This window comes from Quercus lobata, chromosome 12, assembly GCF_001633185.2.
Source record: "Quercus lobata isolate SW786 chromosome 12, ValleyOak3.0 Primary Assembly, whole genome shotgun sequence".
NCBI classification, from domain to species: domain Eukaryota; kingdom Viridiplantae; phylum Streptophyta; class Magnoliopsida; order Fagales; family Fagaceae; genus Quercus; species Quercus lobata.
The window spans coordinates 37,253,457-37,315,416 of NC_044915.1; the positions used below are offsets into that span (position 1 = coordinate 37,253,457).

At 37.9% G+C, this 61,960-nt stretch overlaps 8 protein-coding genes and 1 pseudogene across 9 annotated transcripts; 7 read left to right on the plus strand and 2 right to left on the minus strand.

Annotated features, from left to right (window-relative positions):
* The first annotated feature begins 3,052 nt into the window (after positions 1-3,052).
* LOC115971850 (protein EXORDIUM-like) lies at positions 3,053-4,258 on the plus strand. Its single transcript, XM_031091927.1, has one exon. It carries the CDS (start codon positions 3,163-3,165, stop codon positions 4,117-4,119), a length of 957 nt encoding a protein of 318 aa, XP_030947787.1. The 5' UTR covers positions 3,053-3,162; the 3' UTR covers positions 4,120-4,258.
* A 3,871-nt stretch (positions 4,259-8,129) lies between these two features.
* On the minus strand, positions 8,130-8,699 carry LOC115970608. The gene has a single exon (XM_031090216.1). The coding sequence runs from the start codon at positions 8,697-8,699 to the stop codon at positions 8,130-8,132; it is 570 nt and encodes a 189-aa protein (XP_030946076.1).
* A 3,500-nt stretch (positions 8,700-12,199) lies between these two features.
* LOC115971716 (protein EXORDIUM-like) lies at positions 12,200-13,364 on the plus strand. The gene has a single exon (XM_031091732.1). It carries the CDS (start codon positions 12,284-12,286, stop codon positions 13,238-13,240), a length of 957 nt encoding a protein of 318 aa, XP_030947592.1. The 5' UTR covers positions 12,200-12,283; the 3' UTR covers positions 13,241-13,364.
* A 2,792-nt stretch (positions 13,365-16,156) lies between these two features.
* On the plus strand, positions 16,157-25,626 carry LOC115971718 (protein EXORDIUM-like). 2 transcript variants are annotated; one of them, XM_031091736.1, is made up of 2 exons: positions 16,157-17,187; positions 25,467-25,626. In XM_031091736.1, the coding sequence occupies exons 1-2, from the start codon at positions 16,253-16,255 to the stop codon at positions 25,486-25,488; spliced, it is 957 nt and encodes a 318-aa protein (XP_030947596.1). In that variant the 5' UTR covers positions 16,157-16,252; the 3' UTR covers positions 25,489-25,626. The 2 variants fall into 2 exon arrangements, with proteins under 2 accessions (XP_030947596.1, XP_030947595.1); XM_031091735.1 differs by lacking the exon at positions 25,467-25,626 and having other exon boundaries at positions 16,157-17,347.
* Positions 25,627-30,877: 5,251 nt separating this feature from the next.
* On the plus strand, positions 30,878-32,076 carry LOC115971771 (protein EXORDIUM-like). Its single transcript, XM_031091801.1, has one exon. The coding sequence runs from the start codon at positions 30,979-30,981 to the stop codon at positions 31,933-31,935; it is 957 nt and encodes a 318-aa protein (XP_030947661.1). The 5' UTR covers positions 30,878-30,978; the 3' UTR covers positions 31,936-32,076.
* A 2,650-nt stretch (positions 32,077-34,726) lies between these two features.
* Positions 34,727-36,170, plus strand: LOC115970378 (protein EXORDIUM-like). Its single transcript, XM_031090017.1, has one exon. The coding sequence runs from the start codon at positions 35,061-35,063 to the stop codon at positions 36,015-36,017; it is 957 nt and encodes a 318-aa protein (XP_030945877.1). The 5' UTR covers positions 34,727-35,060; the 3' UTR covers positions 36,018-36,170.
* Positions 36,171-42,391: 6,221 nt separating this feature from the next.
* On the plus strand, positions 42,392-43,603 carry LOC115971819 (protein EXORDIUM-like 2). Its single transcript, XM_031091878.1, has one exon. The coding sequence runs from the start codon at positions 42,408-42,410 to the stop codon at positions 43,365-43,367; it is 960 nt and encodes a 319-aa protein (XP_030947738.1). The 5' UTR covers positions 42,392-42,407; the 3' UTR covers positions 43,368-43,603.
* A 423-nt stretch (positions 43,604-44,026) lies between these two features.
* On the plus strand, positions 44,027-45,029 carry LOC115970610 (annotated as a pseudogene).
* Positions 45,030-46,013: 984 nt separating this feature from the next.
* On the minus strand, positions 46,014-47,233 carry LOC115970611 (heme-binding protein 2-like). Its single transcript, XM_031090217.1, has 2 exons — positions 47,219-47,233; positions 46,014-46,634 (listed from the first exon to the last, which is right to left on the minus strand). Exons 1-2 carry the CDS (start codon positions 47,231-47,233, stop codon positions 46,170-46,172), a joined length of 480 nt encoding a protein of 159 aa, XP_030946077.1. The 3' UTR covers positions 46,014-46,169.
* Between the last annotated feature and the right edge of the window lie 14,727 nt (positions 47,234-61,960).

The window sequence follows — 61,960 nt, forward strand, 5'->3', positions numbered from 1 at the left end:
GAAATATTCCTATTTTGAAACTCAATTTTTGGACAATTGAGTTATAACAAACTAAAAATTAAAAAAAAAAAAAAAAAAAAAATCTAAAGCCCTATAGTGGCGTTTTAAAAACCCTATAGTGACATTTTGGAACTCGAGTTCCATACAAGGTTTGTTTTTATTTTATTTTATTTTTTTAAGTTTGATTGCCCCATACCTATAGTGGCATTTTAAGGAGCCTTATAGTGATGTTGAAACTCGATTTTGGGAAAATCGAGTTTCAAAATAGAAACATTTCCCTAATTAGTTTGGTATGTGGAGTATTATATGTTTATATTGCACATTGGTTTTTACCCCCATAATCTTTGCTATATCTTGCAATGTGGATTGCAGAGCATATTTGGCGGTGGTTCAACTAAATTTCTCAAGTTGAGCATCCACCATTAATTTGTCACATAACGGTGCGTAAATATTGCTAACATGTTTGATTGTGATCCTATCAATAGCTATGAGGACCAAAGAGATTTTTAGCAAATTCGGCCTAAGCCGAAGTCTAAATGCGGCCAACCAAAGGTTCAAATGAGTTAGGTAGGCCCATATAGGTTGAAGGAAAAGACCGTCCGAGGAGGTAGTTAGCCCGAGGAAGGAACCTAGTGAAGGACAAGCCGAGGAGGGGGAAAAACTCTTGGGCGAACTGAACATGTCAGCCCAAGGAAGGTAACACCGTAACAGTAACAATCGTAGGCAAAAATTGAAAAAACCTTCTTGGCAAAGACACCATCACATCCACATTAAATGCATTGCACCAACCGAGTATGTAGCATTAATGAATGAATGGCACATAAACAGTGCCATAACAGCTTATTACCTGTTCACCACAGCATCAAAAGGATGGAAGGAGAAGGATGGGACAAGTATTATGCGAGAAGAATCACCCAACCCCTAGGTGGATGGGCAAGATTGAAGCACTAAGATTACAAATAGTGGTAGATTCCCAATGTACAAGGATCGGGTCCAAAAATAGAAAGAGAGAACGCTTGGAATATTGAGAGAAGTCCACTCCTATATCCTTCTTTAAGTTTAAATGCTCTTTGGAAATTTCAAGGAAGAAGAAATAAAATACTTCCTCCGTCCCACTTTGTTTGTCCTGTTTGAAAAATCAAACTTTTTAAGGGAACATCATTTATTGTCTTGTCTACCTTTTAAAAATGTATAAGTTTTCAAAACTACCCTTAAATAAATTTATCAAAAAATTGAATTAGTAAATTAATAGGGGTATAATAGGAACATTAGTAAATTAATGACTTTTATTTTTAGAAACAGGACAATATTTTGGGACATCCCAAAATGGAATAGAGGACAAGCAAAGTGGGACGGAGGGAGTATAAGTCTTGTTTTATCATACAAATTTATCCTGCAATTCTTTTTTTTTTTTTTAGTTCTTTAAGTGGAAATATTAATTTAGACTCAACTATTAATCCTAAAAATTCATTTCTACAAATTAATTGTTTTGAATATTAGCCCAACCCAATTAGTTAGAATCGGATTTTAGCCCATACAACAGCCATTTGAAAAAACTTCAATTTTTTTCTAGAAGAATGTAAAAGGTTGAATTGATTTTCTACATTTCAATTCTTTTTTAAAAAAACAGTTGGGAATATGAGAATAATTAAAAGAATCTAATACTTAAGTACTACAAATTTTAACAAATTCAATGAATAAAGAAAAGAGCATTACTCTCTGTCAATATCACTAGGCCTTAAACCAATTTATTTAGGACTCCACTAAGTGCTCTTAAATGATTGAATCATTCTTTTGTAGCCAAGTACAAAAACTTTGTAACTCAATTGAAGGTCCAAATTCTCCATTTTCACTATCTATATCCAAAATATTAATAAAATAATTTTTTTAAGTGTCCTAGTAAGAGCATTAGCATCTAGATAACCATCTCATATGTTTTGCAAATTTATGCAGTGGCAAACTAATAATAAATAATGATCATAAACACGTGTCCAATAACACATTACATTACTTTAAGGAACTATCATATAAGAAATGAGTGGAGTGATTTAAGAAATTAAATTTTTTAGAGCAAGCTTTGATGAAAGTTCTAATGTACCAATTACCAAATTACTATTTTTTAGCTCTAATGCTCCAAAACCAGGAACGGATCATCCATTCATCACTATGCTACTTATGTAACGTATCCCGGGATTACATAGCTTTACCATCATTAAGTCTTTTAGTCAAATAAAATCCACTGCATAAATAAATCGCTTTTAATGCAAAACTAAGATGATCCAGATAAAACATTGCAAAAGTAAAGACTTTTTTGTGTGCCAGCTAATGGAAACATTATTTGATAATTAATTCCAAGACAATTCACGCAACTAACTCCTAAATGTAAACAAAACATGAATTGTAAACAAATTGTCCACTTAACAAAGAATCTCACTCCCAAGATGAATATATATGTTTGGAATTGCAAGCTTTTACCTCCATTATTTTACACATATATCTATAATGGATGAGAAAAATATTCACAATTTAAAAAGTGGAATTTTTTTTTCGTAAAAAAAATGGAGGAAAAAGTCAAACACATATCATAAGGAAAATATCATCTTACACATTTTTTCAAGCATTATTTTACATAAATATCTATAATTAATGAGAAAAATATTCACATTTCAAAAAGCAAGAAAACATATATTCACCTTTAAAACATAAAATTTGAAAGAAAAAAAAAAGGGTAAACTGGTAAAGTACCATTAGAGCATATCCTATATGTGGATAAGACGAACCATCGAAGGACGTTCAATTCATTCCTTCCTCATATAAGTCTAGACCAGAAGCCCTAAATCCTTCCCATTCACCACCACCTGTTATTGACTTGAAAGCGGATTTGGTTGAAACTTGAAAGCAGGGCTAAAATAAAGGGGACGCACACAAATTATAAAAAAAAACCAACGCGTTTATCAATTATCATGCTGGCATCTCACGCCCACTCTTGAACCCTTTCCTGGTAGTTTCTTACCAACACTTTTTGGGCACTATATATATATCTGCCCATAATTCTTCTTCTCTTCAATCCCAGCTCCACATTGTATTCTCAGCTTCTTACTTTCCCAATTAGTTTTCAACTCCTAATCTTTTGTACTTAGTAAACACCTCAAAAAAGTTATCATGGCTTCTTTAGTTTCCACACGTCTATTACTACAGCTAGTTCTACTAATCTCTCTCTTCCATTTCAACTTGGCAGCAAGGAGACTTGCTGATTCAGCTGAAACCCAACAACCTTTACTCTTCCAATACCACAATGGTCCTCTTCTCACTGGAAAAATCTCCATCAATCTCATCTGGTATGGCAAATTCAAGCCCTCACAAAGAGCTATTATCTCAGATTTCATTGCCTCCCTTTCTACTTCCACACCCACAAAAGCTCAACCCTCTGTTGCCACCTGGTGGAAAACCACTGATAAATACTACCAACTCAGCAACTCAAAGAACCCCTCCACTCTCGTACTCTCAATGGGTACCCAGATCATTGATGAGACTTACTCCTTAGGCAAATCACTCTCAAATCAGCAAATAGAACAGTTGGCATCAAAGGGTGCCCAAGCAAATGCCATCAACGTAGTTCTGACATCAGATGACGTGGCAGTTGAAGGTTTTTGTATGAGCAAGTGTGGAACCCATGGATCTCTAACAGGTGCATCTGTTCAAGGCAAAAGCAACAAATTTACTTACATCTGGGTTGGCAATTCGGAGACTCAATGCCCAGGCCAATGCGCGTGGCCATTCCACCAGCCGATCTATGGACCCCAGAGCCCTCCCCTTGTTGCTCCCAACAACGATGTGGGTCTGGACGGCATGGTCATCAACCTGGCTAGTCTCTTGGCTGGTACAACTACAAACCCATTTGGAAATGGCTACTTTCAAGGACCAAAGGACGCGCCATTAGAGGCTGCATCGGCTTGTCCTGGTGTGTATGGCAAGGGGGCTTACCCTGGCTATGCCGGGGACCTCTTGGTTGACCCAACAACAGGTGCTAGCTATAATGCAAACGGTGGCAATGGAAGGAAATACTTGCTTCCAGCTCTCTTTGACCCATCTACAAAATCTTGTTCAACTCTTGTCTGAGGGATGATTATGAAACGTGCCTACACGTTATTGTATACAAAAAAATGTCTTTGACAATAGAATCAAGAGATAGATAAATTCTTTGATTTATTGATTCATTTGTATTACGGTCAGATAATGAAATTCCAATATTCTTTTATAACCTATTCGTAAGCTTGTGATTCTTTTAGCATTGATACAACAAAATTAATAAGTCCTGGAAAAAATACAGTGGATTTATGAAAAATGTTATGTCCACTACACGTAATTAACCACTTCAGCAATTGTAAAAAATGTTGTGAAAAAAGTTGTGCATTAGCATTACTGTAAGGTAGATTAAAAAGAAAAAATAATAATAAATTAAAGTTTTCAGCAAAAAAAACCGAAAAATAAAAAATAAAAAAGTCATGGGCCTTATAGTTCAATGGGATCATTAAGTTCTGCCATAGAGAGAGGAACCTGGGTTAGAGTTCTCCTACTGATTGTAAGAGAGGGAAAAACCTTTTGGTTAAGTTGCCTTGCTCATGAATATTATTGTAAAAGCTAAAATTAAATAAGTAATTGCATAGCTAATTTCAAGAGACCTAGGGCCCGTTTTGTTCAGATATAGCTCAGTTTTCAAAACTCATAACTCAGTTCTTAGTTTTTGAAAACACCCATTTGCTGTTTCTTGTTTCCATCACTCTAACTCAAATTTTTGAGTTTTGAGTGATGGAAACAAGTGTTGAAAACCAAGCCAAACACAATTTTTTGTGGGACCAAAAACCCACTCATCCAAACAGGCTCTTACACATCCAGCATGCAGATCATTGGATAATTCTAGAACTATTTCTAGAAAACTGAAAAGATTTGCACACAATACTTCTCTATTTAGACACAATCAGACAACAAAGCATAATTACGACCTGGAAATGCACATATATGATAGAGCATTTAAGAAATTCAATGAATACTCCAAAATGCATTTTATTCTCCAACATTTCCCCTTAATGCATTTTCTTCACAACTCCAATAAGTTGTCTTAGATAACAAAATCTTTCCTTTGTAAGTGTCTTGGTAATTAATAATTATATCAACCTGTGAAGCACAGGCGTGTTTCCAAATTGGGTGTGAGTACGAGTGCAAGACTCGACAATTTTTGAAAAAGTAAGGTGCTGGTGTGGCGGGATGCGGCGATTAAAAAATTATTAAAAATATTTTTATTTATATTTTCTATATATTGCTAAGCATACTTTTTCACATTATATAAACATATACTAAAGTTAAGAGCAATAGTAGATAATAACTAAAACATGATATTTATAAATTAAATACAATCCACAAGTTTGAAACTAAAACATTCCATGATCTTTGGAAATTAGAATATAGGGAAGGGAGGCAGAGAGCAAAGAGGCAAGGAGGCAGTAATGGTTTTAGGCTTTTTTTTTTTTTTGTTTAAAGATGTTCAATTTCAAACGGTGCGTTTTGCACTTTTTTTTTTGTATAATTTTTACTTGAATTTTGGCCTATTCAAAGCCAATATCGGATTGAATCGGCCAGTAATAGTCAAAATCAGTCAGTACAGCCTAAATCGGTCGGTTTTGGCCGGCCGATACAATCCTATTCGACCCAAATCGGCGCGAATCAGCATGTATTTGAATACAAAAAAAAAAATTCGACGCGCGGGCAGCGACATTGCCCACCGCACCCCACGTCGAACGCAGGTGTGGCAACCCTGTAACCACATCGGTGCTTTCTAGATATCAACCAGCTGCTAGTCTCTTTTCCCATTGTTCTTTAAAAATCTTTCTTAGCCATACCGCTTGTGAAGTTGCTTTATCTGTACAGTTTGTCGCTATTTTTTCTTTCAGTAGATGCCATAATGAAGAGCAAAAAAGCATAGCCAGTTGTCACTTGTAATTTTCTTATCATCTAAAGATTGTGCCACCATGTTTTGTTTCATTGAAGTCCACGAGCAAATGCCTAAATTGAGAGAGAGAGAGAGAGTCACTCGTACTTTTCATATCATCTAAAGATTGTGCCACTGTGTTTTGTAGTCCATGAGCAAATGCCATAATCAAGGGCAAAAACATAGCCACTATATACATATATATCATCTAAATTCTAAAGATTCAATCCAATCAACTTCAGAATAACCAAATTAGTCCTGAAACCTTCACCATTCATGTACAGGATCGCATAGTCTAAGTGTCACCTGTATTTTCTCAACCAAAAAAAAAAATGTCCCCTGTAACTGTAAGCATCTTAATAATAGCCGTGAGATACATGAGTTCACCAATTGGAGTTCAATACTTTTTACCTTTTACAACATTGGATTTTTCGTTTTTCCACACTATCTCTCTTTAGCTTCTCATTTGCAACCAAAGGAGTAGAAACTAATTTGCACTTCCATCAAAGGTTTCTTTAGAATAGTTTGCATATTTCATTTAGAAATGAAAATCTTCTAGTTTTGTTTGAGATACTTCAATACCCAAAAAATGATGTCGTATCCCTAAGAGCATTCATAATGGGAAATGCTTTCATATTCTATTTTACTATTTCAAAAAGTTACTTTATCAATTATACCATACTATTTTATAATACACCTAACATTCCAACTTTTATTTTCCTATTCAACTTATTAAAATAATATATACTACCTAATAAAATAATATAATATAATCTAATCTCTCTTACTTCATTCTCCACCATCAATCTATTTATCTTTTCCTCACTGTCTCCCTTTCAACCACCCATCACCACCACCTCTGTCACAAGAAACCCACCACTACCAGTGCTAAAAAAACCCATCACCGCCACCTCTACCACAAGAAACCCACAAAAACACAAAAAATCAAAGAAATCAAATAATCCACCACCACCAAAACACAACACAAAAAAATCAATGAAAAATCCACCACCACCACCACAACAACACACACAAAAAATATATATATCAAAGAAAAATCCACCACGACAACAACACACCTACCACCACCATGGAAGGAAACCCACAAAAAATTAAAGAAAATTTCACATCAAAACTCATTGGAAATCAAACCCATTACCACTGTAAGGCATCGGAAATCAAACCCAAAATGCACCCGGAATTCACACACCACCGCGAGGCACACGACACCGGTCTCACCACGCTACACGCCACGCCACGCCCATGCCAACTTCCAACCCAGCTCCGGTGGCATGCTTAAAAGAAGAAGACAGAGATGTGAGAGAGGGAGTGAGGATGAGGACAAAGATAGAATCAGAGGAGAGAGAGAGAGAGAGAGAGAGAGAGAGAGAGAGAGAGAGAGAATTGAGTGTACACCGATCTCCACGCCGTGCCACGGCGACCTCCAACCCAGCTCCGATGGCATAATCTTGGCGCTACTACCTTGGTCCACCATCACCCTCTTCACATTGTACCCCCCAATCCTGAGCGTGACCACCAAGGCATCATCGTGGGTCTGTGTGGTTCTAATTTTATTCTCGTCCAAAAAACTTAGTGTTAGTTGGATATCCACCCTAGCCCTCTTCAGCTCTGGATTAGTGTCCTCGGCGGATAGTCGAGCCATAGACATCACTCTGGAAGGACAAGAACCTGTTTTCCCTAGAGCAGCAAAGATGACATTTATCGTTCCCAAAGGAGGCCTTGAAGGAGCATCCCTCCAGGGTTTTGAATTTGCTTGACCCTGCAGGCCACTAAAATGATGTAAAAATTGCTTCAATTTTCCTTCTTAGACTAGCTGGTCCAGATGATTCCACAAATTTCTACAATCCTCCGTAGTGTGTCCCTAGTCCTGATGGTACTGACAATAAAGGCTCTGGTTGCGCCTTATAGGGTTTCCTGCCATCTTATTTGGCCACTTGAAGAATGACTCATTCTTAATCTTCTCCAGAACTTGGTGCACCGGTTCTCGAAACACCACATTAACCACCTGAGTATTGGCAGGCCCTGGCTGCCCAGCAAAGTCTCTCCGAGGTCGGTTATTATTGTACCGGTCCGACTTGAAATCCCTCATCTCCTGAGGGACAGCCTTAGCCTTATCTTTCCCCTACTGCTGGTCTTCCTCAACCCTTTTATACTTGTCAATTCTGTCCATGAGTTGGCGCACACTAGTGATAGGCTTTCTCGTCAAAGACTTACTAAAACTGTGCTCGGTTGGGAGGCCGACCTTATAAGTACTGATAGTCACGTCATCAAAATCACCATCTATCTCATTGAACATCTCCCAATATTTGTCCGAGTATATCTTTAGGGTTTCCTTTTCTCGCATAGATAAGGACAGTAGGAAACCCAAGGGCCAAGGAACCCTACTACAAGTAATAAAATGAGAGCCAAATGCTTGGGTGAGCTCCTTGAAGGAATTTATGGAACCTGCCCCCAGGCCATCAAACCATCTCATTGACATGGGTCCTAGGCTGGATGGGAACACCTTACACATCAAGGCCTCGTTCCTGGAATGGACGATCATTCTTTGGTTGAAATGGCTCACATGCTCCACGGGATCCATTCGACCATTGTAGATGGTGAACATTGATTGATTGAATCGCCGAGGAAGTCTTGCCCCTTCAATCTTGAGCGTGAAGGGCGACTTGGAAATTTGGTCTAACGCCTTGTTCATAGCGTCATTTCTTAGACCTTTGCGAGGCGGGCTTTTATACCTACGTTTGTGATGGTGCTCCCCATCGTAGGAGAAAGACTTGCTAGGTGGGGCTTTTGACCTTCATCTATAACTAGTATCCTCTCCATCATCAAAGGAAACGTCAGAGTTGGAGGGGGTTCGCTTTCGTCATGCATGGCATAACTCCTTCTTTAAATGGTCTATTTCCCTTTACATGGCTCTGTTATTCTATTCCTGAGATACATGACTTCCAACTTGAGAGTGGCTTCTATTAGTATGTGTAGTGTGTACACTACCCTCTCGATCTCTCCTACGCTCAAAATTGAGGAAATTATCTTGTCGTTGGGACCCCATGGATTCTTGTTGATGAGAACCTGATCCTACCATAGCTAACCATTGCACTCACTGTCACACAAGTAATTCTCACAGATGGCGCCAATTGTAGGGACACGTTTGGATCTTGGGCCCAATGTATAACTGGATTCAAGCCCAATAAGCCCAAAACAATAAATTTGTAGAGAGTGGGCTGGAAAACTAGGTTTTAATGAATGAGACAATAGTTATAATAAAGTTTAAAGGATAATCAAATAGAAATGGATTGGATTTCTCAAAGTAAATTGGTCATCAGCCCAATCCGATGAGGTATGTTCTAGTATATATTGATTGGAAATAGTTACAAGTATGGTTCAGGTTGCTACAATGTTTTTTCCTCCAATTTTCCTATCCCCTCTCCGTGGAGAGTCTCTTCTATTATATAGTTATTTTCCAATGATCTTGGCCCTCCATTTGTTGATCATCCAGGCCACTATTTGAGTGCTTGTCGCAACGGACACCCTCTCTGGCCCTCTATGAGTTAGTGTAGCTAATGTAACACTGTTCAGGGGTCTTTTCCATATAAATGCTTCTAGAAAGTTAGCTGCAGAGCATTCATTGCGGTGGCAGTAGCTTTCTCTTAGATATTTCTTGGCTCCCATTCTTCCAGTACATTCTTAATGCACGCCCCTATCAGTGGAGTTTCCTGGAAGGTCACTTTGAGTAATAGGATATGCATTTGATCTGTGCTTCATTTATCCAAGGAGGCGCTCCTCCTCAAACCACCTTTCCCAACCTTTCTGTCTACATGTTATTTATGGGACTCTGAGCTTAACACCCTTACTACTGTTTATTCATCCTCAGACTAATCAACGTTCTCGGCCAAGGCCCAAAACCCAGTGTATGATTTTGGGCCCTTATCCCTACAATTCTAATGAACCATCCTAGAAGAAATGAGTGGAGTGGTCTAAAAAATTAAATTTTTTTAGGGCAAGCTTTGATGAAAGTTCTTTACTGTGTCAAATTACAATTTTTTTAGCTCTAATGCTCCAAAACCAAGAATAGAACTTCCATTCACCAATCACCACTATGCTTGTTACATAATATATCCCAAAATTACACAGCTTTACCATCATTAAAAAATCCTTTAGTCAAATAAGAACCACTACAGAGATGGATTTCATTAAAGTGGGAAAACTCAAATTCAATTGAATCCACAAACCAAAAATGCACACACCAAACCAATCAACGTAGTTTGTTCCAATTTTTGTAGGTGTAACCAAAAAACTAAGAAATCGCGTAGTGGAAATTAAACAAAATTACAAAGTAACTCTCTTTTAATGCAAAACTAAGATGATCTAGATCAGCAATTGCAAAATTAAAGCCTTTGTGTGCCTGTGAATGGAAATTAAGTCCAAGACATGACTTGTAAACAAATTCACCACTTAACTAATAATCTCACCCTTTAACGCTCCGTTTGTTTCGATGTAAAATATTTTCAAAAAAATATTTTCACATTTTATAGTGTTTGTTTTGTAGAAAAATATTTGGTCAAAAGTAAAATATTTTTAGTCAATCAAATCAACTTAAGCAAATTTGAGTAAAATATTTTACACTTGAAATTTTGGTAAAATATTTTACATTTACTGCACACTCTCAATCTCGATACCCCTCTCATGCTCTTTCTCCCACTCAATTTTCTCTCCACAACCCAGCCCCCTTTGATCCCTCTCTCCCACGATCCCACCCATTAATGGCTCCACCTTCTTCAGCAACACCCAGCGGGGTAGTTTCTCCAAGATAGAAGAAGATGGTAGAAACTCAGCATCATTTTATGATCTTCTAAGGCTTTACCAGCATAGAGACCATTCAACATTCAATACTTCCACAACTCAATTAATTGTATGCCACAAAAAAATACTATTTGATCTCCAATTTGAAGGTTCTTTCGTGATCTGGGTTTTTGGTAGATTTGGGTTTATTGACATATTTGGGTTTTTTTCTTGCAAATTTGTGCTTGGGAAACTCTGGTTTTTTTTTTTTTTGGAGTTAATTTGAGTTTGGGTTTGATTCATGGTTGTGTTTTTTTATTAAAATTTGAGAATTTTAGTTTAAGTTGGTGAGAATTTTGAGTTTGCGTTGTTTCTTATTGAATTTATTTATTTATTTATTTATTTCATTTTACAATGTAGAAACACACTTGAGTAATTTCCAATACATTACCAAACACTTTAAAATGAAAATATTTTACATCTAAAAATATTTTACTCCAAAACAAACAGAGAATAGTAATAATCTCACCCCTAAAGCCCAAAGATGCAGTGAAATGTATATATTTGGAATTGCAATGTAATTGTAATTAAGATTTAATAGGAGCTGAGCATTTAATTTGTTGCCTTTTGAAATCCCAAAGTTTAAAATACGATTTCATAAAATAAAATAAAAAAAGGAAAAAAAAAGTTAAATATATATCATGGGAAAAATATCATCATAGGGTTTGGCTTATCTCTAGTACTTTTTTAACTGGAGGTGTCATTTTATTTTAAATACATAATAGCAAGTGGTAGTGAGTTTTAATCTCCACATTTTATTTAGTTAGTAGGTGATGTGGCAGCTTTTTATTAAAACAGAAAGGGATTTCAGTTAAAAAATTCATCTCATGGTAAGTCAATCCCATCATTATATACTCTTTTACATCCATTATATTACATAAATATCTAAAATTGAAGAGAAAAATATTCACATTTTAAAAAGTGGAAAAAATATAAAAATGAATGTACAAAAATGGATATAAAAAAAAGAGGGTAAAGTATCATTAGACTATTTATGCTATATGTAGATTAACATGAACCATCGTAGGACGTTCAATTCATTCCTTCCTCATATAAGTCTAGACCAGAAGCACTAAATCTTTCCCATTCGGTTACATGGCTGGCTACCACCTGTTTATGATATTGACTTGAAAGTGGATTCGGCTGAAACTTGTAAGCGAGGCTAGAAAAAGAGGACGCACACAAAGTAATTAAAAAACAACGCGGTTATTCAATTATCAATTTATCATGCTGGCATCTCACTGCCACTATTCAAATCTCTTGAGTGAGTCACCTACCGTGAAGTTTCTCACCCACACTTTTTGGGCACTATATATATCTTCTCACAATTCTTTTTCTCAACAATCCCAGTTCCACATTGTATTCTCAGCTTCTTTTGCTTTCTCAATTAGTTCTCAACTTCTAATCTTTACTACTTACTAAGCAGCTCAAAAATTCATCATGGCTTTTTTAGTTTCCACACATCTATTACTACAGCTAGTTCTAGTATTCTCTTTCTTCCATCTCAACTTGGCAGCAAGAAGACTTGCTGATTCAGCTGAAACCCAACAACCATTACTCTTCCAATACCACAATGGTCCTCTTCTCACTGGAAAAATCTCCATTAATCTCATCTGGTATGGCAAATTCAAGCCCTCTCAAAGAGCTATTATCTCAGATTTCATTGCTTCCCTTTCTACTTCCACGCCCACAAAAGCTCAACCCTCTGTTGCAACCTGGTGGAAAAACACTGATAAATACTACCAACTCAGCAACTCAAAGAAGCCCTCCACTCTTGTACTCTCAATGGGTACCCAGATCATTGATGAGGCTTACTCCTTAGGCAAATCACTCTCAAATCAGCAAATAGAACAGTTGGCATCAAAGGGTGCCCAAGCAAATGCCATCAACGTGGTTCTGACATCAGATGACGTGGCAGTTGAAGGTTTTTGTATGAGCAAGTGTGGAACCCATGGATCTCTAAAGGGTGCATCTGTTCAAGGCAAAAGCACCAAATTTGCTTACATTTGGGTTGGCAATTCGGAGACTCAATGCCCAGGTCAATGCGCGTGGCCATTCCACCAGCCCATCTATGGACCCCAGAGCCCACCCCTGGTTGCCCCCAACAACGATGTGGGTCTGGACGGAATGGTCATTAACCTGGCTAGCCTCTTGGCTGGTACAACTACAAACCCATTTGGAAATGGCTACTTCCAAGGACCAAAGGACGCACCATTAGAGGCTGCATCTGCTTGTCCTGGTGTGTATGGCAAGGGGGCTTACCCTGGTTATGCTGGGGACCTTTTGGTGGACCCTGCGACAGGTGCTAGCTATAATGCAAATGGTGCTAATGGAAGGAAATACTTGGTCCCAGCCCTCTTTGACCCATCTACCCAAACATGTTCAACTCTTGTATGAGGAATGAGCATGTAATGTATAGTGCAGATATTAGACAGTAGACTCAAGAAAGAGATCAATTCTTTTATTCATTTATTTAATGTATTATGGTTAAATAATGAAAAAGCTATCTTTTTATATCGTATGCTCAAACTTGTGGTGCTTTTTATTTAATTTATTGTTGTTTAGCATAAAAAAGAAAACGTAAAAATTCCCTAGTTTTCTATTCTTAAATAGTTAAACTTAGTGGTCCTTTTATATATATTGATATACCATCCAAAAAAACCTTAGTGAATCTAAACTTTCAAAGGAAAACCCATTATTATAGTGAGAATGGTTCTTTTGTGGTAACAAAACAAAGCTCATCTAGTAGTAGAATGGGCTGAAAGCCTAAAAATAACATATATCAATAGACTTGTTGGATAGTTCTATAATCGATGATGCAATAAATCAGTGGTCACAGTTCTACACTAACTTTGGAAGAGATATAATGACAAAATCACACACAAACGCTTGGAGTGACACCAATTTGGGGCCTGCCAAAAATTCTTTGTTGATGAAGTACATAACATTTTTTTAACAAATTCAAATAATAAAGGAAAGTGCATTACTCTCTAACAATCGCTCATAATCTAGTTTCTTTGGGAGTTAGGACTCCAATAAGTTCTCTTAGATTACTTAAAATTTCTTTTGTATGAGTCTTGGTAAGAGCATTTGTATTGGATTACAAATACACATCTGTAGGAGCGCAATTTGTAACAACTCCAAGATAAAATTGGACTCGTAAGTAAAAAGGCCTCCCACAATATCATTTGTAGAGAGTGGGCTTGAAAGGTATGACCTGGGCATAAGTGAGTGGTTTTAGTCGTAGTTCCTACAAGGAACACTACATGGGCGAGCTTGGCCTTCCTCGCCAAACTCCTTTTTGGCCAGCCCCCCTTTTATCTTTATTTGTTTCGCCTTTTATACTGGTATCCCATTCCCCTTTTTTGTGTCCACGTGTTGATTTCTACTTTTGGGGTGCAGGCCTGTCCAGTCGACCCATACCTAGAGTGGTTGGGAGTTGCTGGAAAGGCGTATGGGCATGGGCATGGGTTTGTCAGACGCCGAATTTCGTATTACTGTGTTGGCTGCTTTTTTCCTGGCCCTGCCCGCTACACTCGGCTTGTTCCTTTCTTTGAGCATTTAATGAAGTGTCGAGGAGGAGGTCGTCCTCGGCAATGGCCCTCCTCGGCTTGGGCTGTGGTCCTTAAGATAAACTGGGCCTGGGCCGAGGCTACACTTTCTTTGGCCCCACAACATCTTTTATCCCATTTTTATATTATACTTTATACTCTACTAATCACAACTTATTAAATATTCGTTATATTTTTCTAATAAATAAAAAACCATTGTTAAAAATGAAGGGAAAAAAACATACACATGAGGTATCATGATTGGTAGAGTATAAAATGAAACAAAACAAATTAGATTGAGGGTTTTTATCCTTAGATAAAAACCTCGTATGTTTTGCAACTTAGAAATACTACAAATACACTACTTTTCACAATAATTTTACATCTATTAAGTTATCATTGTTATTAGTTCTCATTCAAAATTATAATGACAGTGTGACACTACTTCATTGCATACCATTTACAGCTCACCACCTCGGTGATTTTGAAAATATTTGTCACTCTAGTCTTTATTGTTGCAATTTATGGAATTGCAGACTGACATACAATAAATAACAGTCATAAACACATAGGCCATAGACAAAAAAAATACAAAATGCTATTTGTTTAGAGCAAGCTTTAATGGAAGTCCTTTACTGTATCAAATTACTATTTGTTTACTCGAATTCTCCAAAACCAATCTTCCATTTACCATTATGCTAGTCAAGTAATATATGCTGGAATTGTACAGCATTTACTTTATCATCATTAAACAATCCTATAGTCAAATAAATCCACTGGAGACAGTGGAGGGTTGGATTTCTTTATTCAGGGGTAAACCCCAGATTTCAAACGAATCCAACAACCAAAGATGCACACACCAAACCTATCAAATTAATCATTTGTTTAGAGCAAGCTTTAATGGAAGTCCTTTACTGTATCAAATTACTATTTGTTTACTCGAATTCTCCAAAACCAATCTTCCATTTACCATTATGCTAGTCAAGTAATATATTCTGGAATTGTACAACATTTACTTTATCATCATTAAACAATCCTATAGTCAAATAAATCCATTGGAGACAGTGGAGGGTTGGATTTCTTTATTCAGGGGTAAACCTCAGATTTCAAATGAATCCAACAACCAAAGATGCACAAACCAAACCTATCAAATTAATCTGTTAGTACAATTCTAATTCCTGTAACTAAAATACCAAGAACAACAAAGTATTTATTTAAAGAGTGCCATTAGAACAATTGTTAATGAATTATATTAAGAAAATTTTGAAATTATTTATATAAAAAATATATATAAAAATTGTCAAAAAAATTTATTATTTTACCATTTTTTCAAAAATAATTTCCAAAAATAGTATCTAAACTAATGTCCTTATAGCAGCGAAGCACATACATTGTAGTGTTATTGCATTATATTTAAAGTTTATATCATGTTCAGTGTTTAATCTATCACTTTTTATTTTCAAAAAAAAAATCTATCACTTTTTGAAATCTCAAGGTCCAAAAATATAATTTGTCCTATTCCCCTTAGCTGGCTTACAAGTTCCACCTGTTATCAAATTGACTTGAAAGCGGATTCGGCTGTAACTTGAAAGTGAGGCTAAAAAAAGAGGTTGCACGCATATTGATTAAAATACAACGCGTTATCACGCTGGCGTCTCACTGCCACTATTCAATCCCTTCCTTGTAGTTTCTCACCCAAACTTTTGGGCAGCACTATATATATTTCTACTCACAATTCTTCTTCTCCACAACTCGGTCTCAACAGTATATTCTAGCTTCTTACTTTCTCAGATCTCAACTTCTTATCTTTAGAACTTTAGTAAACACCTCAACAGAGATCGCACCTCTAAAATTCATCATGGCTTCTTTAGTTTACACACACCTATTACTACAGCTAGTTCTACTAATCTCTTTCTTCCATTTCAACTTGGCAGCAAGGAGACTTGCTAGTTCAGCTGAAACCCAACAACCTTTACCCTTCCAATACCACAATGGCGCTCTTCTTACTGGAAAAATCTCCATCAATCTAATCTGGTATGGCAAATTCAAGCCCACACAAAGAGCTATTATCTCAGATTTCATTGCCTCTCTTTCTACTTCCACACCCACAAAATCTCAACCCTCTGTTGCCACCTGGTGGAAAACCACCGAGAAATACTACCACCTTAGCAGCTCAAAGAAGGCCTCCACTCTTTTACTCTCAATGGGTACACAGATCATTGATGAGACTTACTCCTTAGGCAAATCACTCTCAAATCAGCAAATAGAACAGTTGGCATCAAAGGGTGCCCATAAAAATGCCATTAACGTGGTTCTAACATCAGCTGATGTGGCAGTTGAAGGCTTTTGTATGAGCAAATGTGGAACCCATGGATCTTCAAAAGTTGCATCTGTTCAAGGCAAAAGCTACAAATTTGCTTACATTTGGGTTGGAAACTCGGAGACTCAATGCCCAGGTCAATGCGCTTGGCCATTTCACCAGCCCATATATGGACCCCAGAGCCCTCCCCTTGTTGCTCCCAACAACGATGTGGGTCTGGACGGCATGGTCATCAACCTGGCTAGTCTCTTGGCTGGTACAACTACGAACCCATTTGGAAATGGCTACTTTCAAGGACCAAAGGACGCGCCATTAGAGGCTGCATCGGCTTGTCCCGGTGTGTATGGCAAGGGAGCATACCCTGGTTATGCTGGGGACCTGTTGGTTGACCCCACCACAGGCGCTAGCTATAATGCAAATGGTGGCAATGGAAGGAAATACTTGCTTCCAGCTCTATTTGACCCATCTACCAAATCTTGTTCAACTCTTGTCTGAGGGATGATTATGAAACGTGCCTACACGTTATTGTATACAAAAAATGTCTTAGACAATAGAATCAAGAGATAGATAAATTCTTTGATTTATTGATTCATTTGTATTACGGTCAGATAATGAAATTCCAATATTCTTTTATAACCTATTCGTAAGCTTGTGATTCTTTTAGCATTGATACAACAAAATTAATGAGTCCTCGAAAAAATACAGTGGATTTATGAAAAATGTTATGTCCACGCTGCACGTAATTAACCACTTCAGCAATTGTAAAAAATGTTGTGAAAAAAGTTGTGCATTAGCATTACTGTAGGGTAGATTAAAAAGAAAAAATTATAGAAAGTTAAAGTTTTCAGAAAAAAAACCGAAAAAAAATAAATAAATAATTTATGTCATGGGCCTTATAGTTCAATGGGATCATTAAGTTCTGCCATAGAGAAAGGAACCTGGGTTAGAGTTCTACTGATTGTAAGAGAGGGAAAAAACCTTTTGGTTAAGTTGCCTTGCTCATGAATATTACTGTAAAAGCTAAAATTAATAAATAAGTAATTGCATAGCTAATTTCAAGAGACTTTTCCACATCCAGCATGCAAATCATTGGATAATTCTAGAACTATTTCTAGAAAACTGAAAAGATTTGCACATAATACTTCTCTATTTAGACACAATCAGACAACAAAGCATAATTACAACCTGGAAATGCACATAGATGATAGAAATTCAATGAATACTCCAAAATGCATTTTATTCTCCAACATTTCCCCTAAATGCATTTTCTTTACAACTCCAATAAGTTGTCTTAGATAACAAAATCTTTCCTTTGTAAGTGTCTTGGTAATTAATAATTATATCAACTTGTGAAGCACAGGTGCGTTTCTAGATTGGGTGCAAGTACGAGTGTGGGACTCAGCAATTTTTGAAAAAGTAAGGTGCTGGTGTGGCGGGATGCGGCGATTAAAAAATTATTAAAAATATTTATATTTATATTTTCTATATATTGCTAAGCATACTTTTTCACATTATATAAACATATACCAAATTTAAGAGCAATCTATATATTACTAAAAGCTGAAGCGTAGCATTTATTGTTACTACGCTCTAGTTAAGCCACATCAGTAGCCACGTCATTAATTTATTTTTTATATTTTCTTTTCTCTATTTAAACTTTTCTTCCCCCTATTTTAAAAAAATAAAATAAAAACTTTTCTTCTCCCTATTAGTTCACACACTTACTATTACATTTTTTCAAACTTTTCCCTTTCTTTCTTGCCTCTTTCTCTCCACTACTTTATCGTTATACTTCCTTATGCTTTTTTATAATTTGCCTTTTCTTCTACTTTTACACCTATAGTTACACTTCTTCCAACCTTTGCCTTTCCTTTTTGCCTCTGTCTTCCCACTACTTTACCGTTATATTTCCTATCTCTTTTTTATAATTTGCCTCTTCTTCTACCCATTTTATTTTGTATAAATTTGATATCGTTTTCTTATTCAATCTATATTTTTTCCACACGAAACTATGAGTACTCTCTCTCTCTCTCTCTCTCTGTGTGAATTTTTATTCTTTCTTATAACTCCAATTAAGGATGATGGTTTTTTTTTTTTTAATATGTGTTTTGGTATTGTGTTTTTTTTTTTTTTTTTTTTTTAATATCCACCAGAAGTGGTTGAATTTTAGTTTAGGTTGATATTTAATTTTTTGGGAAACATGAATTTGAATATGCCTACCAATTGTTTGAGTAATAAATTATTATAAAGCCTATTATTTATTCCTTTAGTTTCATTTTAATTTTGGTTAGGATAACATTGTAATTTTGTAATAAGTTTTGATTATTATGATAATTTCTTTATTCCTTAAGAGATGAGAAATTTGAATAATAAATTTGAAACTTATAAAGTTTAGTTGTATATTAAGCAAATATAATACACTACAATAGAAGTTAGAAGAATATGGTTCACCTTAAAAAAATATTAATCAAACATAAATAAATAAATAATTGTAAGGACACGATTCGCGACGGACCGTAACAGTATCGGGTTCGCGCCACGTAAAAAGGCCCAAACAATATCATTTGTCGAGCGTGGGTTTAAAAGGCTAGACCTTGATCGCCAGGCGGTGGGTTTTTCGTGGTATTCGTGCATGTCTAGGTTATCTTCACTCATGGAGTCTTTCTCCTGGAGGTGGGCTGGGAGGCTCTGGTTTTTGGCCATTTTTCCCAGCCCCCTCTTTAGGTTACTGATTTTTCCTTTTATACTCGCCTGTGTTCACTGTCCTTCGTCCACGTATAGGGTCAACATTTCCAAGGCTGATATTTGTCCCATCAGCCCATACCCAAAGTCGTTGGGGGTGGTTGTAAAAGCCAAAGAACGCGGCTATGTCAGGTTAAGAGTATTAAATAGCAATAAGGGCAACTTTCCCTGGATATTTTAGATCTTTCTTCCAAGTTTCAGTCCTATACCGTTTTTACCCCTCTTTCTGGGGGGATTTTGGGTCTGCCGAGGACTGAACTGCCCTCGGCGGTATCCATAGGCTATCTTGTCGAGCTTGGGCCATAGCCCTCCTTGGCTTGGGCCTTTGGATTCTCCCCGGGTAGATGGGTCTGGCTCATAAATCATTTGGGCCCCACAATAACCCCTCAAAACCCGGTTGTCCAACCTCTTGGTTGGAAAGGGGGTTTTGGTAATGCCGAGCTTTTATGATGGCTCCTTTAATTCGGCCTTTCATTAATGCTGACGGTTTTCCGTCTGTCCAAGAAATATACTGATCTACGAGGCGTTTTTTGATTTTACTCCTGACGCGTTCTCGTCGTTTGATTATTCAAAACACGCTTTTAATGACTTCCCTTTACGAGACTCATTTACATTTGACGGTTCGTCTGACGAGGCGGAGAAATGGAACGGACACATCTTCGTTTTCAGATTCTTTTGGAAACCTGAACGAATTTAATGCCTTCCGTTTTGCTCTTCCTATAAGAAGACAAGTAGGAGGCAATCACTTTCGTGCAGAGACCCTTTTATTTTTCTGAGATTTGAAACCCTTTGCCTCCTTTAGCGTTTACTTAACCCAGTAGTTATACACTAAATCACAGTACATTCACCATAACAAATGATGAAGAAACCATACCCCTCCTCAAAGCGTCATGTTCTAATACAGCTCGAAATGGCTCGATCAGGGCAAGGATGGCGGAGGCTTAAGATTCGTCTTACCTTCCTTTCAGCCAAAATCCGAAGCAGGGACTCGTCACGTCAAACTTTCGGCGTGACTGAGTCGAGAACACCCATCATCAATACCAACCGCACTCTCATGAGCATACCTAATATGGCTCCAGTGTGTTGGGAGTCAGGATCGAGGCAGGGACTAAGTGCCCCTGCTTCTTCCTCTCTTCGTTCACTGGCGCCTCCTTTTGCCTCCCTTTCTTAGTCTTCCCAGCACCAGTTTCATCCTGGTGCTTTTCTTTCTCCCTCTTTTGCTCCTTTTTCTTTCTTTTCATCTCTTCTCTCTTCGTTTCCTCCTTTTTTACTCATGTCCTCCATCTTCTTCATTCATCTCCTCCATCTTCTTCTTCCTTCTCCTTCAAATTCTTCTTCCTTCTCCTTCATCTTTTTCCAAAGAAGGTTCTTCTTTCGATATGAGCAATACTGAGGCAGAAATTGGAGAGACTTTGAAGACGAGTTTAAAAGACACTTGGCTGTTTACTTATCTGTACTGCGAATGTTAGGGTTGCTTTGGCAGCTCACCTTTTGTATAGGCTTGTTTGAGCCCCTCTTTGTACGTTGTAATAATTTTTCATATTAATAAAAATTGTTGTTATTTTACTTCGCATGCTCTGTCTCTATGTTTTTACAAATTTGCAAACGCTGCTCAGCACAATAATATAGCATTTGAATCGATGACAACTAAGGCCAAAATACTTGCTAATAAAAAGAAGTCACCACAACTTTAACAGAATTGCTTGAACTAGCAATGCGTACCTATGAATAACGGTAATTGCCCGAAAAAATGCCGAGATTAGAACTGGATGCTCTATGCGGTGTAGGAAGTAATCGTTTGAAGACATATCACCCGCAAAAATGAACAGCCCCCTTAGGCTACCGAATAGTGGAGTGCCCCACCATCATCCTAACACTTTTATTGGCCTTAACATTTTACAGTATCTGAGCCGGGGACTTTTCCCATCCGAGCAGTTATAAAACTTGTAATTTTTCTTTCTTTTTTTTTTACTTGGTTTCCCCATAGGCTTGAGTCCGAGGACCATGCAAGGCCTTGGTTCTGTCCAAAACTTGTAATTTTTCTTTTTTGTACTTGGTTTCCCCATAGGCTTGGGTCTAAGGACCATGCAAGGCCTTGGTTCTGTCCAAAACTTGTAATTTCTCTTTTTTGTACTTGGTTTCTCCATAAGCTTGGGTCCGAGGACCATGCAAGGCCTTGGTTCTGTCCAAAACTTAGTTTTCCTCATCTAGATAGTTGGTTTTCCCATAGGCTTGAGTCCGAGGACTATGCAATGCCTTGGTTCTGTCCCTAGGCCCCTATGCAGAACGGGCCTGGGCCGCAAGTTTACTGGGCCCACAAATTAAGAGGTATTTCCGTAGTCTTTGGTCACGCGGTACTTTTTGGCGTCCCAGTGTTCGAGGTGCGCCTTCACGAGACTCCTTTAATCTCATGGTTGCAGATGGCGTGGGAAATCGAGCCAGAGACATTTTGTCTGTAGCGTTCCTTGGGACGCTGCGTGAATTAAATGCCACCACCTTATCTTTTTAAATAAATAGGAGAGAAAGTTGCCTTACCTGCGTGCAAATCCTTCAGTTTCCTCCCTTAGTATATCATGTTTGAGGCGAGGGTTGGGGAAAAGGAACTCTATCCGCCACGGAGGCGCCGTGTCCTCCTGAGACTCAAAGTAGTGAGGTACGGGCAAAGGAGGCGTAAATTCAAGGGAACATTCCGTTTCGACGGAGGGGAAAGGGTGTTTCTCCCCCTTTTAGTCAAAATCCGAAGCAGGTTCTGTTCATGCCAGAATTTTGGTGTGTCAGAAGAAAGATTCTCCGCCATCAGCGCCTCTGCTTTGTTGCAGGCAAATTTTTGGTGAAGGCTCCTTAACTTCCGGCTCCCTGCACCTTTCCTTCAGCGGTGTGAGGCTCAAGTTGGGTTCTTTTGCTGCCTGAGTTATGGGCGTGCAAAAGCATTGAGGAGGAATAAGGTCTCGAAGCAGTAGCCAACCTCTCCTCTGTGCCACCTCCTCGGCTTTATGTTCATTTTCTTGTATTTTTCTTTACTTACGTAGTTAGCTTTAATGTAAGCTTGTTTCAGCTTTTCATTGTACACTGTACTGTTACTTTGTCTTAATAAAAGATGTGTTTATTTCTTTATACATACTTTTCTTCTCTGCAACAACTACTTGGTGCATGAATATTAAATGTAAGCTTGCCCTTAATGATATTTCGGGCAGAAAAATGCCTTAACACAGATTCCTACTGGTTTAAACTCACAAATATTATCAAGTATAACAAGGATAATCCTCAATAAATTAAACTCTTGGAACTAACCGGGATAACCGCTGAGTGCTGTGCGATGCATGCTAGACCAACGTCCGAGAACGATAAACTCTAAATAATTCGTCCGAGAGGGTAGCCGAGTAACGAGGGACTTTGATTGTGCTTTTGGGTAATATATTGCACCGTATCGCATCAACCCCTTTGGTACTGGGGATCCGAAGGTAGACCGGGGAATCCGTGCAATTAAGGGATTAACCCAATTGTTAACGAGGAGTTCTCTTCGGATGGATTTCGAGGTTTATGTGCCATAGTTTTTTTTTTTTTTTTTAAATAGTTGGTTTCCCCATAGGCTTGAGTCCGAGGACTATGCAATGCCTTGGTTCTGTCCAAAACCTAGTTTTCCTCATCCAGGTAGTTGGTTTTCCATAGGCTTGAGTCCGAGGACTATGCAATGCCTTGGTTCTGTCCAAAACTAGTTTTCCTCATCCAGTAGTTGGTTTTCCCATAGGCTTGAGTCCGAGGACTATACAACGCCTTGGTTCTGTCCAAAACTAGTTTTCCTCATCCAGGTAGTTGGTTTTCCCATAGGCTTGAGTCCGAGGACTATGCAATGCCTTGGTTCTGTCCAAAACCTAGTTTTCCTCATCCAGGTAGTTGGTTTTCCCATAGGCTTGAGTCCGAGGACTATACAACGCCTTGGTTCTGTCCAAAACCTAGTTTTCCTCATCCAGGTAGTTGGTTTTCCCATAGGCTTGAGTCCGAGGACTATGCAATGCCTTGGTTCTGTCCAAAATCTAATTTTCCTCATCCAGGTAGTTGGTTTTCTCATAGGCTTGAGTCCGAGGACTATGCAATGCCTTGGTTCTATCCAAAACCTAGTTTTCTCTTTGTGTGGGATCTTGGCTTTAGGGGAGTTAGCTCCTCAGCCAAGCCCCTAGAGTCTATCCATACGATTAACGCTACCAAGTGCCTAGTTTGCTCTTTACGGGGGACCTTGGCTTTAAGGGAGTTAGCTCCTCAGCCAAGCCCCTAGTCAAGAAACGTAGCCCCTAGCAGAACTTTATACTAGAACTATATAACCAACGGTTAGAAATAACAAAGAAACTCTATTGACCCACCTCCTATACCAACACACAAGCCTTCCCCACAGACGGCGCCAATTGTAAGGACACGATTCGCGACGGACCGTAACAGTATCGTGTTCGCGCCACGTAAAAAGGCCCAAACAATATCATTTGTAGAGCGTGAGTTTAAAAGGGTAGGCCTTGATCGCCAGGCGGTGGGTTTTTCGTGGTATTCGTGCGTGTTTAGGTTATCTTCACCCATGGAGTCTTTCTCCTGGAGGTGGGCTGGGAGGCTCTGGTTTTTGGCCATTTTTCCCAGCCCCCTTTCTAGGTTACTGATTTTTCCTTTTATACTCGCCTGTGTTCACTGTCCTTCGTCCACGTATAGGGTCAACATTTTCAAGGCTAATATTTGTCCCATCAGCCCATACCCAAAGTCGTTGGGGGTGGTTGTAAAAGCCAAAGAACGCGGCTATGTCAGGTTAAGAGTATTGAATGGCAGTAAGGGCAGCTTTCCCTAGATATTTTAGATCTTTCTTCCAAGTTTCAGTCCTATACCGTTTTTACCCCTCTTTCTGGGGGGATTTTGGGTCTGCCGAGGACTGAACTGCCCTCGGCAGTATCCATAGGCTATCTTGTCAAGCTTGGGCCATATAGCCCTCCTTGGCTTGGGCCTTTGGATTCTCCCCGGGTAGATGGGTCTGGCCCATAAATCATTTGGGCCCCACAATAATAATAATAATAATAATAATAAAATGATATATTTGTAGAGATAAAAAGATTAAAAAAAATACTTGTTGAAATCTTTTTTTTTTTAATAGACAATACTTGAAATAATGGTTTTATATATATATATATATATATATATATATATATTACACGTCTTTACATAATATTTATATCCTCACGCATCGCGTGGGTCTGCAACTAGTAGTAGATAATAACTAAAACATGACGTTCATAAATTAAATACAATCCACAAGTTTGAAACTAAAACATTCCATGGTGTTTGGAAATTAGAATATAGGGAGGGAGGCAAAGAGCAGAGAGCAGAGAGCAAAGAGCAAAGAGGCAAGGAGGCAGTGATGGTTTTAGGGTTTTTTTTTTTTTTTTTTTGTTTAAAGATGTTCAAGTTCAAACAGTGCGTTTTACACTTTTTTTTTTGTATAATTTTTACTTGAATTTCGGCCTGATTCAAAGCCAGTATCAGACTGAATCGGCCAGTATTAGCCAAAATCAGTCAGTACAGCCTGAATCGGTCAATTTCGGCCGACCGATACGATCCTATTAGACCCAAATCGGCGCGATCGGCACATATTTGAAAACGAAAAAAAAAAAATTCCGACACACGGGCGGCGACGTTGCCCACCGCACCCCACGTCGAACGCCGGTGCAGCAATCTTGTAACCACATCGGTGCTTTCTAGATATCAACTAGCTGCTAGTCTCTTTTCCCATTGATCTTTAAAAATCTTTCTTAGCCATACCGCTTGTGAAGTTGCTTTATCTGTACAGTTTGTCGCTATTTTTTCTTTCAGCAAATGCCATAATGAAGAGCAAAAAAGCATAGCCAGTTGTCACTTGTAATTTTCTTATCATCTAAAGATTGCGCCACTATGTTTTGTTTCATTGAAGTCCACGAGCAAATGCAAATGGTGGCAATGGAAAGAAATACTTGCTTCCAGCTCTCTTTGACCCATCTACCAAATCTTGTTCAACTCTTGTCTGAGGGATGATTATGAAACGTGCCTACACGTTATTGTATACAAAAAATGTCTTAGACAATAGAATCAAGAGATAGATAAATTCTTTGATTTATTGATTCATTTGTATTACGGTCAGATAATGAAATTCCAATATTCTTTTATAACCTATTCGTAAGCTTGTGATTCTTTTAGCATTAATACGACAAAATTAATAAGTCCTCGAAAAAATACAGTGGATTTATGAAAAATGTTATGTCCAGTGCACATAATTAACCACTTCAGCAATTGTAAAAAATGTTGTGAAAAAAGTTGTGCATTAGCATTACTGTAAGGTAGATTAAAAAGAAAAAATAATAATAAATTAAAGTTTTCAGCAAAAAAAAACCAGAAAAAAAAAAAAAAAAAAAAGTAGTTATGTCATGGGCCTTATAGTTCAATGGGATCATTAAGTTTTGCCATAGAGAGAGGAATCTAGGTTAGAGTTCTCCTACTGATTGTAAGAGAGGGAAAAACCTTTTGGTTAAGTTGCCTTGCTCATGAATATTACTGTAAAAGCTAAAATTAAAAAAGTAATTGCATAGCTAATTTCAAGAGACTTAGGACCCGTTTGGTTTAGAGATAGTTCAATTTTTATAATTCAGTTTTCAAAACTTATAATTCAGTTCTCAATTTTTGAAAACACCCATTTGCTGTTTCCTGTTTCCATCACTCTAACTCAAATTTTTGAGTTTTGAGTGATGGAAACAAGTGTTGAAAACCAAGCCAAACACAAAATTTTTTGTGGGACCCACGTGTTTTGAGAACTGAGTTATGAAAACTGAGTGATATAATCCAAAAACCCACTTATCCAAATAGGCTCTTACACATCCAAAATTGGATAATTCTAGAACTATTTCTAGAAAATTGAAAAGATTTGCACATAATACTTCTCTATTTAGACACAATTAGACAACAAAGCATAATTACAACCTGGAAATGCACATAAATGATAGAACATTAAAGAAATTCAATGAATACTCCAAAATGCATTTTCTTTACAACTCCAATAAGTTGTCCTAGACAACAAAATCTTTCCTTTGTAAGTGTCTTGGTAATTAATAATTATATCAACCTGTGAAGCACAGGTGCGTTTCCAGATTGGGTGCAAGTACGAGTGCAAGTACGAGTGCGTTTCCAGATTGGGTGCAAGTACAGCATTGGATTTTTCGTTTTTCCACACTATCTCTCTTTAGCTTCTCATTTTCAACCAAAGGAGTAGAAACTAATTTGCACTTCCATCAAAAGTTTCTTTAGAATAGTTTGCATATTTCATTTAGAAATGAAAATCTTCTAGTTTTGTATGAGATACTTCAATACCCAAAAAATGATGTAGTATCCCTAAGAGCATTCACAATTGGAAATGCTATCCTATTCTATTTTACTATCTCAAAAAGTTACTTTATCAATTATACCATACCATTTTACAATATGCCCAACATCCCAACTTTTATTTTCCTATTCAACTTACTAAAATAATATATACTATCTAATAAAATAATCTAATCTAATCTAATCTCTCTTACTTCATTCTCCACCATCAATCTATTTATCTTTTCCTCACTATCTCCCTTTCAACCACCCATCACCACCACCTTTGTCACTAGAAACCCACCACTACCAGCGCTAAAAAAACCCATCACCACCACCTTTACCACAAGAAACCCACAAAAACACAAAAAATCAAAGAAATCAAATAATCCACCACCACCGCAGCAAGAACACAAAAAATCAAATAAACCACCACAACAACAACACCAAAAAATAAAATAAAAAATAAAAAAATTCAAAGAAAAATCCACCACGGCAAATTCACGACAACAACACACCTACCACCACCATGGACAAAAACCCACAAAAAATTAAAGAAAAATTCACATCAAAACTCATTGGAAATCAAACCCGTTACCACCGTGAGGCACCGAAAATCAAACCCAAAACCCACCCGAAATTCACACACCACCGCAAGGCACACGACGTAGGTCTCACCACGCCACACGCCATGCCACACCCACGCCGACTTCCAACCCAACTCCAATGGCATGCTTAAATGTGAGAGAGGGAGTGAGGATGAGGACAAAGATAGAATCAGAGAGAGAGAGAGAGAGAGAGAATTGAGTGTATGCCAATCTCCACGCCGTGGCACGGCAACCTCCAACCCAGCTCCGATGGCATGCTTAAAAGAAGAAGATAGAAAGATGTGAGAGAGGGAGTGAGGATGAAGACAGAGATAATAAAAAATAAAAAATAAAAAACTGAGTGGCTGAGAGAGAGAAAACAAATAATAAAATATTTATCCAAGATACTACAGTACTGTCATAAAAAAAAAGACGGTACTGTAGCAGTATTGTAAAAAATTTTACAATTTTACAAGTTTAGCAGGCCTGCTGTTGAATACTTTTGAGGCTTAATGCTAAATATTGCTAACATATGACATTTACAATTCCCATTGTGAATGCTCTAACTCACTTTGCATCATACCTTTGTTTAATTCTTGAATCATATTCTCATTATTACCATTAAAAATTAAGTCATCAAAATAAACTAAAACGTTAAGACCAAAGGCTTCTTTCCTCCTTGATTTTCTTTCCGGGAAAATAAAAACAAAACAACACCAACTTCAATTAAGAATAATCATCAACAAACATAAAGGGAATGCCTACATTTGCTGGTTGAGACAAGTTCACATGTTTTTCAAATATGTCAATATGAATAAACTCTAGTGGTTTTATTTGGGTCAAAATAGGAAATTAACCCTGTTTGCCAAACAATATAATTAGTAGGCACTGTTTTCAAACTATATTTTTTACTAACATCTCGAGTCTAAGAGGCTCAATTTTGGACTATAAATCGAGTCTTTGAGGGTCGGTTTTCATGTTCTGATCGGGTCTGAGTTGGCACTTTTTTCCACGTGGCGTACACCTGTAAATCGAGTCTCTAAGACTCGATTTACATCTGCAACATTTACAGTACAAATATTTTCAAGTGTCTGGAGACCTAGACCCAGTTCTTCTCCCACTCTCCTTTCTCAAACTTCCAAAGTCCCAAAAAACCCAAGAACAAAATCCAAAATAAAAACTGATCGAATCAAAAACCCAAACCCAAAAATCAAAAAATACACTCTAACCGCCACTTGGGCCACGCAACCCAAGCCAGCGTGACCCAGGCTGCGTAGCCTGGGTTAACGAGCTCAAACCACTAGCAGCGTTGGGCAAGGTTATTGCAGACCGATTTAGTTATGTTGCTGAGGAAGTTAAGAAAAGTTGGGGTGGCGATTGGTGGTGGTGGCGATGGTGTTTGAGATTGGGAGAATTGAGGGAGATGTGGTGGAGGACATGGTTGTTGACTTTCTGTTTGTTTGTTGGACCTGAGAATTTGGGAGTTGGAAAACAGAGAAAGAGAGACGAAGAGAAGGTGGGTGTGCTTATAAAACATTATACTTGTTTTTTAAAGGGTGCGTATAAATCGAGGCTTAGAAACTCGATTTCCAAATGGTCGCCACGTGAAAAAAATGCCACATCAAACGTGATCAACCCATGAAAATCGGGTCTTGAAGACTCGATTTATAGGCCCTAAATTGAGTCTCTTAGACTCAAGATGCTAGTAAAAAATATAACTTGAAAATAGTGCCTACTAATTATATTGTTTGGCAAACAGGATTAATTTCCCATTTTGGCCCTTTATTTGCTCTCCATGAGGTCTGTTTTGGAAATGACCATCAAATTGCTTTCTCATTATAAATTCACATGGCTCCAATTTGGTCTCTTTTTCATGCAATCCATTAACCATTTCTTTCTGATTCAGTAGTTTCAACCCATGGCTTAAATCTATTAATCAAATTTATCCCCAAAAAAAACCAATAGAAATGAAGTAAAAAGTCAAACATACTTGATATCTCTAGAATAACATGCACCATCGTAGGACATTGTTTGTTGGACCTGAGAATTTGGGATTTGGAAAACAAAGAAAGAGAGACGAAGAGAAGGTGGGTGTGCTTATAAAACATTATACTTGTTTTTTAAAGGGTGCGTATAAATCGAGGCTTAGAAACTTGATTTCCAAATGGTCGCCACGTGAAAAAAATGCCACATCAAACGTGATTAACCCATGAAAATCAGGTCTTTAAGACTCGATTTATAGGCCCTAAATTGAGTCTCTTAGACTCAAGATGCTAATAAAAAATATAACTTGAAAATAGTGCCTACTAATTATATTGTTTGGCAAACAGGATTAATTTCCCATTTTGGCCCTTTATTTACTCTCCATGAGGTCTGTTTTGGAAATGACCATCAAATTGCTTTCTCATTATAAATTCACATGGCTCCAATTTGGTCTCTATTTCATGCAATCCATTAACCATTTCTTTCTGATTCAGTAGTTTCAACCCATAACTTAAATCTATTAATCAAATTTATCCCCAAAAAAAACCAATAGAAACGAAGTAAAAAGTCAGACATACTTGATATCTCTAGAATAACATGCACCATCGTAGGACATTGTTTGTTGGACCTGAGAATTTGGGAGTTGGAAAACAGAGAAAGAGAGATGAAGAGAAGGTGGGTGTGCTTATAAAACATTATACTTGTTTTTTAAAGGGTGCGTATAAATCGAGGCTTAGAAACTCGATTTCCAAATGGTCGTCACGTGAAAAAATGCCACATCAAACGTGATCAACCCATGAAAATCGGGTCTTTAAGACTCGATTTATAGGCCCTAAATTGAATCTCTTAGACTCAAGATGTTAGTAAAAAATATAACTTGAAAATAGTGCCTACTAATTAGATTGTTTGGCAAACAGGAGTAATTTCCCATTTTGACCCTTTATTTGCTCTCCATGAGGTCTGTTTTGGAAATGACCATCAAATTGCTTTCTCATTATAAATTCACATGGCTCCAATTTGGTCTCTATTTCATGCAATCCATTAACCATTTCTTTCTGATTCAGTAGTTTCAACCCATGACTTAAATCTATTAATCAAATTTATCCCAAAAAAAAACCAATAGAAACCTATTAATCAAATTTATCCCAAAAAAAACCAATAGAAACGAAGTAAAAAGTCAGACATACTTGATATCTCTAGAATAACATGCACCATCGTAGGACATTTTTAATCCGTTCCTTCTTCATATTAAAGTTTGTCCTATTCCCCTTACCTGGCTTACACCTGTTATCAAATTGTCTTGAAAGCGGATACGGCTGTAACTTGAAAGTGAGGCTAAAAAAAGAGGTTGCACACAAATTGATTAAAATACAACGCGTTATCACGCTGGCGTCTCACTGCCACTACTCAATCCCTTCTTTGTAGTTTCTCCCCCAAACTTTTGGGTAGCACTATATATATTTCTACTTACAATTCTTCTTCTCCACAACTCGGTCTCTACAGTATATTCTAGCTTCTTACTTTCTCAGATCTCAACTTCTTATCTTTAGAACTTTAGTAAACACCTCAACAGAGATCGCACCTCTAAAATTCATCATGGCTTCTTTAGATTACACACACTTATTACTACAGCTAGTTCTACTAATCTCTTTCTTCCATTTCAACTTGGCAGCAAGGAGACTTGCTAGTTCAGCTGAAACCCAACAACCTTTACCCTTCCAATACCACAATGGCCCTCTTCTTACTGGAAAAATCTCCATCAATCTCATCTGGTATGGCAAATTCAAGCCCACACAAAGAGCTATTATCTCAGATTTCATTGCCTCTCTTTCTACTTCCACACCCACAAAATCTCAACCCTCTGTTGCCACCTGGTGGAAAACCACTGAGAAATACTACCACCTCAGCAACTCGAAGAAGCCCTCCACTCTTGTACTCTCAATGGGTACACAGATCATTGATGAGACTTACTCCTTAGGCAAATCACTCTCAAATCTACAAATAGAAGAGTTGGCATCAAAGGGTGCCCATGAAAATGCCATTAACGTGATTCTAACATCAGCTGATGTGGCAGTTGAAGGCTTTTGTATGAGCAAATGTGGAACCCATGGTTCTTCAAAAGCTGCTTCTGTTCAAGGCAAAAGCTACAAATTTGCTTACATTTGGGTTGGAAACTCGGAGACTCAATGCCCAGGTCAATGCGCTTGGCCATTTCACCAGCCCATATATGGACCCCAGAGCCCTCCCCTTGTTGCTCCCAACAACGATGTGGGTCTGGACGGCATGGTCATCAACCTGGCTAGTCTCTTGGCAGGTACGACTACAAACCCATTTGGAAATGGCTACTTTCAAGGACCAAAGGACGCGCCATTAGAGGCTGCATCGGCTTGTCCTGGTGTGTATGGCAAGGGGGCTTACCCTGGCTATGCTGGGGACCTCTTGGTTGACCCAACAACAGGTGCGAGCTATAATGCAAACGGTGGCAATGGAAGGAAATACTTGCTTCCAGCTCTCTTTGACCCATCTACAAAATCTTGTTCAACTCTGGTCTGAGGGAAGATTATGAAACGTGCCTACACGTTATTGTATACAAAAAATGTCTTAGACAATAGAATCAGGAGATAGATAAATTCTTTGATTTATTGATTCATTTGTATTACGGTCAGATAATGAAATTCCAATATTCTTTTATAACCTATTCGTAAGCTTGTGATTCTTTTAATTTATTGAAGTTCACCATTAAAAAAAGAGCTAAGTGAATAGCATCGATACAACAAAATTAACAAGTCTGGGAAAAAATACGGTTGATTTATAAAAAAATGTTGTGTCCAATGCACGTAGTTAACCACTTCTGCAATGGTAAAAAATGTTGTGAAAAAGTTGTGTATTATCATTACTATAAGGTAGAATAAAAAGAAAATAGTAATAAATTAAAGTTTTCAGCAAAAAAATCATTAAAAAAAAAATTTATGCCATGGGCCTTATAGTTCAATGGCATCATTAAGTTCTGCCACAGAGAGGACCTGGGTTAGAGTTCTCCTATTGATTGTAAGAGAGGGAGAAACCTTTTGGTTAAGTTGCCTTGCTAATGAATATTACTGTAAAAGCTAAAAATAAAGAAGCAATTGCATAGTTAATTTCATGATCGAAACTTACACATCCAGCATGCAGAATATATACTTTCATTCTCATTGGATAATTGTAGAACTATTTCTATAAAACACATAACTTTTTTATTTAGACACAATCAGACACCAAAGCATAATTACAACCTGGAAACGTACAAAGATGATAGAACACTTAAGAAATTCAATGAATACAAGAAAATGCATTTTATTCTCCAACATTTCCCCTAAATTCATTTTCTTTACGACTCCAATAAGTTGTCTTAGATAACAGAATCTTTCCTTTGTAAGTGTCTTGATAATTAATAATTATATCAACTAGCTGCTAGTCTCTTTTCCCATTGATCTTTAAAAATCTTTCTTAGCCATACCGCTTGTGAAGTTGCTTTATCTGTAAATTTTGTCGCTATTTTTCCTTTCAGCAAATGCCATAATGAAGAGCAAAAAAGCATAGCCAGTTGTCAATTGTAATTTTCTTATCATCTAAAGATTGTGCCACTATGTTTTGTTTCATTGAAGTCCACGAGCAGATGCCTAAATTAACAGAGAAAAAAAATGGTCATTTGTACTTTTCATATCATCTAAAGATTGCGCCAATATGTTTTGTGACACACGTAAAGTCCATGAGCAAATGCCATAAATCAAAGGCAAAAACATAGCCACTATACACATATCATCTGAACATTCAATCCAATCAACTTCAGAATAATCAAATTAGTCCTAAACCTTCACCACCCCTATACAAGATCCCATAGTAAGTGTCCCCTGTATTTTCTTAACCCAAAAAAAAAAGTCCCCTGTAACTGTTAGCATCTCATAAATTTCTTCCAACTCTAAAATGATTCTGATTTGGTTTTTCGTTAATCGAGAAAGTAAATTGGCAACAAACAATGTTCAGTCTAATAGCCGTGAGATACATGAGCTTACCAACTGGAGTTCAATACTTTTTACAGCATTGGCTTTTTCCATACTATCTCATTCGCAACCAAAGGAGTAGAAACTAATTTGCACTTGACCATCAAAAATTTATTAAGAATAGTTTGCATATTTCATTTGAGAAATTAAAATCTTCTAATTTTGTTTGAGATACTTCAATACCCAAAAAATGTAGTATCCGTAACTCACTTTGCATCTTGAAAGAAAGTCACCATTAAAATTAAGTCATAAAAAAATACTAAAACGCTAAGAACAAAGGCTTCTTTCTTCCTTGATTTTTCTTTCTGGCAAAACAAAAAAACAAAACAAAACAAGTAACAACACCAACTTCACTTTAGAATAATCATCAACAAACATAAAGTGAATAACTATATCTGCTGGTTGAGACAAGTTCACATGTTTTTCGAATATGTCAGCGTGAATAAATTCTAGTGGCTTATTTGCTCTCCACGAGCTCTGTTTTGAAAATGACCATCAAAGTGCTTTCTCATTATAAATTCACATGGCTCCAATGTGGTCTCTATTTCATGCAATCCATTAACCATTTCTTTCTGATTCAGTAGTTTCAGCACAAATCTATTAATCAAGAAATATATATTAGCACAACAAAGATAAAGAAAGGAAACAATTATTCATTTGCCAATTTATAATTTCCCTTGATTACATAGCCATCTCCTAACCAGCTGATATCCACATTTGTTCGCCTCCCTGCCCTCCCCAAAGGTAAGCTTAATAAGTTAACCAGTGGCCCAAACCTCCTCAATATTTAAAGAGAACTAAAATTGAGACATTTGATTCTTAAGCCAATCCTTTGTAGGTATTCTTATCTCTTATTGTCTCTCCTTACTGATTTGGTTTGTATTTAATTGCTCAATGTTGATGATATTTACTAACAAATTTTACAGTTGCGACTATAATTTGTGAATATTTTTTACCCGTGGAAGATTATATGAACTCACCCTTTTTCGTTGACCACTTACAGTAGCACAAGTAATTGATCAGCACAAGTAATTGATCTCATTAGAATTAGACTGAATTATACTGATAATTCTAGGATTAATGGGGGACGTGCATCAGCTAAAAAATTTTATTAAAAAGAGGAACGAAAAGTGGTAGGAGACATACATCTGGCTTCACATGCACCATCAGAGGTTTTGCTGAGTACGCACTATCTGAGCCTGAGGTCAGTTTTATAAATTCCTTTCCTCGTATAAGTCAAGACAAGATGCACTCAATCTTGTCCCCTTACATCCTCATTCGGCTGTCTAAATTGTCCCTATTCCCCTTAGCTGTCCTATATCTGTAATGTTATTGACTCGAAAGTAGATTCGGTTGAAAGCGATACTTAGGAAAACTCAACACAAATTGATTAAAAAAACACAACGCGTTATGTGATATCTCGCTGGCATCACACTGCCACTTTTCACTCCTTTCCTTGTAGTTTCTCACCCATACTTTGTGCACTATATATATCCGCTCGCAATTCTTCTTCTTCACACTCACTCACATCTTCAGTCTTCACATCATATTCTCAGCTTCTTACTTTTTCAATTCTCAATTCCTCAATCTTTAGTAGTCAGTAAACACCTCAACTGAGATTACATCCTCAAATTTGTCATGGCCTCTTTAGTTTCCACACACCGGCTACTACAGCTAGTTCTAGTAATCTCTTTCTTCCAATTCAACTTAGCAGCAAGGAGACTTGCTGATTCAGCTGAAACCCAACAGCCTTTGCTCTTCCAATACCACAATGGTGCTCTTCTTTCTGGAAAAATCTCCATCAATCTCATCTGGTACGGCAAATTCAAGCCCACACAAAGAGCTATTATCTCAGATTTCATTGCCTCTCTTTCTACTTCCACACCCACAAAAGCCCAACCCTCTGTTGGCACCTGGTGGAAAACCACTGAGAAATATTACCACCTAATTAACTCCAAGAAGACCTCCAATCTTGTTCTCTCAATGGGTACCCAGATCATTGATGAGACTTACTCCTTAGGCAAATCACTCTCAAATCAGCAAACAGAACAGTTGGCATCAAAGGGTGCCCATAAAAATGCAATTAACGTGGTTTTGACATCAGATGACGTGGCAGTTGAAGGTTTCTGTATGAGCAAATGTGGTACCCATGGATCTTCAAAGGGTGCATCAGTTCAAGGAAAAAGCTATAAATTTGCTTACATTTGGGTTGGAAACTCGGAGACTCAATGCCCAGGTCAATGCGCGTGGCCATTCCACCAGCCCATCTATGGACCCCAGAGCCAACCTTTGGTTGCACCCAACAACGATGTGGGTCTAGACGGGATGGTCATCAACCTGGCTAGCCTCTTGGCTGGTACAACTACGAACACATTTGGAAATGGCTACTTTCAAGGACCAAAGGACGCACCATTAGAGGCTGCATCAGCTTGTCCGGGTGTATATGGCAAGGGGGCTTACCCTGGCTATGCTGGGGACCTCTTGGTGGACCCAACGAGTGGTGCTAGCTATAATGCAAATGGTGCTAATGGACGGAAATACCTGCTGCCTGCACTCTTTGACCCTTCTACCAAATCATGTTCAACTCTGGTGTAGGAATAACTAGGAAACGTGCCTACACGTTATTGTATACAAAGTTACCAATATGTTAGACCTGTAGAATCAAAAGATTGATTAATTCTTTTATTTGATTTATTTATTGTATTATCATTAAATATTTAAAATGCAACAATATCTTTGTATATCATATGCTCAAACTCGTGGTTTTTATTTTTATTTATTTATAATTTCTTCGTAATTAGCGTCCAAGAAAAATGGCAAAAAGAATCCTGAATGTGAAAAGTAAACCTTAGTTATATATAATATTTATTTCAAGTGAAAACCTTTTTTTTTTCTTTTCTTTTTTGGAGAATCATTTCAAGTGAAAACTAACTGCAAATATTTAGTAGCTAGCCTTGGACCCATATATAATGATATAAAAGGAAGACAACCTGTTTCTCAACAAAAAAAAAATAAAAAGAGGAAGACAACCACTCCTTAGTACCGCTTAAGGGGGGCAGGTGATGGTGTCCTTGGAGAAGTGAATCCCCCTGCCCAATACAGCCATCAAAGTTGAGGCGTTGGCAACAAGGTGTGCAATAGAGTTGGCTTTGGAAACTGGCCTAAATAAGGGAGTGTTGGAGGGTGACTCACTAATCCTCATGAACGCTTTAAAATCAAATTCCCACAGCCTTTCACAATTTGGTCACATTGTCAATGATATACAGTACTTGGTCTCTTAGTTCTCCATTATTTTTTATTCTCATATAAGGAAGTATTGTAATAATGTAGCTCACTCGCTTGCGAGATAAGCAATTTCTTTTTTTTTCATTATAAATCCGGATGGAAGATGTACCATCAAAGATTGCAGATGTACTTCAGGCTGATTTTCATAACCACAGTTAATAAAAGTTTGTGAAGTGGTTTCTTTTTAAAAAAAAGAGTACCGCTTAAGGATTTTTTTTTTCTTTTTTAAATCTTTTTTTTTTTTTTTTTTTTTTTTTTTGCTTTGTCTTTTGCTTGTCTATCATCAATCAATGAATAATTATCACACATTCACCTTACAAACACTGTCATGTGGACTAAAATTGTGTTAAAAACTTAAAATCATGTTTTTAAAAACACAATTTTACACTTTTAACTGAAATCGTGTTTTCAAAACATGATTTCAAAAGGAATGTGTTTAGAATGTGCAATAACAAATGTGTAACAAGATTTTCTCTTTTCTATAGTAAAAAAAATCAAACAAAACCGAATCGACTTCTACGAGTTGCCAAACTCAAGACCGACAAGTATGAAGTTTATTGTTGGTTCACTAGCTGAACATAACTAGACATTCTTCTTGCGATAATATACTTTGAAAATATTAGCGGTAATAAGCTCTTGTAAGTTAGGGCTTTGAGCAACAAGAATCACAACACGAGAGTTCCAGTGGAGCAAATATATAAGATTGTTTGATTACATGGAAAATGTGATATCTATTTGGCTTAGTGTGACTTGTAAATGCTGAATAGGCTTTCGATTGTTTAGGTGGCTTTTTTTTTTTTTTTTTTTTTAAAACTTTGTTGAACTACCTTTTATCCATTGAAAAAATTGCATATTCATCAACTTTTAAACACAAAATTTATTTTTTTATTTTTTAAAAATCAGAATTGTATTTATTATTATAAGTGGTTAATTTTAACATTCACCGGCTGGTGATATGTTTAGCTTAAAATTTGAAGTTGTGATCAATGCAATTGCTTGGGTCCAATTAACGAATGCTCTTACAACATTTGTTAATAGATTATTTTTGAAAAGTTTTAATATCACTTTTATTAGAAATATAAAAAAATTGTTAAAAAAATCAATTACTTTTTTTCTTTTCTCATAAATTTTTTAAAAAAGTACTTCCTAAACCTATGTTGTGGGGTCAAAAACATGAACTAAGGAGAATAGTGTCTGAGTTCTTGATCAACACAACTAATTTCTAAGAAAAATAGGATGAAACTCCACTATGGGAAGATTAGACAAATGATCGAAGGCAAGGAAGGTGAAAAAAGAAACTTTGATTGATTAAAATTTGTTTTCTAAGATATAATGAGTAGATCTAAGGAAAATACAAGATCTTGCTCTAACTCTCTCTCTCTCTCTCTCTCTCTTATTCTTCCTCCTAATTTTTTTGGATCCTCCATTTCGTTGGCTACCTCCCCCTTTTATTCTCTCTTCTTCTCCTCCTCTAGCTATGTCTCTTTTAGCTGGATTTATGAAGATACTTGATCAGACATCCTTCTTGCCATTTTTTGATTATGAATAGAGACTTTTGAGGTGTCTTTACTTTTCAGATCAATCGTTCAGCATTTAATGAGGCTAACATTAGGTGGGAATACCTAATTAATGCAGAGATGATCACTACATTGGGTTTAGCGCCATCTTCTTCGCGTTCCTCGGGAAATGAGGATCAAAGTATCGTCCTCGGTGAACCTATTGATTCCTTCTTAGTTAAATTAGCGTATTTCAGGATAAATATGCTCCTCAAATTACCTCGATAATTGACCCGAATGGTTTGTTTACTTTTGAACTAGGTTTTTTTTTTTTTTTTTTAAATGTTTGGATATGGACCGAGTCTTTACTTCAGTAGAGTTTTTTCAGTCTTTCTTCTTCGGTCCAAAATCCATGGCGCAGCCATGCGCCAACCCCTCACAAATGTTATTGATAAACTTTTTCCTAAAAATATTGTAAAACAAAACTTCACCAAAATAAAGAGTTCCAATTTTGAGGTGAGTAATTTCGGAGTTAGGTGATTAGGTCCATATATATAAAAAGTAAAGGCGTTCTCCCATTAATAACTATCGGTTTTTTTTTTTAAAAGCAATTTTTACAATTAATTAACTCCAGCCCATTTTGTTATATAAGTTTTGTTTGGTTAAAAGTTGTTGGGCGGTTGGCATAGGTTGAATTTGTGATAGGTATTATAGTTTCTCACCGCCTAGGCGTCAAACTGCTTTATAATTTAAACTTTTCAAGGCAATTAGAGAGTCCATGGAGAAAAAGGCCACAGATCTCCATAATGGCACCTCCTTTCATTTATTAACGTATTCCGATGACCAGACCCTACAACCATTATCCCTTTCAACACACTCGAAACACTGTCATTGGACACCCAACACACCAAACCCTGTGCCACCCCATTTAAGCATTAAAGCCGCCCATTTACTTTCTCTAATTACGAGTCAGTCATAACTTGGACAACAAGTTCGATCGCCATATGGTCCACACGTAAACCAATACATGACATGCACAGTATTTAACCTAATCAAGCACTATAATAAGAAACCGACCAACCTTCATCCACTCGCGAGTTGCACCACCCCATAGGCTCACACCTTTCCGACACTTTCAATATTTGATTCGTGTCAAATAGAATCTAGGAACACGTCCGCTCTAATATGGACCATGGTAGCTAGGTTCCCCACTCTTGGAAGAACTTTAAGCTGTTAAAAAGGAGAAATAGAGGTTGTGCATTATATTGACCTGAGTGCCTGAATTACTCGTCGAAAAGAAGACGTATCTAGATATTGTATAAAGAGACCTATATATAAACATAGAATCTTCGGATTAGTAATGCCAATTCTAAGACCTAGGACTGATAATAATAAAAATGCCTTACAAAAAATAAATAATAATCACAATAGGGCTGATATAATAGTGAAAATCCGTCTCAAACTTAAGATGAATTTCAAGAAACCGACTTGAGTTTGGATATAAAATAGAAAAAATAATTTTTTGTCACCCTAAATTTTACTCTTAATTACATTTGGTATTATAAATTTTTCAAATGTACATTTTGCAAATGATCTTTGTTACACTTTTCAACTCAACATCAAGTTTACTGTTAACTTAAATAGAAAAATAGTGGGTTCCAGTTAACTCAACTAGTAAAATCTCTGATAGTTGTATAAGAGATTTGGAGTTCAATCCCCGCCTACACCAAAAACTGATTGGTGTCTTGGTCTGATGATAAAAAACTATCATCAGAAGCGGACGCCATAGGTTGAAACTCTCTAAAAAAAAGATAAAAAAATATGACACCACGTAAAAAGACTTAACTGCCCATCTTCTCAATGCTTTAAAAACAAAAGAAAAATTACACTTTACTACCCTAAACTAGACTCTTGGTTACACTTTGTATCCTAAATTTTGAATTTCTATCCAAGTTAACAGTAAACATAACGTTGGGGTACAAAGAATAACAAGAGTCATAGTTTATGATACAAAACGTGCATTCGAAAAGTTTAGAATGCAAAGTGTAATATAGGATATAATTTACGGTGATAAAGTATAATTTCCCCTATAAAATGTCGACAAGCTAATTCAAATTCCATTAGAAAACCATTTTCCATCTTGATTCAAATGCTTAGTTTTGACAATAATTATGAATAGAAATGTCAAATATTATAGTTGGTTATCTCTACATCTACTGTGGGGGAGTAGACTGAGTTTGCCCCATTTTTGGAACAAGTTTGGCCCATGGGTCAGTATGAGATGAACGAGCCCCCTGTCAAGAAGAGACCATCTGGGCGCATTACCAAGGTAATTCGAGGAATCAGTCTTCCCGAGGAAACATAACTCAACCAAGAAGCAGTCGTATGCTTAGCCGAGAACACCCCCTCATCTATCTTCCCCAAGAAACATGTAGAAGAAAACGCAAAACTCATTGTAACAGTGAACTCCACATTAATGAGTTCTTCCTACCTAATGTCGGCCACATTAAATACTGAATGACTAGCTTGAATAGTAGAAACACCCCAAAAATCTACCTTCATGATTAAGGAATGGCAGATGAAGATGTTGACGAGACAAGTATCTCCCAAATTCCAGTTAAGGGTACGACAATTGGATGAAGAGGGAAGATGGCTATAAAAAGAGAAGGAGATCAACATGAAGGAGGATCTGGAAAAATCTAAGGAAGAACAAGATAAAGAAAGTGAGAAGAGTCTTAACTTGTATTTTTTTTTCTCTTTTCCCTTTAGAACTTCGATAAGAGTATTTTTTCTATACACACCTCTGGAAACCGATTTTACATCAATATAAGAGTCTTTTATAATTATTCTATCTCCTATCATCTGTCTTATCTTCCTATTGTGGAACTTCACCCCTTCTAGTAAAAAATCAGTTGTGTTGAACTTAAATCCTTAGCAAGTTTAGTTTTTTTCATGTTTTTGACCCCAACGTCTACAAATCAAATAAAAATTTTATAAAAAATGCCTAGAATTAATCTGCTTAGAATTATAAGAATATAACAAATATTTATAGGATTTCACCTAAATTCAAACTCTACCAAAATAAGGAAGAAGTTTAATTAGTGGCCAAATAAGAAAAATACTCATAATGAGAAACTTAATTAGGGGTCTCAATCAAAACCTATAAAGAGGAACTTCTATATCACACAAAAGGAACGCAAAAACCTAACTCAGAAAAATTTTCCATATATAATACCAAAAAAAGAAGTAATGTCCTTTGATGTTAGGCATTAAAGACTCTCACATCGGTTGTTCCCGGTAGTTTATCTTAATTAAGTTCTCTTCTTATCTTGGCCAATATTTGTGATCCGAATTGGTTGTGCTTAATAAGTAAAAAAAATAAATAAAAATAAAAAAAGAACACCCAAACACACAAGCAAAACTTCACAACTAGCTACTGAAGTCTCAATTGCTCTACTACATTATATTCTGCAATATATTTAAAATATGACACATTGTGATCATTTGCTTGCCGTGATGTTACTCGTTCCAAATCTTTTATAAGAGCATCTCTAGCAGATTAATCAAATTTTTGTACTGTTTGGATAATGAATAATGACATTTATCTTTTAACTACTTACTTTTTTAAATACACTTTCTAACGGATTCTTTATTATGTTCTTCATTTCATTTAAATATTATTTCTTCATTTATTATTTATTTATTTTTTAACAGCTACTCCTCTTCCAACATTTTTTTTATTTAATACCTAATTATTATAATAAAAAAAAACATCTGATATATAAATAGTAAAAACTACATTGTTCTTTATAGCAAATTTAATCTAAAAAATAGAAATGAAGAATCTGTCAGACTCAGAGTGTGAATGGTAGTGTTTTTGTTTAAAAAAATAGATATAAAGCATCTATTGTGATGCTCTAACAACAGCAAATAAACTGAAAATCAAATATATAAAATAATTTGTCAAATATCATACGTACGAATGAGAGACAAGTCTTTCATGGATACACCTGACTTCTCAAACCAACTTTAGATTGCTAGTTAAACCTTTTGATTGGGCTCATTTAACACTGTCAAACTCACGCGGATTCATCACTACGACATGCCTACCACTACCGCTCCCTCCTTATCCAGCTGTATTCAGAACCAGCAACACGCTCTAACCTAAATATAAATACTCCCACCATTCACACTCTTCAAACCCATGCAACCATACCCTAAACTCTCAACAACAATGGCTTCTATCTACTACCATTTCACCATTATTCTCTTCTCGTTTCTCATGCTCTCCTCTCTTCCTCAACCTTCCATCGCCACTTCACGCATGCTCGCCCTTGTAAACCAACCCCCAGTGATCCTCAAGTACCACAATGGCCAACTCCTTAAAGGAAACATCACCATTAATCTCCTATGGTACGGGAAGTTCACCCCAATCCAACGCTCCATACTCGTCGACTTCTTGCTCTCTCTTAATCACAAGTCGCCACGTCAGCCCTCCGTGAACACGTGGTGGAGCACCACTGGATTATACAAAGGCGGCCCGTCAAACCTCGTCGTAGGAAACCAAATCCTCGACGAGAAATACTCCCTCGGAAAATCCTTAAAAAACAGACAAGTCCAGCGCCTGGGTTTAAAAGCAGGGGGACACAGCAAAAGCACTGCCACGCTCAGCTTGGTCCTCACGTCTGCTGACGTGGCGGTCGAGGATTTCTGCATGAGCGCGTGTGGGATTCACGGCTACGCGCGGTACAAGAAGGTGAGGTACGCTTACGCGTGGGTGGGCAACTCGGAGACCCAGTGCCCGGGCCAGTGCGCGTGGCCATTTCACCAACCGCTGTACGGGCCGCAAACACCGCCGTTAGTTGCGCCTAACGGAGACGTTGGAGTTGACGGAATGGTTATCAATTTGGGCACGGTTTTGGCGGGAGCGATAACGAACCCGTTTGATGACGGGTACTACCAAGGACCAGCGGACGGGTCGCTGGAAGCGGTTTCGGCTTGTACGGGTATTTTTGGGAAAGGGGCTTATCCGGGTTACCCGGGTGAGGTGTTGGTGGACAAAACAACAGGTGCTAGCTACAATGCTGTTGGGGTTAATGGGCGCGAGTATTTGTTGCCGGCAATGTGGGATCCACATACCTCCAAGTGCAAAACATTCGTGTGAGATAGTGATAGTGTGATACTTACTAAATGTTGGGTTTTGAGAAATGAAAAGAAAAATTACATAATGACAATAGTAAGGTCTAAGAACTATACATGGGAGAGAAATTTGAAAAGAAAAAAGAAATTTGTATATCTGTATTTGTAACTTCGTATATGTGTTTTTTTTCCTTTTCCCTTTTTTTTGGGTATTCTTTTCTACTTATAATAAAAGGTGACATTCAATCATCCATTCTTTTATGTTGTTTTGTTCTTGTTCTTCTTCATTTGGCATTTCAGTAACATATTTATATAAATCAATAACAATCCATGAATGGGAACATAGAAATTGAGAATTGGATGGATGAGTTGAGTGGCAAAGGGTTTGTTATCGAAGGAGGAGAGAGAACATTGACTAAAGGGGAGATGCCGTGGTGAGAGTGGATTGAAAGAAATTGAACTAAATTAAAAGAGAAGTACGACTTGTACAACATTTTTAAAACACTTTCATAACAAATCATAAGTAATAATAGTTAGTAGTTGTAATTTAAACCTAAAAAAGACAACAAAAAAAAAAAACTGAGGATGGAGATATCAAAATGATATTTCTTTGAGTTGCTTAAAACACTCCAACAAACGAACCTTATTAGGTTGGCCCCATCTACCATTTGTATTTTCCCAAGCATGGACCAGAATTCTCTTGATCCACATTCATCGCTAAGCAATCTACCTAGCTGGCCTACTGTATCAATGAAAGAAAACCCTAAAGCATGCAGTGATGATAACGAGGATGTTACCGTGGCCTTAGACATTGGCCTTCCTAATCATTCGAGTGGTTCCATTGATGCAAATACAATGGAAACTGCAAACATAGCAGCTAATAATTATTGGATACCAACTCCCGAACAAATACATTTTGGTTTCACTCATTTTTCTTGCCATGTCTGCCTCAAAACCTTCAACCGCTACAAAAATCTTCAGGTGCAATTTTTTATTTACTTTAAAAGCTAGATCTTCAGTTGCAATTCTTATAATTTCCTCAAAAGAAATTTCAACTTTTATCAACTTTTTAATTTTTTTTTCCCGATTCAATGGCTTTTTAACTTTTACATGTATTGAACCAGATCTTAATCCGTAATTCAAGTACCTCTTGTGGTGCTTGGATGTTGGGGTTTGAACCCCATCAACCCCATAAAGCTAGTGACAGATTTGAGATTTTTCTTATAAAAGTAATATAGATTTTCATGGTAGATGCACCTATGGGGGCATGGATCACAGTATCGAAGAGGGGCAGATTCGCTGAAGGGAAGTCAGCCACAACCCATGTTATTGTTGTGCTGAAGGGTGCAAGAACAACATAAGCCACCCGAGAGCAAAGCCTCTAAAAGATTTCCGAACCTTGCAAACCCATTACAAGAGGAAGCACGGAATAAAGCCCTTTGCATATCGCGAGTGTGGGAAGCTCTTGGCTGTGAAAGGTGACTGGCGAACCCACGAGAAGAATTGTGGAAAGCGCTGGCTTTGTGTTTGCGGTTCTGACTTCAAGCATAAGAGATCTCTCAAAGACCACATTAAAGCATTTGGTTCTGGTCACAGCCCATGTTCTCCTATATTTGAGGGTTTTGATGAGGTGCTCAAGGACACCTTCCCCTTTTATCTTTGTCTAGTATTGCTAGTGCACGCTTAATTAATCTTCACTTATAATTGGATTAATCAACTATACGTGAATTACGATCCTAATTAATCCATTTGAGTATACTACAGCTTTTTAATTTTTTTGAGAAGATTTGGAACTACATTATGATTTTTTTTTGTTTTACATATCCTATACTAAATGTATATTTATGACCTGTTTGGAAGTTTAGAAAGGGAGAAAAGTAGAGGAAAATGATTCTCCTTTATCTTGTTTGGATGTTTTTAAAATTAGTATGGGGGAAGGGAGTAATTAACCCTTCCTCTTGTTTGGATATTTTAAAAATTAGGATGGAGAAGAGAGAAAATGATTTAAATAGACAAATTTACTTCTATTTGAAAATAAACTTGCAACATTAGTCTATGAATAATTTATTAAATTAAATAATTATGACTATAGCATGCAATATTTTTTTTGATAATTTTTTTTTAATGTGAATTAAATAATCAACATTGATCTATGATTAAATATTTTTTCTGTTTTTTTATTATACTAAAAAAAACCATCCTTAATTGATAATAATTAAAATAATAAAAAAATGTTTGGTTTGTTTGTTTACTAAAAAAATCAACAAAATATTGAATTTTGAGTGTTTTTTTTTTTTTTTTAATAGAACAAGGTCTAAAACTTTCAATAAAAAATATCAAGATTCAAGTGGTCCAGCAACTAAGGCAAGTCTAGACCAAGCCAAAAAAGAGAGCCTAATCATTTACAAACAAGATCAAACCAAGGGCTAAAATACAAGTTTTACTCAGAAATCTCTAGCTTTCTTCCTTCTATTCTTTCACTTCCATTCTTCCACTGTTGTTTAGCTTGATAAATACAAAAAAAATTTCAATGTGCACAGGGATAAAATTGTTTTAGATGATGAAATTGTCTATATTAACCTGAAATACTTTTATAGTCTAAACTTCATTATCACTTAACATTATTTGAGAAAAAAAAAGCATAAACAATTAGTCTTATAAGACCTCCACAACATGAGGAAATGGAATGGTGGGTTGCACTAACACAAGTTTAGTATTTAGTATATTGAGTTCCCACATTAAGCTTAACCATTTTTCCTCTACACAGGAGTACATCTCTTCAAATTGATGTGATTAGCATAGTCTTTCATCTTTTCAGATATTCTTCTCACATTGTAAAGTCATCTTCCATATCAAACAACATCCATATCTCATTCACCCTATCATCAAATTCAAATGGGGAATTGTACTCTGCGACGGTGTAGACTGATGTGTGATCAGCTCCATGGCTTTTCTCAATGGCAGCAGACCAAACCGTGTCAACATGGCTGGCTTGCAAGGCAGCAGCTTCCACTCCAACATCTGAGTCAACCACAAATCCGCTGAATTGTCTCACTGCTGCATACACAGGATTCCACCTTTGGACTTGAAGGCCTTTGGCTGGAGGCGGGTTTGCTTGGTTAACTTTTGGTACATAAAAGCTAACAACAAATGAGGACTCACATAAAGATCCATCACTAGGCGAGACTTCAGAGAGCACTGGGGCTGTCATCTCTATCTTCTCTTCATAATTGTTCTTTCCTTGAATATAGTCAAATAGCCTGCCAGAAGAGAGAAACAAGACCTCAATTTCCTAATCGATCGGGTTCAACAATATGGAGATAATTGAATACAATGATAGCAATTTAAGGAACAATGGTCCATGGTAAAAGCCTAAACAAATCTATTCTCTCTAGTTCGAGGTTAATGGAAGCCGGTTATGTAAATGTTGATTACCTAGCTCAATAGGTTGCTCAAACATTCACCCTTGGTTGCTCTATTGAAATGAAAGCCCTAAAACTTCCAAGAGAAATCTGACCAGGAACCAAGATGGTCTTTTACAAGTGAAGAAACCTAATGAGACCAAAGTGCATTCTTGCCACAATGTCCTATCAAGCATACCAGAGAAACACAATCTTATAATGATTGAAAGAAATTACAAGCAAACAAAAGAAGACATGAGCAAAATCTAATTCACCTTCACCTCCACTAGAGAAGTCGACAAACTTTCAAATTGTTCACTATTGGTGCCAATCTACTGCCAAACTCTCAGATATGAAAACCTACTAACATCATACATGTGAAGTGGATGGGCGTTTAGAAGCACTCCCCAACCAACTTGAATCATGGGTAGTTGAACTAAGCTAATAAACGGTTGGAGTCACTCCCAAAGCTAACTCTATCATCATACATGTCTCTGGCTTGGTTCAAAAACAAAATTGTACATTTCTCGGGCCATGACATCAAGTTCTGATACAAGAAATATGGCTTCCTAAGAAGTTTTAATCAATTTCAGAATACAGCCCAAAAATCTTGAAGAGGAGCAATTTTTTTCCTCCATGTTTTTGATACAATCTTGAAACTTATTCTATGCATGCACCTATTGAGTGCATAATGAAAATCTACTTCAGACTAACTTAACACAGGGAACGTTAGAAACAGCCTAAGCTAATCCTGCATAAAAAGACAACTAACTTCTTTACATTGCTAGAATGGAAAAGAGAAGGTCACTCATCTCAGTTCAAAAGAGAGTGAACACCGGAGAAGTAATGTAGTCTAGGGTTGTAAACGAGCCGAGTTTTATCGAGTAGTGCATGTTCAAACTTAGCTCATCAGGAAAAATTAAAAACTCGAGCTTGGTTTGAGCTTGTGACAAGTCTAAAAATAGTATTTGAGTTTGAGCACATGGGAAAGCCAAAAAGTTTGAGCTTGGCTTGGCTTGGCTTAATTAATTAGTCAAGTCAAACTCAAGCTCAGATCAAGTTTTTGAGCTTGAGATCTAAAAAAATTACATTATTAAATACTTAAATATCTAAAATTAAGAAGAAAAAAAATAGTATACTCATTTTATTATGCATCTAGTCCTACTTATGATTAGCCATTATTCAAATTAATAATTTACATAATTAAATTCATTCATTCATCATTCCTTGTCTACAGCTTTGTAGGAGGCAAAATTTTAAGTCAATCATAAAATGCCACATCAAAATTTAGTGACAAAATTTAAATTAATATGTCATTAAATTAGATAAATGAAGTGTTGACATGTGTCATTTAAGATGATATTTATCCTAATTAAATAGAGATAAATATCTTGATGATAATTATTCTAATTAAATAGAGATAAATTCCTCAATTAAATTGGAATGATAATAGTTAGTCATTATCTCTATTAAAATAAATAAATAAAAATAGAGATAATTATCTACAAGGAAGTCAATCTCAAGTGGGACTCATCCTTTGAAACCACTATAAATAGAGGGCATACCTCCTCTCCAGAAGAATTTTTCTAAGACGTCAAAACTCTGAAGAAATTCTGTCTCAAGAACACACAAAGAACATTCAAATAAGTTCTTTGAAGTTCTATTGGAATTAAGTTGAAAAAGCCTCCATAAACTTCAACAAACCTCAAATCCTTGAAGCTCAACGGATCAAGCCTCTAAAGCCCCGAAAAACTTCAACCTAAAAGCCTTCATATTCAAAGACTTGAAGAACAATAAATCTCTAATAAGCTCAAAGCTAGAGATTTGTTGTGAAGACCATTCAATCCATCCTTCAACTAAAGTCAAGAAGATTCCTTATTCGAGTCAAGTTCAATGAAAATAGAATCAGAGGGTATTCTTTTGTAAAAGAATTGAAATAGAGATTGTACTCATTATTCATCAATACAAATTATTATTTGCAAACCATATTTCTTTTCAATTGTTTAATTTTCTACAATTGGAAAAATTTGTGTTTACAAATTTTTGGCACGCCCGGTGGGACCATCTCTACCTCTCATCTCTTCTTCATCAACTTTTCACATCCTTTGAAGCCATATGGCTTCAAAGAAGACTCAAATTGACAACCCTCTTTTTGGAACAAGTGAAGTTGATCCTACACTTGATTCAAACTTTGATATTCCCTATACTGGACCCATGACAAGGGGAAGGATAAAGGCCCTTGCAGAAGTCTATGCTCAAACAACACCCATACCCCAATCCTCATCTATTTTCAACACTTCTGAAACTGAAAAGTCACAAACAGCCTCATCTACTCAGGGGGCAAGCAAAGATGTAGCTGGCCTTGTCAAAGAAATGTTGTCTCAGCCAGCTTTGTCACCAGAGCCAACACAAAAAGCTCCAATTGTTGAAGAAGAGAATGAATCATTTGATGGCTCTGAATTCTCTTTTTCAGAAAATATTCCTACTTCCAAGCTTAGGGAATCCCCTCACTCTGTTAGTTCATCTGCCATGCCAGTCATGATGACTAACACAACATCTTTGGAGGAACAAGTCTCGACTATAGCCTAGACTTTAGAAGAATTAATAAAGTCTATGAAAGAAAGGGAAGCAATGAGAGACGCACAAATAACTCTCCTAATGGATAAGATGGGGAATACATCTGGACTGAATCGTGAAGATGAAAGCTCTAGGCCGAAACAAACCCATAATGACAGACCTGAAAATTCAACAAAGGATCTCAATTTCTCTACAGAGGGGTCTATCTCTCTTGACCTGCTCAAGGAGTTAATCAAGGAGGCTATCAAAGACCAAGTTGGGGGTGGAAGTCAAGCATCCATTGCCTATGCTAAACCATACACTCAAAGGATAGATCTCTTGAGGATGCCTCAAAACTATCAGCCACCAAAGTTCCAACAATTTGAGGATAAAGGCAATCCAAGGCAACATGTAGCTCATTTTGTGGAAACTTGTAACAATGCTGAAACTTATGAGGATCTCATGGTCAAGCAATTTGTTCGCTCTTTGAAGGGAAATGCGTTTGATTGGTATACCGATCTAGCGCCCGGCTCCATTGATAGTTGGAATCAAATGGAGCGAGAATTCCTAAACCGTTTTTATAGTACTCGGTGTACTATTAGCATGATAGAACTCACCAATCCAAAGCAGTGGAAAGAAGAGTCTGTCATTGATTACATTCAACGGTGGAGAAATCTTAATCTCAACTGCAAGGATCAATTATCTGAAGCGTCTGCAATTGAGATGTGCATTCAAGGAATGAATTGGGCTATAAGCTACATTCTTCAAGGAATAAGCCTAAAACATTTGAAGAATTAGCAACACGTGCTCATGACATGGAGCTTAGTATTGCTTCCAATGATCACCAAGGCCCGCCTGTTCAAGAACCCTACAATGGGAGAGAAAGACAAGATACTCGCAAAGGGGGCAAATTCCCTCCTAAATCGGAAAACAAGCAGTCTTTAATTGTAACTGCTGCTTCTCTCAAAGTTCCAGTTAAACCCAAGATAAAAGAATAGACATATGCTCTCACACAAGAAAGAAGAAGAAGACCAACCTTACAAGAAATGCAAGAAAAGCAATATTCATTCCCTGATTCTGATATCTCCAACATGTTGGATCATCTACTTGAGTTGAAGTTGATTGAGCTACCGGAGATGAAACGTCCTGAAGAGGCTGACCAAACAAATGATCCCAAGCATTGCAACTATCATCGCCTCATAGGCCACCCCATAGAACAATGCTTTGTGTTGAAAGATAAAATCATGGAGCTAGCCCATCAAGGAAAGATCACGTTTGATGATGAAGTTGCAACTGCCAATCTAGCCATGGTAGCCTCAACAACCACTTCTACTTATTTCACCATTCAATTTGGCTCATTTGAGCCTATTGAGGTGAAAATAGCTTTCTCCCCAGTGCCAGTTCCCGAGGATTATATCTTTTCATCTCTTACATGTTATCAAGTAAGTGGTGAAGAAGACTCTTCAGATAGTGAGGAAGAAATAGAGCAAGCTATTGTGTATAGAGCATATTGGTCTTCAATCATTTTCACTGATGATGATCATTTGTTGGGATCCAAGATTCATAATCGTCCCTTATTTGTGATTGGCTACATTCGAGAACAAGAAGTCAATCGTATCCTTATTGATGGTGGATCTGTAGTCAATATCCTTCCACTCAAAATATTAAAAGAACTTGGAATCTCCTTGGATGAACTACTTCCCAGTAAATTGATGATTCAAGGCTTTAATCAAGGTGGACAAAAAGCTATTGGAAAGATTAGACTTCATATGCTCATTGGTGAAATGGAATCAAGTGCGCTCTTTCATGTCATTGATGCCAAGACCACTTACAAAGTGCTTATTGGAAGACCATGGTTGCATGAGTATGGTGTCGTGCCGTCTACGTATCACCAATGCTTTAAATATTTCCAAGATGGAAAAGTTAAGAAGATAGTAGCTGATCACAAGCCCTTTACTGTAGCAGAATCACATTTTGCTGATGCAAAATTTTACTTGGAAGATCATACGCTAAAGGAAGCACAAGTCATTGTTTCACCATCTAGCAAAGAAGCAAACCTCCCTTCCAAAACTTCAAAGATTGACTCTCCAATTAAGGAGAAGAATGCAATCCAATTGAGGAGAAGGAAATCAAACAAACAAAGACTTCCACAAAAGAGAAGAAGCATCAAGCTTTTAAAGCAACTAAGGTAGCTCCTGTGTTACATTATGTCCCAGTCACCAAAAGAAAAGAGGGTCAATCACCCTTTTCAGGAGATGGAGAGTCAAAATTGGAAGATCTGCAAGGATTAACTCTCCCAGTTGCTAAAATCACAAAAACAAGAATCGCAAGTCAACCATTGAAAGGGTTCACAAGACCATCCCAAGGACCGATTGTTGAACATGGGAATTTGCCTACCAAACGAACCAAAGAGGGTTTTGACCCTAATGCATATAGACTCACGGCTAAAGCTGGTTATGACCATGAAAAGCCGAGTAGTTTAGGTAAGCTCATCCCTGAAGCCTCTGGAAAAGAAGAACATAAGGTGTCGAAGGCTAAAAGTTTCAATGTAACAAGTTCTAAGACTGGAATTGGATACACCCCACCAACTCCTATTCATATTCCCATCCAAAAAGCTAGTGTTTCTGTAATTTCAGCAAATTTTGAGGAAGAAGAACAATCTTCGAATCTATCAAAAAATTCATTTGTTTTTTACCGCATTAGGCGACCCACTTCACATATCTCAGTCTTTGATAGGTTAGGGACTCAAGAAGATAACTCTGTTGTTGACACTTAAGGCTCTATTTTCACAAGACTCAGTCACTCAACCCCTTCTCAAGTTGGCACTCGAGGTTCAGTTCTCACAAGGCTTAGTCATTCAATCCCTTCTCGACTCTCAAAAGATTTAAAGGCAAGACGAAAGCAGAATGAGAGGACAATTTTCCTTCTTAGAGATGCTAACGACACACTTATTGTTGATTAAGATTTGAATGAGATTCGAAGCTCCATTCCATCTCGTATGAAACGTAGAACCATTTGGGAAGTGAATACTGGAGAAGCCTTGACTGTAAAAAGGCGTACAATGGTGACCACAAACCAAGAAGTCAAAGATCATGTTAAGGATGCTCCACCCATATTTGAAGAAGGCATACAAGCTACAGTTGATGAATTGAAGGAAATCAACACTGATACAACTGAAGATGTTTTGAGAACTGGCCCCATCAATGGCAAATTCTTGAAACGTTACTATGCTTGAAATTTGAAATGCTCCTTGGTAAGAGCCTAAAACTACCTACCTCAACACTCAAAGGGTACATGATGTTTTCCCACTACTCTTGAAAGTGTTTATTTAAAATAAAATAAAAACCTGCTATGTTGAAAACCTTTTTAAAGGCGACCTAGGCAAAAGTTAGGGTATTAAAAGCTCGCTAGGTTGAAAACCTTTAAAAGGCAGCCTAGGCAAAAGTTAGAGCAAAAAAAAAAAAAAAAAACTTCTTCTGAACTACGTGTTGACTTGATCCCATTTTGGGTACGTAGGCAACTTGGTATCATTTATTGAGTTCAGTCACATCTTCAAAAAAAAAAAATCCCCTTTTGAACTACGTGTTGACTTGATCCCCTTTTGGGTACGTAGACAACTTGGTATCATTTACTGAGTTCAGTCACATCTTCAAAAAAAAATCCCTTTTTGAACTACGTGTTGACTTGATTCCCTTTTAGGTACGTAGGCAACTTGGTATCATTTACTGAGTTCAGTCATATCTTCCAAAAAAAAAAATCCCCTTCTGAACTACGTGTTGACTTGATCCCATTTCGGGTACGTAGGCAACTTGGTATCATTTACTGTGTTTAGTCACATCTTCAAAAAAAAATCCCCTTCTGAACTACGTGTTAACTTGATCCCCTTTTAGGTACGTAGGCAACTTGGTATCATTTATTAAGTTCAATCACATCTTCAAAAAAAAATCTCCTTTTGAACTACGTGTTGACTTGATCCCTTTTTGGGTACGTAGGCAGCTTGGTATCATTTACTGAGTTCAGTCACATCCTCCAAAAAAAAAAAATCTCCTCCTGAACTACTTGATAAAAAACTTTCTTGAACCACGTGATGACTCGATCTCTCTTAAGTGCAACACAGGCAAAACTTGGTATGTCACACTAAGTTCAATCATAGTTTTGGGCGAACATCACTATGAGATAGTCGCTACAAGAAGACAATGCTACCGTATGAAGGCTAACATCATTGTAAGACATTGCAACCAAAAGGAATGCAAAGTCATCATGAAAGCAAACATCATTGTGAGAATGTCTCTTGGCATCTCTAAAATGTGCTTTCTCTCTCGTCTTTAAAGTCAAGTAGTTCTACCTTTCACATATAAAGTCTTGGTGGTACATATCTCCTAACATCTTCAAAGACTTGGTGGTATCTCCTTGCATTTTTGAAGTCTGGATTGCAATCCTTCAAAGTCATGTCATCTTGCATTGTCAAAGTTGGCATTGCATTGCCTCTCTTTTGAATTTCATTGCTTTCCTTCTAAGTTGTGTTGACTTACATCTCTAAAGTTTGCATAGTGCTGCCTCTCATCTTCAAAGACTTGGTGGTATCTCCTTGCATCTTCAAAAACTCGGTGGCACCTCTTTGCATCTCTAAAGTTTGGACTGAGTTGCCTCTCTGTTGAATTGGATCACCTCAAATCCTCGAAGTTTTGGTGTCATCTTCACACATATTTAAACTTTGAATGGTGTCATCCCGTATCTCTAAAGTCTAGTACTCATCATTTTATACCTTTAAAAAGTATCATAGCAAGAAGTCAATGCACATCCATTACAAAGATGCCAAAGCGCGTCCTTAGATTGTTGCATCGACTGAGTATGTCCTCCAACCATTCCCAATATAACGGAATATAGGAAATTCCTCCATTCACGTTGAAGGAATACTCCCAGTTTGTTCGACCCGCAACTATTTCTTGCCCCAGAGATGAGTATGGTTTCGTACTCGCAATGTTTGTGTGGTGGGAAGTGAGTAGAAGTGTGGCACTTGCATCAACATTTTGGGGAGCAGCTTGTGACCATTGTGGCAAGTTAGGTGGACATATATCCCAATCCCATTTTGGTGAAAACTCTCCAATAATGGGAGGACGGGTGATTAGATTTGAAGGCTTCGCTTCCTTATTGTCTTTCTCTGAATAAACGAATAGGGCCGATTCGTCGCCAATATACGAATCTTCGAAGGAAAAGGCTAGAACATGCTAAAAAGAGAGGAAAAGAAGCAAAAGTCAGTTTTCACAATTATTTCTATATAAAATAAATAAATAAAAATTACACACTTGAGAGAGATGGATAAACTAAGTCCCACATCTCAAGTACTTTCAAAAAAATTACACACTTGAGAGAGATGGATAACCCAAGTCCTGCATCTCAAGTGAGTACTTTCAAATCTTAATACTTGAGAGAGATGGATAAACCAAGTCCCGCATCTCAAGTACTTTAAAAAAAAAAATTAAACACTTGAGAGAGATGGATAAACCAAGTCTCGCATCTCAAGTACTTTCAAAAAATTACACACTTGAGAGAGATGGATAACCCAAGTCCCGCATCTCAAGTGAGTACTTTCAAATCTTAATACTTGAGAGAGATGGATAACCCAAGTTTTCAAATCTTAATACTTGAGAGAGATGGATAACCCAAGTCCCGCATCTCAAGTACTTTCAAAAAAAATTACACACTTGAGAGAGATGGATAACCCAAGTCCCACATCTCAAGTATGTATGTCAAGAGAAAGTCACAACATGCAAAAGAAAATATTGCATATATAAAAAAAAACTAAGTACAAGAATGTACCTCTTGAAGAGAAAGTTCCATAATCGAGCTTGTGCAAAATTTGACACAGTTGCGATGGTCTTTAGAAACAATGAAAATTGTTAGGCTGCAAGAAGAAAAAGAGTCATAAGTACGGTTTACAAAAAAATAATAATAATATACACGAGGTTATAAAAGGAAGAGAAGAGATCATGCCTAGTTATCTGACTAAGGAAGAAGAAAAGAATATAGAAAAGAAAATATTCTTTGCAATCCGTCTTCTATAGAGGAAAAAGCTTATGATTTCCGAACTTACGCACTATGAAAAAAATTGTGAATTATGTGCAGCTACGGCTATCCTTTTATAGTGCTAGTCAAAGAGAGTTTAATTGCAACTAAAACTCATCCAGTCAAGACCACTTTGGCTAGGAAACCGATTCCTTCTTGAAGTTATCTTCTCATGGGAAGGGAATTCTTCTTCAGCTTGGACTAGGAAAAAGAAACGTGGCTTCTTGCATGGTGGAGTCTTGCATGTATTATATGGGTGGATTCTTGCATGCATTAGAGCTCTTTTAAGTCTTGATATACCTCGGCCAATGGATTTGAACGTGGCTACCATTACATTAGACAACCTCTACTTGGGCCGTGAACCAACAGTGGAATCATTGTGAAAGTATGAAAGGTGCTAAAATTAATTGCATCAAAGCACGAAATTTGTGGAGACTTGGTCACTTTCCACACTTAAAAATTGTGGACATAATCAAGTCTCGAGGGGGCATTTGTAGGAGGCAAAATTTTAAGCCAATCATAAAATGCCACATCAAAATTTAGTGACAAAATTTAAATTAATATGTCATTAAATTAGATAAATGAAGTGTTGACATGTGTCATTTAAGATGATATTTATCCTAATTAAATAGAGATAAATATCTTGATGATAATTATTCTAATTAAATAGAGATAAATACCTCAATTAAATTGGAATGATAATAGTTAGTCATTATCTCTATTAAAATAAATAAATAAAAATAGAGATAATTATCTACAAGGAAGTCAATCTCAAGTGGGACTCATCCTTTGAAACCACTATAAATAGAGGGCATACCTCCTCTCCAGAAGAATTTTTCTAAGACGTCAAAGCTCTGGAGAAATTCTGTCTCAAGAACACACAAAAAACATTCAAATAAGTTCTTTGAAGTTCTATTGGAATTAAGTTGAAAAAGCCTACATAAACTTCAACAAACCTCAAATCCTTGAAGCTCAACGGATCAAGCCTCTAAAACCCCGAAGAACTTCAACCTAAAAGCCTTCATATTCAAAGACTTGAAGAACAATAAATCTCTAATAAGCTCAAAGCTAGAGATTTGTTGTGAAGACCGTTCAATCCATCATTCAACTAAAGTCAAGAAGATTTCTTGTTTGAGTCAAGTTCAATGAAGATAGAATCAGAGCGTATTCTTTTGTAAAAGAATTGAAATAGAGATTGTACTCATTATTCATCAATACAAATTATTATTTGCAAACCATATTTCTTTTCAATTGTTTAATTTTCTACAATTGGAAAAATTTGTGTTTACAAGCTTCAACAATTATTTAAAATACAATTTTTACATTTATGTTAGATGGTGAAGGACTAGAAAAATATATGTTTGTAACTATTATGAATGAGAAAATACTAAAATGTTTCATAACTTTACTTTGGATAATTAATAGGGAAGGATCATATGTGGTCTACTTAATTATTTATTTATTTTTAAATGTAACTATAGTCTAAAGTGGTTCTTGATCAATTTAAAGGAAGAAAAAAATTACAATAATATAGGTAGTGGTCTCATGTTGGCAATGTCATTATTAAGATATGTGTAATGAATATATTTAGCTAACACATATAAATTTATAAATGAGTCTATACTTGAATTATTGTGTATCAAGCCTAATAGCTCACGAGCTTGTTCATGTACAATTTTTTTTGCTTAGGCTCGGCTTGTTTATTAAATGAGCCTAAAACTAGGGCTCAAGCTTGGCTTATTTTTAAAAAAAAACAAACATGAACAAGTTTTTTATCGAGTCGAGCCCAAGTTGTTCATGATTAACTTGGTTCATTTACTGCCCTACTCCAAACTTCAATCAAAATGACAACTTGTGGTAGAGACGAGTAAATTACATTGTTCCTAAAACTTAAGCTATTGGAATATGGTATGAATATGGTAAATTTAATCATTTAACCATATAATTCTAAAACTCTCTCTCACGTGTGGGCCGAAATTACCTCTTAATCCGATACCATGTTAAATTACCGATTGTCCTTGTACGGCATCGAGATCCCAGGACCATGCAGGCCCATACCGGCCTTGGACACAGGCCCAGCAGAAAGGTCCAGTTACCCTGCGCCCTTCTTGAAACTGCCTTAGTGTACAAACAAGTTTAAGGTATTGAATTCCAAAAGGTGATCGGTTAACTGTTCCCGGTCAAGTATATGAGCCGTGCCCGGGAAAATGTGATATGCACAGGAAACTGAGTTGCCGAACATAATCGGTCAAGATGGAACCAAGTTCCAAGATCATAAATGCTGCACCGCCCTCTCACCTAAACATCCACTTTAACCAGATAATATTGGACCTTCAGTAGCACTAACGGTGACTGTAATCATAATCCCCCCACTAACCATTGGCTATAAATAGAAGAAAGTTGGGAGAATGATGGGTTCAGAAAAAATTGGGAGAAAACAGTGAGGTAAGAGAGTATCAATTGAGTGTTGCTTTGAGTCTCTCTGCCGAGAACGACCCATAGTAGGAAATCCTCAAGCCCACTACAAATAAATTGTGAGCCCAAGTGATCTAAGGCCCAGAAGTCTTATACTTGGTTCTTACAATTGGCGCCCACCGTGGGGCCCTCCTACGAAGCTGTGGTTCAATTGAGACTCAAACGAGGGGAATGTCTGAGGAGCGTTCCGGAGAGCGTGCACCGAGCGGCTCCATAAGATCTTCTCGGGGATCAACGTGGAGGGAGAGAAGGCAGAAACAGCGGGAAGATAGGGAGTACCCAAGAGGGGAGGAAAGGTCCGGACTGGGAGAAGGGTCGGCCCAGACACACCGGACAGTTTCAGGCGTCTCGGCGCATCGGCAGTATGATGATAGAGACCGAGAGCTAGAGCGGTTGCGCAGACTGGTAATGGATTTAGAGCTGGAAGCAAGGGGTCGGCGACATGAAAGGAATCGCAACCCCCAGCAAAGGAGAAATCAGGGCGAGGGCTCCAGCCGATCTAGTACGCAATGATCCCGAGACCGATCACGCTCCCAAGGGTCACACTGGCAACCTCGGGAACCACGTCTTCGGAGGAACCGCTCACGGTCGCATGGTTACGACGACCAAGGATCAGAATCGCCGGAGGAACGACAGCACCAAAATGCCGCCATGGATGCCATGAGCCGAGCCTTGCGGATGGCAGCCCGATCTCCATTCTCCGATGAAATTGAACGGGCCCCAATGTCGAGCAGATTCACGCGACCGCCGTTCAATTCGTATGAAGGGAGGACAGACCCCGTGGAGCATGTTAGCCATTACATCCACATGATGTCTTTGCATGCACACAATGACGCATTGATGTGTAAGGTATTCCCCTCTAGTCTCGGCTCTACTGCACTGAGATGGTTCAATGGGTTGCGGAAAGGTTCTATACACAGCTTCGCCGAGCTGATTCAAGAGTTCGGCAGCAGGTTCGTGACCTGCAGCCGAGTGCAACAGCCAGTTGACGCACTACTTTCCATGAAAATGAGGGTCGGGGAAACCCTACGGGGTTATGCCAGCCGATACTGGGAACTCTACAACGAGATTGGTGGAGGAAACGAGAAAATTGCAGCAAGCACCTTCAGAATGGGGCTCCCGGAAGATTCCAAATTACGGGAGTCGCTGACGAGAAGACCCCCCGAGGATATGAGGCAACTGATGAAACGCATAGAGGAGTACAAACGCCTGGAGGATGACCGGCTGCAGAGTAGGGGGAAAGCTCCTTTAGTGGGGAGATCTCGGCAAAGCATTTTGCCGACGAAACCGAAAAGAGAATTCAGAATGCAGGAACCAGAGATGCAAATCGAAGGGGTTAATGTGGCGTTTAAAGAGCCCGTGCACAAAATCTTGGAACGGATCAAGAACGAGCCATTCTTCAGGTGGCCAAACAAAATGGGGGGCGACCCATCTCGGAGGAACCAAAGCCTATACTGCACCTATCACAGAGACAAGGGACACACCACCGAGCAGTGTCGGGTATTAAAAGATCATCTCGGACAGCTAGTGAAGGCAGGGTACCTGAAAGAGTTTGTAGCAGATTCCATTGACCGAGAAGCTGGGCAGGGCGCCTAACAGAAAAGGAACCCCCTTCCACCACCCCTGGGGGTAATCGAAGTCATCCATGCCGCACCAAGAAGAGCAGCAGCCACAAAAAGGGTATTGACAATGACTTGCGCGGGGGAAGAATCATCCAAGAAGAAAAAGAAAGTTGGACGGCTGGCCATCTCATTCGGAGAAGACGATTTGGAAGGAACGGTCCAACCTCACGATGATGCTTTGGTGGTGACAGCCCGGATAGGCGGATTCCTGGTGAAGAGGGTGATGATTGATCAAGGAAGCGGGGCTGACGTCATGTACCCGGACCTCTTTGAAGGGCTCGGGTTAAAGACCCAGGATTTGGCAAAGTATGACGCGCCGTTGGTCTCGTTTGACGGGAGAGTTGTAATTCCCGAGGGGAAAATCTCTCTCCTAGTGGACATGGAAGGCAAGGGAGTTATAGTTACATTCATAGTAGTCCGATCATTCGCACCGTACACTGCAATCCTGGGAAGGCCGTGGATTCACGCCATGAAAGCTGTTCCGTCCACCCTTCACGTGAAAGTAAAATTTCCTACTGAGTATGGAGTTGCCGAGGTAAGGGGGAACCAACAGGTGGTGAGGCAGTGCCTTGTCGCTGCGGTCAGATGGAAAAAGGAACAGCTCGGTCAAGCTGAGCATGCCGAGAAAGAGAATTCGTAGCAATTACAGAAACCCCAGGGGGAAACTGGGGCGGACGTTGCCGAGGAGGTGCTGAAGGTAAGAATTCTTCCTGATACTGACAGATATTTCCAGATAGGTACAAGCATGAATGACCGGGAAAGGGTAGAGATGTTGTTGTTCCTGTTACAGAACATAGATGTTTTCGCATGGAACCCGTATGAAGTGCCCGGCGTAGATCCCGAATTCATTGTCCACAGGCTCAACGTGGATCTATTATTCCCCCCGAAGAAGCAGAAACCGAGAAGAGCATCAAAAGAACACGTCGATGCAGTAAACCTGGAGGTACAGCGGCTGAAGGAGGCCGGAGTCATAAAGGAGATATTCTTCCCGAAGTGGTTGGCAAACACTGTCGTGGTGAAGAAAAAGAACGGCAAATGAAGAGTTTGTGTGGACTTCACAGACTTGAACAAGGCATGTCCCAAGGACCCATTCCCGATGCCCAAGATTGATCAGTTAGTAGATGCAACATACGGGCACCCGAGGATGAGCTTCCTAGATGCCTTTCAGGGCTACCACCAGATTGCATTGGCACCCGAAGACCGAGAAAAGACAGCATGTTCCGAGAAAAAATTGGATGCACGTATCAGCGAATGATGACGAGAATGTTCCGAGAAAAAATTGGATGCACGGTTGAAGTTTATATCAACGATATGGTGGTAAAAAGCAGGATTGAATCACAGCACACCGAAGACCTCCGGGGAGTATTCGAGATACTACGTCAGCACAAATTGCGCCTGAATGCCGAGAAGTGCACTTTCGAAGTGGGGGCTGATAAGTTCCTGAGATATCTGATCTCTACTCGAGGAATAGAAGCTAATCCCGACTAAATAGAGGCCGTGAACCGCCTCAAACCACCAAGCAATCCTAAAGAGGTGCAAGTACTCACTGGAATGTTAGCCGCCCTAAACCGATTTATCTCCAAGTTTGCCGATCGCTGCCGGCCGTTTTATCAACTCCTGAAAAAGTGGAAAGGGTTCCGATGGGACGAGAACTGTGATGAGGCTTTTCGAGAGCTAAAGGAGTACTTGGCAAAGGCGCCGAAGTTGACGGCCCGGGGAGGACCTGTTTATGTACCTTGCAGTCACTGAACATGCCGTAAGTGCTGTGTTGCTAAGGGACCAGGGAGTACAAATGCCAGTGTATTACGTGAGCAAAACCTTAGTAGATGCCGAGACAAGGTACCTGCCCCTTGAGAAGTTAGTTTTAGCCCTGGTGCACGCCACGAGGAAGTTGCCACATTACTTCCAGGCACACACGGTGTTCGTCCTCACCGAGTATCCATTGCAGTCACTGTTAAAGAGATCTGACTTCACAGGTCGGATTGCCAAATGGGGGACTCGGCTGGGATCGTTTGACATAAGATACCGACCTAGAAGCTCAGTAAAGGGGCAGGTTCTCGCCGATTTCATCGCAGAATTCACACCCAAGAACGAAGGCAAGGTAATCTGTAGTGCAGAGATTCGCCCGTGGAGGGTATTTGTGGACGACGCATCAAATGCTATGGGGGCCAGGGCTGGTATTGTCATAATCACCCCTGAGGGTATACGACTGGAACACTCCTTCAGATTGGGGTTCAAAGCCTCGAACAATGAAGCCGAGTATGAGGCCCTACTGGCCGGGTTGAGGGCCGTATTGCATCTGGGCGCAAAGGATGTAGAGATTTACTCAGACTCTCGACTGGTTGTTTATCAGATCACTGGGGATTTCGAGGCTCGGGACCCTCGAATGAAAGCTTATCTAAGTACGGCAAAGCAGATTATCGGTCAGTTTGGAATGATAAAGATATCCCAGGTAGCCCGGTCACAAAACAAGCACACTGACTCTCTTGCCACGTTAG

What these genes read in the sequence shown, in the direction of transcription:
- LOC115971850 (XM_031091927.1), top strand. Translation starts at nt 3,163, where the DNA reads ATGGCTTCTTTAGTTTCCACACGTCTATTACTACAGCTAGTTCTACTA.
- LOC115970608 (XM_031090216.1), bottom strand. Translation starts at nt 8,699, where the DNA reads ATGAACAAGGCGTTAGACCAAATTTCCAAGTCGCCCTTCACGCTCAAG.
- LOC115971716 (XM_031091732.1), top strand. Translation starts at nt 12,284, where the DNA reads ATGGCTTTTTTAGTTTCCACACATCTATTACTACAGCTAGTTCTAGTA.
- LOC115971718 (XM_031091736.1), top strand. Translation starts at nt 16,253, where the DNA reads ATGGCTTCTTTAGTTTACACACACCTATTACTACAGCTAGTTCTACTA. An exon ending in CTATTTGACCCATCTACCAA is followed by an intron (nt 17,188 to 25,466) that starts ATCTTGTTCAAC and finishes CCCATCTACCAA; the next exon opens with ATCTTGTTCAACTCTTGTCT.
- LOC115971771 (XM_031091801.1), top strand. Translation starts at nt 30,979, where the DNA reads ATGGCTTCTTTAGATTACACACACTTATTACTACAGCTAGTTCTACTA.
- LOC115970378 (XM_031090017.1), top strand. Translation starts at nt 35,061, where the DNA reads ATGGCCTCTTTAGTTTCCACACACCGGCTACTACAGCTAGTTCTAGTA.
- LOC115971819 (XM_031091878.1), top strand. Translation starts at nt 42,408, where the DNA reads ATGCAACCATACCCTAAACTCTCAACAACAATGGCTTCTATCTACTAC.